The sequence below is a fragment of the Coregonus clupeaformis genome, chromosome 26, assembly GCF_020615455.1.
Source record: "Coregonus clupeaformis isolate EN_2021a chromosome 26, ASM2061545v1, whole genome shotgun sequence".
Classification (NCBI taxonomy): domain Eukaryota; kingdom Metazoa; phylum Chordata; class Actinopteri; order Salmoniformes; family Salmonidae; genus Coregonus; species Coregonus clupeaformis.
Window position 1 is genome coordinate 18,928,074 of NC_059217.1, and position 71,355 is coordinate 18,999,428.

The 71,355-nt window shown below is 43.5% G+C and overlaps 4 protein-coding genes across 5 annotated transcripts; 3 read left to right on the forward strand and 1 right to left on the reverse strand.

Annotated features, from left to right (window-relative positions):
- The first annotated feature begins 11,348 nt into the window (after nucleotides 1-11,348).
- On the forward strand, nucleotides 11,349-23,925 carry LOC121540472 (uridine-cytidine kinase 2-A). Of its 2 annotated transcripts, none has more exons than XM_041849368.2 (7): nucleotides 11,349-11,503; nucleotides 16,116-16,275; nucleotides 18,535-18,631; nucleotides 18,740-18,882; nucleotides 19,147-19,244; nucleotides 20,155-20,203; nucleotides 20,698-23,925. In XM_041849368.2, the coding sequence occupies exons 1-7, from the start codon at nucleotides 11,399-11,401 to the stop codon at nucleotides 20,832-20,834; spliced, it is 789 nt and encodes a 262-aa protein (XP_041705302.1). In that variant the 5' UTR covers nucleotides 11,349-11,398; the 3' UTR covers nucleotides 20,835-23,925. The 2 variants fall into 2 exon arrangements, with proteins under 2 accessions (XP_041705302.1, XP_041705303.1); XM_041849369.2 differs by lacking the exon at nucleotides 11,349-11,503 and adding an exon at nucleotides 11,561-12,731.
- Nucleotides 23,926-30,460: 6,535 nt separating this feature from the next.
- LOC121539934 (protein mago nashi homolog) lies at nucleotides 30,461-33,641 on the forward strand. The gene is made up of 5 exons (XM_041848582.2): nucleotides 30,461-30,666; nucleotides 31,047-31,105; nucleotides 32,623-32,733; nucleotides 33,091-33,173; nucleotides 33,420-33,641. Exons 1-5 carry the CDS (start codon nucleotides 30,576-30,578, stop codon nucleotides 33,517-33,519), a joined length of 444 nt encoding a protein of 147 aa, XP_041704516.1. The 5' UTR covers nucleotides 30,461-30,575; the 3' UTR covers nucleotides 33,520-33,641.
- A 1,353-nt stretch (nucleotides 33,642-34,994) lies between these two features.
- On the reverse strand, nucleotides 34,995-40,291 carry LOC121540473 (carnitine O-palmitoyltransferase 2, mitochondrial). Its single transcript, XM_041849371.2, has 8 exons — nucleotides 39,816-40,291; nucleotides 39,338-39,418; nucleotides 39,129-39,235; nucleotides 38,041-38,302; nucleotides 37,486-37,822; nucleotides 36,893-37,303; nucleotides 36,399-36,693; nucleotides 34,995-36,187 (listed from the first exon to the last, which is right to left on the reverse strand). The coding sequence occupies exons 1-8, from the start codon at nucleotides 39,989-39,991 to the stop codon at nucleotides 35,859-35,861; spliced, it is 1,998 nt and encodes a 665-aa protein (XP_041705305.1). The 5' UTR covers nucleotides 39,992-40,291; the 3' UTR covers nucleotides 34,995-35,858.
- Nucleotides 40,292-49,172: 8,881 nt separating this feature from the next.
- On the forward strand, nucleotides 49,173-56,827 carry LOC121540474 (sterol carrier protein 2). The gene is made up of 5 exons (XM_041849372.1): nucleotides 49,173-49,323; nucleotides 50,435-50,534; nucleotides 53,094-53,223; nucleotides 53,426-53,505; nucleotides 54,903-56,827. The coding sequence occupies exons 1-5, from the start codon at nucleotides 49,280-49,282 to the stop codon at nucleotides 54,996-54,998; spliced, it is 450 nt and encodes a 149-aa protein (XP_041705306.1). The 5' UTR covers nucleotides 49,173-49,279; the 3' UTR covers nucleotides 54,999-56,827.
- Nucleotides 56,828-71,355: the final 14,528 nt, after the last annotated feature.

Here is a 71,355-nt window from a genome sequence, read left to right on the forward strand (position 1 = left end):
CTGCGTGCTCGTCGTCCTCACCAGGGTCGTGACCTGACTGCAGTTTGGCGTCGTAACCGACTTCCGTGGGCAACTGCTCACCTTCGATGGCCACTGGCACGCTGGAGAAGTGTGCTCTTCACGGATTAATCGCGGTTTCAACTGTACCGGGCAGATGGCAGACAGCATGTATGGCGTTGTGTGGGCGAGCGGTTTGCTGATGTCAACGTTGTGAAAGAGTGCCCCATGGTGGCAGTGGGGTTATGGTATAGGCAGGCATAAGCTATGGACAACAAACACAATTGCATTTTATCTATGGCAATTTGAATGCACAGAGATACCGTGATGAGATCCTGAGGCCCATTGTCGTGCCATTCATACGCCGCCATCACCTCATGTTTCAGCATGATAATGCACAGCCCCATGTCGCAAGGATCTGTACACAATTCCTGGAAGCTTAAAATGTCCCAGTTCTTCCATGGCCTACACACTCACCGGACATGTCACCCATCGACGTGTACGACAGCATGTTCCAGTTCCCGCCAATATCCAGCAACATCGCGCAGCCATTGAAGAGGAGTGGGACAGCATTCCACAGGCCACAATCAACAGCCTGATCAACTCTATGCGAAGGAGATGTGTCGCGCTGCATGAGGCAAATGGTGGTCACACCAGATACTGACTGGTTTTCTTAATATTCCCAGTCATGTGAAATCCATAGATTAGAGCCTAATGAATTTATTTACATTTACTGATTTCCTTATATGAACTGTAACTCGGTAAAATCTTTGAAATTGTTGCATGTTGCGTTTATAGTTTTGTTCAGTGTAACTACATTTTACTTGGCCTATCCCCACATTCATTCTTAACAGAACCATCATTTTTTCATTCCATTCCACTCTTCCAACCTGCAAAATAAAGTTCTGAAACGGTTGAAACCCCCAAAAAGTAACGTTTAAAATCAATTTTTTGTACATTTAGCTCAACAATAAATTACTTCACCAATCAGTGTGGATAGGGCAAGCTATAGTTGTGATGGACAGACAAGTGTAGGGTGCGAGATGCGACTGAAATTTTGCGGGTGGGGAGAGAGCGAGAGAGGGTGGAGGTGAAGCGCTGGGCATCTTGTTATGACATGCATTATCTGAATTAGGCTCACAGCATTATACCTACAGAGGAGCGGCTTCTATGGAGGAACTTTGAATGTCTTCCGAGAGTTGGCGTAACGGTGGACCAGAGTTAGCTAGCTAGCTAGCTAGCTAATAAGCTTGTGTGTGAAGAGCGGCACCAGAATTAAAAACACGTCTAACCTTTTTGTAGTTAAGAAATCCAATGTGAAATGTGATACCATAGTATCCTTAACTAGCATTGAAAAAGTTAATCCATTCTTCTGTAATAAAAAATCGTTCCCTAATTTCTGAATCACGCTTGTAACGTCAGTAGGCTACAGTTGCCTATGCTTCGGAGGGGGAGGGGCAGGTAGCCTACACACACACTGGCAAAGTTTTTCAGCTGGCAGGCAGACACTGGAATAAGTTTCTGAGTGACAGAGTGAGGGCTTTGCATAGGCGCTTTGTTGCGTTTTTTTTGTGGGACTTTAAAAAAATGCCCGGAACGTAAAATAATGTTATTAACTGGTTCCCATGCTTTTAAAATAATGGTTCTGTTCCGGAACAGTATAGATCACTTTCATTCACAGTTCTGATTCTGTTCCTCAAAACTGGAAAATAACAACACTTTTTCTGTTCTGTTCCCTGAACAGGTTCAAATCCCTGTCACAATCTTTATCTTTAACTTTGTTTAATTTATAGTAGTTACAGTTGAAGTCGGAAGTTTACATACACCTTAGCCAAATACATTTAAACTCAGTTTTTCACAATTGCTGACATTTAATCCTAGTAAAAATTCCCTGTTTTAGGTCAGTTAGGATCACCACTTTATTTTAAGAATGTGAAATGTCAGAATAATAGTTGAGAGAATGATTTATTTATTTCAGCTTTTATTTCTGTCATCACATTTACATTTACATTATTTAGCAGACGCTCTTATCCAGTGCGACTTACAAATTGGTGCATTCATCTTATGATAGCAAGTGGAACAACTTATGATAGCAAATGGGGGAAGAAGGATTACTTTTATACTATTCCAGGTATTCCTTAAAGAGGTAGGGTTTCAAGTGTCTCCGGAAGGTGGTCAGTGACTCCGCTGTCCTGGCGTCGTGGGGGAGCTTGTTCCACAATTGGGGTGCCAGAGCAGCGAATAGCTTTGACTGGGCTGAGCGGGAACTGTGCTTCCGTAGAGGTAGGGGAGCTAGCAGGCCAGAGGTGGATGAACGTAGTGCCCTCGTTTGGATGTAGTGTCTGATCAGAGCCTGAAGGTAAGGAGGTGCCGTTCCCCTCACAGCTCCGTAGGCAAGCACCATGGTCTTGTAGTAGATGCGAGCCTCAACTGGAAGCCAGTGGAGTGTGTGGAGGAGCGGGGTGACATGAGAGAACTTGGGAAGGTTGAACACCAGACGGGCTGCAGCGTTCTGGATAAATTGAAGGGGTTTAATGGCACAGGCAGGGAGCCCAGCCAACAGCGAGTTGCAGTAATCCAGACGGGAGATGACAAGTGCCTGGATTAGGACCTGTGCCGCTTTCTGTGTAAGGTAGGGTCGTACTCTGCGAATGTTGTAGAGCATGAACCTGCAGGATCGGGTCACCGCTTTGATGTTAGCGGAGAACGACAGGGTATTGTCCAGGGTCATGCCAAGGTTCTTTGCACCCTGGGAGGAGGACACAATCGAGTTGTCAACCATGATGGCGAGATCATGGAGTGGGCAGTCCTTCCCCGGGAGGAAGAGCAGCTCAGTCTTGCCGAGGTTCAGCTTGAGGTGGTGATCCGACATCCATACTGATATGTCTGCCAGACATGCAGAGATGCGATTCACGACCTGGTTATCAGGAGAAAATTGATTGTGTGTCGTCTGCGTAGCAATGATAGGAGAGACCATGTGAGGATATGACAGAGCCAAGTGACTTGGTGTATAGAGAGAATAGGAGAGGGCATAGAACTGAGCCCTGGGGGACACCAGTGGTGAGAGCATGTGATGCGGAGACAGATTCTTGCCACGCCACCTGGTAGGAGCGACCTGTCAGGTAGGACGCAATCCAAGAGTGAGCAGCGCCGGAGATGCCCAACTTGGAGAAGGTGGAGAGGAGGATCTGATGGTTCACAGTATCAAAGGCAGCGGATAGGTCTAGAAGGATAAGAGCAGAGGAGAGAGAGAGAGTTTTAGCAGTGCGGAGAGCCTCCGTGACACAAAGAAGAGCAGTCTTGAAACCTGACTGGTTTGGATCAAGAAGGTAATTCTGAGAGAGATAGCAGGAGAGTTGGCTAGAGACGGCACGCTCAAGAGTTTGAGAGAAAATAAAGAAGGGATACTGGTCTGTAGTTGATGACCGGAGGGATCGAATGTAGGTTTTTTGAGGAGGGGTGCAACTCTCGCTCTCTTGAAGACGGAAGGGACATGGCCAGCGGTCAAGTGAGAGTTGATGAGCGAGGTGAGGTAAGGGAGAAGGTCTCCGGAAATGGTCTGGAGAAGAGAGGAGGGGATAGGGTTAAGCGGGCAGGTTGTTGGGCGGGCGGCCGTCACAAGTCGCAAGATTTCATCTGGAGAGAGAGGGGAAAAAGAAGTCAAAGCATAGGGTAGGGCAGTGTGAGCAGGACCAGCGGTGTCATTTGACTTAATAAATGAGGATCGGATGTCGTCAACCTTCTTTTCAAAATGGTTGACGAAGTCGTCCACAGAGAGGGATGAGGGAAGGGGATTCAGCAGGGAGGAGAAGGTGGCAAAGCGCTTCCTAGGGTTAGAGGCAGAGGCTTGAAATTTAGAGTGGTAGAAAGTGGCTTTAGCAGCGGAAACAGAGGTTGAGAATGTAGAGAGGAGGGAGTGAGAAGATGACAGGTCCGCAGGGAGTCTAGTTTTCCTCCATTTCTGCTCGGCTGCCCGGAGCGCTCTTCTGTGAGCTCGCAATGAGTCACCAAGCCACAGAGCAGGAGGGGAGGACCGAGCCGGCCGGGAGGATAGGGGACATAGAGAGTCAAAAGATGTAGAAAGGGAGGAGAGGAGGGTTGAGGAGGCAGAATCAGGAGATCGGAGGGAAAAGGATTTAGCAGAGGGAAGAGATGATAGGATGGAAGAGGAGAGAGTAGCGGGAGAGAGAGAGCGAAGGTTGTGACGGCACATTACCATCGGAGTAGGGGCAGAGTGAGTAGTGTTGGAGGAGAGCGAGAGAGAAAAGGATACAAAGTAGTGGTCGGAGACTTGGAGGGGAGTTGCAGTGAGATTAGTAGAAGAACAGCATCTAGTAAAGATGAGGTCAAGCGTATTGCCTGCCTTGTGAGTAGGGGGGGATGGTGAGAGGGTGAGGTCAAAAGAGGAAAAGAGTGGAAAGAAGGAGGCAGAGAGAAATGAGTCGAAGGCAGACGTAGGGAGGTTAAAGTCACCCAGAACTGTGAGGGGTGAGCCATCCTCAGGAAAGGAACTTATCAAGGTGTCAAGCTCATTGATGAACTCTCCAAGGGAACCTGGAGGGCGATAAATTACAAGGATGTTAAGCTTGAATGGGCTAGTGACTGTGACAGCATGGAATTCAAATGAGGAGATAGATGGGTCAGGGGAAAAAGAGAGAATGTCCATCTGGGAGAGATGAGGATTCCTGTGCCACCGCCACGCTGACCAGATGCTCTCGGGTATGCGAGAACACATGGTCAGACGAGGAAAGAGCAGTAGGAGTAGCAGTGTTTTCTGTGGTAACCCATGTTTCCGTCAGCGCCAGGAAGTCGAGGGACTGGAGGGTAGCATAGGCTGAGATGAACGCTGCCTTGTTGGCCACAGAACGGCAGTTCCAGAGGCTGCCGGAGACCTGGAACTCCATGTGGGTCGTGCACGCAGGGACCACCAGATTAGAGTGGCAGCAGCCACGCAGTGTGAAGCGTTTGTATGGCCTGTGCAGAGAGGAGAGAACAGGGATAGACAGACACATAGTTGACAGGCTACAGAAAAAGGCTACAATAATGCAAAGGAGATTGGAATGAAATGAACTAAACATCTGGGAAAGCAAGAGAGCGGGGCCTCCCTCACTTACGTTTCACTGAAACACTCATATAACTCTCCCAACTTCCACTTTAGAAATTATAATTGTTGTAAACTACAGTGGTTCAATGTTTTCTAGGAATAGACTCTAACTTAGTTTATTCAGCTAGCTAACTTGGTACAGTATTCTTCCGTGAAAACCGTCCAGGGCACCAAATCCTATGACGCCATAGCCAACTAGCATGCCAGCCTCCAATAACACAGTTTAGCACCAAACCAGTGTGTTAACATGCCAAACAGATAATTTGTGTCCGTGTCTAACGTTGTGTAACATTTTGGGTTAGTTTTGACAGTTTGAGTGAGTACGTTGTCAACTTATTCAGACAGTTAGTTAGCTAGAATAGTTAGCATACTAGCTAGCCATTGCTCTCTGCCAACGAACCACCCCTCCTCCGACGGCACGAAACACACAGAGAGAGCCAAGCTAACGTTAACTAGTCACCCATGTCCCAAATTCCCTTGAACGACTCTTGTTACCAGTATGTAAAAACAAAACAAAAAATAAATGTAGGTTATAACTTACCCTTAGTAGCTACTGTTAGCCAGTTAAGTGCAAAGCTAGCCACTGAATCGATTCAGCCAGTTCGCGTCTGTCCCAATGGAGAGAAAGCGTCTCCAAATATTGCAGCTACGTCGTTCCAGCTATTGTTTAGTTAGCTATCCAGGTAGCAACAAGCTAGCTATATTTCGAGTACAGTAGCTACTAACTACCTAACGTTAACGCTTCAGATAATGAGGTTAGAAAAACAGCTGAATGGTAGGTAGCTAGCTGGCATAATTACAGTTACTCTTAAGCGTGAAATAACATTGGAAACAACTATCCTCAGTTGCTAATAGTTACCAGTAGCTACCCACTAGCTAGCTAGCTTTATTGGTCCAGGTGGGTTAGCTAGCCTCGTGCTTCACCGGGCACAGCCGAATACAATACTTACCTACAATAACTACCTACAATACCTACCTACAATCTAAATACAAGGTTTAAGCTTTACTCGACACCATACAGTGGGGAAAAAAAGTATTTAGTCAGCCACCAATTGTGCAAGTTCTCCCACTTAAAAAGATGAGAGAGGCCTGTACTTTTCATCATAGGTACACGTCAACTATGACAGACAAATATAGATTTTTATTTCCAGAAAATCACATTGTAGGATTTTTTATGAATTTATTTGCAAATTATGGTGGAAAATAAGTATTTGGTCACCTACAAACAAGCAAGATTTCTGGCTCTCACAGACCTGTAACTTCTTCTTTAAGAGGCTCCTCTGTCCTCCACTCGTTACCTGTATTAATGGCACCTGTTTGAACTTGTTATCAGTATAAAAGACACCTGTCCACAACCTCAAACAGTCACACTCCAAACTCCACTATGGCCAAGACCAAAGAGCTGTCAAAGGACACCAGAAACAAAATTGTAGACCTGCACCAGGCTGGGAAGACTGAATCTGCAATAGGTAAGCAGCTTGGTTTGAAGAAATCAACTGTGGGAGCAATTATTAGGAAATGGAAGACATACAAGACCACTGATAATCTCCCTCGATCTGGGGCTCCACGCAAAATCTCACCCCGTGGGGTCAAAATGATCACAAGAACGGTGAGCAAAAATCCCAGAACCACACGGGGGGACCTAGTGAATGACCTGCAGAGAGCTGGGACCAAAGTAACAAAGCCTACCATCAGTAACACACTACGCCGCCAGGGACTCAAATCCTGCAGTGCCAGACGTGTCCCCCTGCTTAAGCCAGTACATGTCCAGGCCCGTCTGAAGTTTTCTAGAGTGCATATGGATGATCCAGAAGAGGATTGGGAGAATGTCATATGGTCAGATGAAACCAAAATAGAACTTTTTGGTAAAAACTAAACTCGTCATGTTTGGAGGACAAAGAATGCTGAGTTGCATCCAAAGAACACCATACCTACTGTGAAGCATGGGGGTGGAAACATCATGCTTTGGGGCTGTTTTTCTGCAAAGGGACCAGGACGACTGATCCGTGTAAAGGAAAGAATGAATGGGGCCATGTATCGTGAGATTTTGAGTGAAAACCTCCTTCCATCAGCAAGGGCATTGAAGATGAAACGTGGCTGGGTCTTTCAGCATGACAATGATCCCAAACACACCGCCCGGGCAACGAAGGAGTGGCTTCGTAAGAAGCATTTCAAGGTCCTGGAGTGGCCTAGCCAGTCTCCAGATCTCAACCCCATAGAAAATCTTTGGAGGGAGTTGAAAGTGTTGCCCAGCGAAAGCCCTAAAACATCACTGCTCTAGAGGAGATCTGCATGGAGGAATGGGACAAAATACCAGCAACAGTGTGTGAAAACCTTGTGAAGATTTACAGAAAACGTTTGACCTGTGTCATTGCCAACAAAGGGTATATAACAAAGTATTGAGAAACTTTTGTTATTGACCAAATACTTATTTTCCACCATAATTTGCAAATAAATTCATTAAAAATCCTACAATGTGATTTTCTGGAAGAAAAAAATCTCATTTTGTCTGTCATAGTTGACGTGTACCTATGATGAAAATTACAGGCCTCTCTCATCTTTTTAAGTGGGAGAACTTGCATAATTGGTGGCTGACTAAATACTTTTTTCCCCCACTGTATAAGAAGCCAAGCTTACCTCCCGCTAGAGAAGACACACCTCACCTGACTCTAGTCCTCTAGTCACATTCCCAGTGGGTCAGAAGTTTACATACACTCAATTATTATTTGGTAGCATTGCCTTTAAATTGTTTAACTTGGGTCAAACGGTTCGGGTAGCCTTCCACAAGCTTCCCACAATAAGTTGGGTGAATTTTGGCCCATTCCTCCTGACAGAGCTGGTGTAACTGAGTCAGGTTTGTAGGCCTCCTTGCTCGTACACGCTTTTTCAGTTCTGCCCATAAATGTTCTATAGGATTGAGGTCAGGGCTTTGTGATGGCCACTCCAATACCTTGACTTTGTTGTCCTTAAGCCATTTTGCCACAACTTTGGAAGTATGCTTGGGGTCATTGTCCATTTGGAAGACACATTTGCAACCAAGCTTTAACTTCCTGACTGATGTCTTGAGATGTTGCGTCAATATATCCACATAATTTTCCTTCCACATGATGCCATATATTTTGTTTAGTGCACCAGTCCCTCTTGCTGCAAAGCACCCCCACAACATGATGCTGCCACCTCCGTGCTTCACGGTTTTTCCTCCAAACATAACGATGGTCATTATGGCCAAACATTTCTATTTTAGTTTCATCAGACCAGAGGACATTTCTCCAAAAAGTACGATCTTTGTCCCCATGTTCAGTTGCAAACCGTAGTCCGGCTTTTTTATGGCGGTTTTGGAGCAGTGGCTTCTTCCATGCTGAGCGGCCTTTCAGGTTATGTCGATATAGGACTCGTTTTACTGTGGATATAGATACTTTTGTACCGGTTTCCTCCAGCATCTACACAAGGTCCTTTGCTGTTGTTCTGGGATTGATTTGCACTTTTCGCACCAAAATACGTTAATCTCTAGGAGACAGAACGCGTCTCCTTCCTGAGCGGTATGACGGCTGCGTGGTCCCATGGTGTTTATACTTGCGTACTATTGTTTGTACAGATGAACGTGGTACCTTCAGGTGTTTGTAAATTGCTCCCAAGGATGAACCAGACTTGTGGAGGTCTACAATTCTTTTTCTGAGGTCTTGGCTGATTTCTTTTCATTTTCCCATGATGTCAAGCAAAGAGGCACTGAGTTTGAAGGTAGGCCTTGAAATACATCCACAGGTACACCTCCAATTGACTCAAATGATGTCAATTAGCCTATCAGAAGCTTCTAAAGCCATGACATAATTTTCTGGAATTTTCCAAGCTGTTTAAAGGCACAGTCAACTTAGTGTATGTAAACATCTGAACCACTGGAATTGTGATACAGTGAACTATAAGTGAAATAATCTGTCCGTAAACAATTGTTGGAAAAATTACTAATCCTTTCAGTCTAATTTCCAGCTCAATTTGGAGAGGACAGTTAAAAAAGCATGCTTCTGACGAAGAGCTACAAAACTATATAAATAGCCGTATTATTGCATTCGGAAAGTATTCAGACCCCTTGACTTTTTCCAAATGTTGTTACATTACAGCTTTATTCTAAAACTGAGGAATCCTAATCAATCTACACACAATACCCAATAATGACGAAGCGAAAACTGGTTTTTAGAAATTGTTTGCTAATTTATGAAAAATAAAAAACAAAAATACCTTATTTACATACGTATTCAGACCCTTTGCAATGAGACTCGATATTGAGCTCAGGTGCATCCTGTTTCCATTGATCATCATTGAGATGTTTCTACAACTTCATAGGAGTCCACCTGTGGTAAATTCAATTGATTGGACATGATTTGAAAAGGCACACACCTGTCTATATAAGGTCCCACAGTTGACATTGCATGTCAGAGAAAAAAACAAGCCATGAGGTCGAAGGAATTGTCCGTAGAGCTCCGAGAAAGGATTGTGTGGAGGCACAGATCTGGAAAAGGGTACCAAAAAATTCAGCAGCATTGAAGGTCCCCAGGAACACAGTGGCCTCCATCATTCTTAAATGAAAGAAGTTTGGAACCACCAAGAATCTTCCTAGAGCAGACCGCCCAGACAAACTGAGCAATCGGGGGAGAAGAGCCTTGGTCAGGGAGGTGACCAAGAACCCGATGGTCACTCTGACAGAGCTCCAGAGTTCCTCTGTGGAGATGGAAGAACCTTCCAGAAGGACAACCATCTCTGCAGCACTCCACCAATCAGGCCTTTATGATAGAGTGGCCAGACGGAATCCACTCCTCAGTAAAAGGCACATGACAGGCCGCTGGCAGTTTGCCAAAAGGCACCTAAAGGACTCAGACTATGAGAAACAAGATTCTCTGGTCTGATGAAACCAAGATTGAACTCTTTGGCCTGAACGCCAAGCGTCACGTCTGGAGAAAACTTGGCACCTTCCCTACGGTGAAGCATGGTGGTGGCAGTATCATGCTGTGGGGATGTTTTTCAGTGGCAGGGACTGGGAGAGTAGTCAGGATCGAGGGAAAGATGAACAGAGCAAAGTACAGAGAGATCCTTGATGAAAACCTGTTCCAGAGCGCACAGGACCTCAGACTGGGGCGAAGGTTCACCTTCCAACAGGACAGCGACCCTAAGCAAACAGCCAAGACAACCTCGGAGTGGCTTCGGGACAAGTCTCTGAATGTCCTCGAGTGACCCAGACAGATCCCGGACTTGAACCCGATTGAACATCTCTGGAGAGACCTGAAAATAGCTGTGCAGCGATGCTCCCCATCCAACCTGACAGAGCTTGAGAGGATCTGCAGAGAAGAATGGGAGAAACTCCCCAAATAAAGATGTGCCAAGCTTGTAGCATCATACCCAAGAAGACTCGAGGCTGTAATCGCTGCCAAAGGTGTTTCAACAAAGTACTGAGTAAAGGGTCTGAATACTTATGTAAATGTCATATTTCAGGTTTCAATTTTCTATAAATCTGCTGAAAATTACTAAAAACCAGTTTTTGCTTTGTCATTATGGAGTATTGTGTGTAGATTGATGAGGTGGGGGAAAACAATTTAATCAATTTTTTAATAAGGCTGGTACGTGATTATTATTATTTTAAGTCAAGGAGTCTGAATACTTTCTGAATGCACTAGCTAACTAGTCAGATTTCATTATCTGCATATGAGTGATCGTTGTTGACATAAATATATGTTCCCAAGATATATGAGTGTCTTCTCATATCATGTCAGTATCATTTGTTTCATTTCTGATCCAGAAAAGGGCTCACAAAAGCCATGTCTGTAGCTTGTGTTGCTTGCAGTAAGGGCATTGTTCTTTCTTTTTGCCTAATAATGATGTCATCCTTGCATTCTATGGTCAGAAAATGACATCTTCACCAAACAGTAGAAATGACAGCCAAGCTATTGTGATCAACAAAAATGCTGTTGAGGACTATTTAATGGAGCCTGCATGAGCATTATTATTAAATGTTAAGGTTTTTATGGAGACCTTTGCCTGTCACCTTTAAGATCATGGAGTGCATCTTTAACTGAGCTGACAATCAAAATGTAGGCCACAAAATACCTGATTATATGGGCCTAGTCTGATAATTTAATTGCAAAAACACATAACCTTATGTGAAGGTTCTGCGTTTCAAGTAGCCTACAAAAGACCAAATTGATATCCAGGCATACTCAGAGCGTCAAAGCAAACGCACAACTGAAAAGAGGGGAGGAGCGCAGTTGGAGAAAAACCACCTCGGTGCTTCTGTATGCGCTTATAGCAAGCATGGCAGGCGACAGCGAGACAAGGGTGGACAGTCAAGCCGAAAACGAGAACGCTATCCGGCAACCTTTCCTCATCGGGGTAGCCGGAGGGACTGCCAGCGGCAAGGTTGGCATTGTGATTTTTAATGAATTAGAAATGTCCTGTTTTTATTTTAAACACTGAATTGTCAACGTGGTTGAAGGATGAGTACTCACTGACCGCGTGGCTCATGTCATTACAGACCAATGAATGAATGTTCCATCAAAGCTAGTTTGTTCTTTAATCATGTGTGACATTTTTAAAGCGTGTATAGGAGTAGGCCCTGTTCGGCAATAATGTAACCCACTTATGTGGCTGTAGAGAACTGACCTTAATCCAATTTACATTCATGTCTTTGTCTATAACATCTATAACCCTATCAATTAGTGTACAAATAATTAAACATTTTCACAAACCTTCATTAAACAAGGATTTCGAGAGGAATCTACTCTATTAGAGAATGAATCTACTCCTATAGGCCTATTAAATTCAGAAACACCATTTATGACAACACAGATCGAAAAGCAATAATTTGCTTAGCCAACTAAACTCAACTCCACGATTTACGATGGAGTTGAATGTGACGTCGAGCTCCAGTCCGCCCACACTAGACGCCACTGAACTCTGTCGGCGAGCTCCATTGTTACTCTTAATATTCACTTGCTAATGCGTCAACAGAACCAGTTGATTACACCTGGCGAGCAGTGAAAACACTGCCTATCCGCCATAATACACCAGAATGGGGTCAGCGGCACAGAAATATAACAAGAGTTTCTAAACCCAGAAGCGCAACATCGCGAGACTTCCGGGAACGCTTGCAAAACCGACCAGGTCGGGTTTTGGGGTTTGAGAAGTCAGAGAGAAGTGAACATTTTTTCCTTAGTTGTTAATTTTCTAGAAATCGAATGGCACAAAGTAGTTTGAGCTAATATCTTAAGTATTTTAACATGTTATTACTCCAACCTCGTGAAAGTGACAAACTGAAAGTTTTAATTTTTGTCAAAAACAACTTTGTCTGGAGAAGTGTCTTTGAGTTGATGGTTTGCACATGCGCAGTTCGGCGTGAGACGACCGTTAGACCAGATTACGTGTTTTTAGCTATCCAACATCGCCATGACATCGCCATGACATACAAGTGTGATCGGGGATTTCTATTGGAGAAGCATTTTTAGCCTATCTTCATACTGGAGCCTACTGTCTTTGGTAATATGTGTCACATCTTACGTCATAACGTACTGGGAGGTGAGCCTTGGCCTACATCAGTGCAGTGCTGCTTTTTCCATGTAGGCTTCTGTTCATCGTGGTACAGTAAATAGTAAGTGCTCCTCTCTTCAGACTCAAGAATTCAACCATGCCAAAGTCAAATTGTGAATTATAAAGTGATGTCTGTATTATCTAGCCCACTTGTATTCACAATTGTCTGTTAGGTAAATAGGTAGGCTAAACATATGGCCTTTCAAATGCACCTCCCCCTACCTACCCCTCTGACTGAAGTGACTTATCTCTTGTTTTTCTGTTTTGTTTTTCACTGTCTCCCAGAGACATTTACATTTGAATCATTTAGCAGACACTCTTATCCAGAGCGACTTACAGTTAAGTGAGTGCATACATTTTTCATACAGTCCCAAACAGTCCCTGGAAATGGCTGATGGCCTTGCAGCTATGTCCTCTGCTGTATTGTGTAGTCTCAGTCTCTCAGGCAAGGATTTAATAGTATCCCTATCATTTTCAAAGGTCGCATATGTTATTATCATGTTTTGAGTAGTATTTAAGACAAGGGAGGATTTATTATGGTCTGAAACCCATTTCTCCTCACAAGTCCTGTTGTGGAAGTGTATACACTGTAGGCCTACTGAGCCGGGGCGAGCTTTACTCCTCTAGCCTGGTTATGCATCCACCATATTACCTGAAATATCCAAGCCAGCACAATAGCCTACGGTTCGGGTTAGCACAGTAGGCATTAGGGCTGAGAATTGCCAGGGACCTCACGATGCGATATCACGATACTTAGGTGCCTAAATGATATTTATTGCAATTCTATATGTATTGCGATTTGATGTTCCAAGCATATTGCTCACCATATGTGTTTGCTGCAGAGGGACAAGAGAGAAATTAAAGTGCTGAAAACAAATGGGCTCCCTATTCAAAAAGAAGATGGAGAACAAGCTATGAAGGAAAAATACTGGAGTTCTGGTGCAGGTACAGCAAACCAGCGCAAAGATTAATATTGCAATATTGTCAAAATGATACTCTATATCGTAAAAAATTATACCCCCCCCCAAAAAAAAAAATCCCCCTACTGTCAATCAGGCACGATTGTACTGTTCCTTCCCAACAATGTTTATTTGACCTTCGGCTGTGTTTTGTCATCACAGCCAGTGAGCTGACCATGTCATCCTGTCTTTGTCCTGATTTTCAAAAAACATAGACTTTTTTTTACAGATTGATATACCCACTGTAACTGAACATGACATAGCTTGTCAATTGTCTTTATGTACCTCTGACGTAGGATTGCAGGGTAAACTGCAGTTTAGCTATTTTGGACACAATAGAATTTTGAACTGGGGCACGGGAATGTTTAGTCAGCGTTGGCAGTAGAAGAGGCAGACTTTGTGTCTGTCTGACTGACCCATGCTTGGGTAAGAGACCTGACCTGGTCCTTTGTAACCAAGAGCAATTTCGTCAGTCACTGTTTTATTAAGGGCTTGGAAGAAATGTGAAACGACAAAGGGGTCTGCTATTGGGGGAGTTGGTGCTCTCAGAAACCTCACAAGCACTAACCTGACAATCATCTCTCTAACATTTGTTTGCTTTGTAATTTGTTGTAGATACATTTTGTAGAAAGTATGCGAAGAAAATAAATGCAGATAAGAAATTAACTCTTTCACATCCTCTATGAAATGCTGTTCTAGAGCATGAATTGTGGTTCACTATTCCTTTGCGTGTAATATTTATTGGTATCATACCCCACCACAAACGGAAGAGACAAACTACCAGTAGAGCCACCTGTTTATCCGACAGTACTTTTTTCTTCTTCTGACAAACTTTTCTGGAAAGTCTGGAGAGACCATGCGGTGTCAGTTTAGGCGGTGTGTGGGTGTATATGAAGTCTGTAGGGCCCAGGCCCCGCTTGCAGATTGTAGTTTTTTTTGTTAGTTTTTTTATCTTTATTTTAACAGGGAAAAACAGACTGAGACCTGGATCTCTTTTACGGCTGTGCCCTGTGTAAACATGTTGACATGTACAGTTTTAGACATACAGACAAGAACATTTCAAACATACAAAACAAAAACACAATTCAACAGAAACAATCACAGACATCATATTGTTCCTCCATAACATTACATAAAATGGGCAAGGGACACCAGAGTGTCTAACTTAAGTTGGATCAGCAGTTTGTTCCATAAATAAGGTGCAAAGGAACTGAAGGCAGTCCTACCCAACTCTGTGGATTATTAGTTAAATGGATTGAGAGTGTGACCCGGACTGGTGACTAGCATTTTAGTGGGCAGCCAGGGAGTAGTGCTCCGAGAGAATAGGAATGCTCAGTGTGGATTAAAAGGAAAGTGAAGGCTAAGTACAGTGAGTCCCATCAAAGAACATATTGTGGCTGCGTGAACATCTTGTAATGGCCCTTCTTCTTTGACATCCTTGAGCTATTCCCTCTGAATGTAGACTCATTTATAAACGTGGATAGACTCCAGACAAATATATTCTGCTTTATCATCTTGTAATATCTTTGCCCTGTCTGAGCTCTTTTCAAGGAGACACTTCTGTAATTTTCACTGATTGCTAGCATGCATTTTCCTCTTCTGCTGCAATACATTTTCCCTTCTCTAACAAGTTCAACTTGACCTATTGTCTGTTGCCAGTCATCTCCGTTTTTCTGATCTCTGGTAGGCCTGGAGCAAGCAGTTAGATTATCATTGCAGTCGGCTGGTGACACGTGTAGGTGCAGTGGTCTAAGAATAGTACCTCTATTGACTGACCGACATCCTGTCTACTGTGGTGTGCCTCAGACTTGATACGTGGCAGCCTTACCGTTCTCAATGACACGTCTGGTTTGGACTTAATGTGCTGAATTTTGTTGTCATAATGTGAGATCATCATTACTGATCTTGTCATCCTATTTACTGTAGGCCCTCTCTCCTCTACCTTGAATTGGCTAATGAACCATAGAGACATGTATTTTATGCTGTACTGCGAGAACAACAGGGATGGGCTAGTGCCCTTTGGCGTTTTTATATTTGTATGTTTAGTATATTTTTCAATGTAAGATAATACTGTCACTTCCCCCTTGCACTTCTTAAACAGACAGAGGTTAGCCACGCATGATGTAGTGAACTGGAAGCCAGCAAGGTGACCACACTCAGGGGCCCTGAGTCCTAGAGTGGTCCTATGAATAAAAGAGGAGTCTAGTTGTAAAATAGTAGGTCAGAGTATTGTAAACATGTAAGAACATTTAAATGGGAGCTATTGCACATTACTGCAGATTTGTCTTCTTCTGTCCGTATGTCTGTAATAGTCTAGTACCATTTATATTCTTTATGATCCATTCTTATTTTTGACATGCTCTCATCTCCATAGCTCGGTGAACACAACTCCACTCTTACATCTTTATGGGTCACAATTTACTTCAGATAACACTATCTGACAGACTTAACTGTCTGTCTCTCGCTCCTCCTTCTGCCCTGGCCAGTCATCTGTCTGCGGTAAGATCATGGAGCTGCTTGGCCAGAACAAGATTGACCATCACCAGCGCCAGGTGGCCATTCTCAGCCAAGACAGCTTCTACAGGGTCCTCACACCGGACCAGAAGGCCAAGGCACTGAAGGGACAGTTCAACTTCGACCACCCAGGTATTTATTTATTTATCTGGATACTATGTCGATCGCTAAATTGTAGTCTTATGTGTATGGTACAGTGGGGAAAAAAAGTATTTAGTCAGCCACCAATTGTGCAAGTTCTCCCACTTAAAAAGATGAGAGAGGCCTGTAATTTTCATCATAGGTACACGTCAACTATGACAGACAAATTGAGAGAAAAAAATCCAGAAAATCACACTGTAGGATTTTTAATAAATTTATTTGCAAATTATGGTGGAAAATTAGTATTTGGTCAATAACAAAAGTTTCTCAATACTTTGTTACATACCATTTGTTGGCAATGACACAGGTCAAACGTTTTCTGTAAGTCTTCACAAGGTTTTCACACACTGTTGCTGGTATTTTGGCCCATTCCTCCATGCAGATCTCCTCTAGAGCGGTGATGTTTTGGGGCTGTCGCTGGGCAACACAGACTTTCAACTCCCTCCAAAGATTTTCTATGGGGTTGAGATCTGGAGACTGGCTAGGCCACTCCAGGACCTTGAAATGCTTCTTACGAAGCCACTCCTTCGTTGCCTGGGCGGTGTGTTTGGGATCATTGTCATGCTGAAAGACCCAGCCACGTTTCATCTTCAATGCCCTTGCTGATGGAAGGAGGTTTTCACTCAAAATCTCACGATACATGGCCCCATTCATTATTTCCTTTACACGGATCAGTCGTCCTAGTCCCTTTGCAGAAAAACAGCCCCAAAGCATGATGTATCCACCCCCATGCTTCACAGTAGGTATGGTGTTCTTTGGATGCAACTCAGCATTCTTTGTCCTCCTTACCAAAAAGTTATATTTTGGTTTCATCTGACCATATGACATTCTCCCAATCCTCTTCTGGATCATCCAAATGCACTCTAGCAAACTTCAGACGGGCCTGGACATGTACTGGCTTAAGCAGGGGGACACGTCTGGCACTGCATGATTTGAGTGCCTGGTGGCATAGTGTGTTACTGATGGTAGGCTTTGTTACTTTGGTCCCAGCTCTCTGCAGGTCATTCACTAGGTCCCCCCGTGTGGTTCTGGGAGTTTTGCTCACCGTTCTTGTGATAATTTTGACCCCACGGGGTGAGATCTTGCGTGGAGCCCCAGATCGAGGGAGATTATCAGTGGTCTTGTATGTCTTCCATTTCCTAATAATTGCTCCCACAGTTGATTTCTTCAAACCAAGCTGCTTACCTATTGCAGATTCAGTCTTCCCAGCCTGGTGCAGGTCTACAATTTTGTTTCTGGTGTCCTTTGACAACTCTTTGGTCTTGGCCATAGTGGAGTTTGGAGTGTGACTGTTTGAGGTTGTGGACAGGTGTCTTTTCTACTGATAACAAGTTCAAACAGGTGCCATTAATACAGGTAACGAATGGAGGACAGAGGAGCCTCTTAAAGAAGAAGTTACAGGTCTGTGAGAGCCAGAAATCTTGCTTGTTTGTAGGTGACCAAATACTTATTTTCCACCATAATTTGCAAATAAATTCATAAAAAATCCTACAATGTGATTTTCTGGATTTTTTTTCTCAATTTGTCTGTCATAGTTGACGTGTACCTATGATGAAAATTACAGGCCTCTCTCATCTTTCTAAGTGGGAGAACTTGCACAATTGGTGGCTGACTAAATACTTTTTTTCCCCACTGTATATGTTAACAACTAGTGTGTAAAATAAATAAATAATATTTACTCATGTCCCTTTGCTCTCTCATTGAAGATAAATATTTGCATTGTTGTGTTTCTACTCAAATGATACGTCTGTTGGGCTTTTCCCCCTAGTTCTTAGAAATAGAATTGCCATCATTCCTTGAGAGAACTAAAGGTTTCTACATGTCCTGCCTTGGGGCCCCTAATGGCCAATGATAGACTGCTGTATTGAAAGTCTGTCTCATTCAGAGTACATACTTAGCAGCAGTGTCTCACTCTGGCAGAATGTGTAGCAGAGTAGTCTGTCTCAGACAGTGTGGTAGATAATGTTTGGGTCCTGGTCAAAAGTAGTTCACTAAATAGGGAATAGGCTGCTATTTTGGATGCAACCTATGTCTTAGTCATTGCAGTCTGGCCTGTCTGGCTCTGATTCTGGCATCTATTGTGGGGTTTGGCTTGCCAGCCATATCGGCACCGGTTCTATCCTCATAGCAACATGTCTTCTAGTGGGGGTTAGGTCTAGATCCTATGGCTTGGCACAGTGGCACCAGCAGAAACATAGACACAGACAGACACCATTGTTCTAAGTGCCTTTGCTCTCTCTTTCTTCTCAGATGCATTTGACAATGAGCTCATCGTCAAAACGTTGTGGGACATTTTGGAGGGCCAAACAGTGCAGATCCCAGTGTATGACTTTGTCACCCATTCCAGGTCTGTGGTTAGGATACACACTCACTCACTCCCTCCCTCACTCACTCACTCACTCACTCATCTCATACACATTGTCCTCTCCCTGGTGTGTGTGTGTGTGTGTGTCAGGAAGGAAGAGGCGGTGACAGTGTACCCAGCAGACGTGGTGCTGTTCGAGGGCATCCTGATGTTCTACTCCCAGGAGATCAGGGACCTGTTCCAGATGAAGCTGTTTGTGGACACGGATGCAGACACACGGCTCTCACGCAGAGGTGAAAGCTTAGACGCATATATATATATATATATATATATATATATATATATATATATATATATATATATATATATATATATATTCACTATTTCATTGGATGAAACACAGCAAACTTGTGAATTGTATAAAAACAGCAGGGGGCTTCCAATACAGTTCCTGGAGGGCATGAATGGGGACTGGATGTAGAGGTCTACTAGCTGTAAGAATCTTTCCTGTGAAATCATACTGAAAGCTCCACTCCTGTTCTGTGTTCCCTCCCCAGTGCTCAGAGACATCGGCGAGCGAGGAAGGGACCTGGAGCAGGTGCTAACGCAATACATAACCTTTGTCAAGCCCGCCTTTGAGGAGTTCTGTCTGCCAGTGAGTACCTAGCTATGATACTGCCACAACGCATATTCTAAGAGCCTTGGATCAATCGATTAATGTCAATAGCTAGGTTTCCATCCAATTGTCGACAGATTTTCATGCGAATATTCTCAAATCTGCATTTTCCATTATATTTAATTGTTGTGGATAAAAGGCTGTGCGTGATGTAGTGCACATAAAAATTACTTTTGAGGTTAAATTCCCATGTACCGAATAAAAAAAACACAAGTTAAATAGGTTTCCATCGCATTTTCAACTCTACTGATGGTTTTGTCACAAAAAACGTTGTTATATAGCGAATGTACCCACTCTTGTCTTGGCACAGTGCAGGTATAGCCTACATGATGAGATTATTATGGACAAAAAATGTACGATTATTTTTATTTGTCAAACGGCAGCCAAGAATTGATCATGTCACCAGAATAAGATGCTCAATATTTATAGGAAAGGAGCATCAAGCTCATCACCCTGCACTTTCACCACCCTGCGAAGTTCATCGTAGCTTATTTAATCTGTAGCCTAATAAACTGCATGCTTTCCTGAGTCGTAGTGGGAGGACCACACAACATATCATCGCGTGACTCCAAGTTTATCATATATAATATGATGGTATTATATCAATATTTGCACATAGAGGTTTCCACCACCATTTCTCACAATACATTTTACAGACACAAAAAGATCCCACTTTGTCTAGTGTGTTTTGTTGACAGTTGGAAACTTTACAGACAAATGTGTTGTTTCCATCAGGCCTGTCGTGACATTTTTTTATCTGACATGTACTTTACTCGCATAAAACCTGGTTATTGTCAGTTGTCTCAGACCTCCTCTTGAAAGGTATTGAACACCCTGGCCCTGATTCAGATTGTATTCCTAAACATGTTTATTTCTTCACCCCCTGTAGACCAAGAAATGCGCTGACGTGATCATTCCCAGAGGAGCAGATAATCTTGGTGAGTTTCTGACTGTTTGTTTCTCAATATTGCTGCCTTATGCAAGCAGGCTGTTGTGTGACAAACATCACTGACTGACTCATTCTTGGACACATCTCCCCATAGAGAGTCTGTCATTGACATTGTTAAGCAGCCCAGTCTCTTACCCTGCGATGGTAAACTTACTAAAGGTTGCTGTGAATGTGATGGCTGTTTTGTTTATTCTACTGTTTTGAGATAGATAATGTTGTGGCCTGTGATTGGTGAGACCTATACATGGGAATCAGACTAGATTAGCTGTTTTGTCCTGGGAATGTTTCAGACTGTCTCTGTTTTGGAATGGCAAGGTCAATTGTAGATTTCTCAAAACAAAATGTATTTGCAAGCCCTATTAGTCAAACTGTGGTGCTTTTAAATTCTGGAACTTGTTCTGCTTCAATTTTATCTGAATAAAAGAGGAATGGAACACCTTATAGATTATCCTTCAATGTCCTCTCTCTCTCTCCCCTTAACAGTTGCCATAAACCTTATAGTTCAGCACATCCAGGACATTCTGAACGGTGGTCTGACCAAACGCCTGAACGGCAGCCTTAACGGTTACGGAACTCCCCGGAAACGGCAGGCGTCAGAGTCCAGCAGTCGGCCCCACTAACCACACCACCCCTCTCTGAACGCTAGGGATCGATGGAAGAGGGGAGGAGGGCTCATCTGTACATGCATAAATACATACATACATACATACCTACCTGTCTCCTACACTGAATCATTTCTTTCTCTAGCAAGAAACTGCAAGGCCTTCATTTGATATTATGTTTTTTTGGGGACTGGATGATGAAATGTTTTGGAAGGGAGGAAGAGGATTAGCTCTTTGATTTGGAACTCTTTCAGTTCAAAGGTGAAGCAGTTATTTCTGTATTTTTATTTGATATTCTGGCCCCTTTGAGCTTGCAGATGTTAATAAATGAGGAAGATGGGTAAATTTGGGCTGAGCTTGAGCTCTTGCTGTGCGTTCAGTGGTCAGTGCATTTTGATTGGTCATGTTGTCTGTCTGTACTGTTGGATTGGAATGGAAGGAAGGACGTGTGACAGATTTGATTTGTTACTGAGGGAACTCTGAAACACACACACACACTATATGATCTTGGAAACTATCCAAGAACACATGATTTAAAACTGAATGCAATTCACCTCTGTAGACTCCAATTTAGCAATTATTTGATTTTTTTAAAAAACATTTTAGTCATTTAGCAGATGCTCTTATCCAGAGCGACTTAGTTAGTGCATACATTTTTCATACTGTAATCATGTTTGACATGGTATAGGATGCCACTTCCTTTACTATGCTATAACCCTATATCCTTTGCCTCAGTGCTACAAGCCTACTCTTGAGCTAGTGAAAGGGAACATTTTCTTAGGCCCTATACATATTATTGGCCTTTGCTGACCAATTCAGTGGGTCAAAGCAACTTAATGTTTTCTCAAGCTGAAAAAGAGCAGAACTACTTGACTTTACAAATCAAAGCAATGTTCTTAGTTTGTACATAGTGTAGTATTATTTACCCTCTTGATGTTGCTCTTTTTCAATCATTTTTCAGTAATTTCACAGTATTTGCTTGTTACCATGCATCTTGGAACAAACAACCTAAAATTGAGAACAAAACTGAGATTGTCTTTTTCATCCATCAATCAATCTTTACCTCGACCGGTTTTGTGTATGGTGGCTGACACCCCACCAAATAAATAAACTGCATTCTATACTTGTGCCCATGGCCCCTCTTTAAAAACCCTACACAGGGGAGTTTGTAATGCCCCCATGTCTCTTGAATTATTTGAGGTTCCAACTTATAACTCTTTTTAAATGCTCATGCCCTTGAAGGATGAGAGAACTAGACCTGCCTCTGTCTGAACATCAGTAAAGTACATATCATTATTTACATAATGTTCTTTCATTGCAAGGGTTCATTTGATAGCATTGTTTTAAGCCTACATATATTGTAAGTTGTCTTAAACTGCAGAATCGTTAGAGGTAAATTTGCTCTTAAATAAGATGGAGATCATGTCCATGTTAGTAACAATTGACTCATCAAGCATTAATATCTTTCATTGCTCTTTACTGCTGCTATTTAACTGTGTAGTTCCTAGTTCATCAATGTATAACTGTTCTCTGTTTTTTTCTGTTCTTATTTTCTGCAATTTTGCATCACCAAAACATTTTCCTTTGGGAGTAGGCTCAGGTCATTCATATACTTGAATTCCCACATCAAATTGCCCAATCATATATAGTTTGATTTATCAGTGATGTATTCAAATCAATCAAAATATACTGCAATATTCCCAGACTGTGAAAGGTGAGATTATGGTCTTGTTAACATTCACTCACTGAATGATGTGCTAGTAGTGTTATACTAAAGGTTGTACTGTATTGCAATGGGTAGCATACAATTACAATGGATTGTTTTGCTTTCAGAAATATAGGTACAAAAAAAGTATTGACTGCTGTGATGTTTCCTACCTCAAAATATGTATGATACCTGTATGCAAAGTGTATACTGTAGTTTTGTTCACATTTCCAGGGCAAATGATGGCATGTCACAATGTTGAGACAACCAGCCACGTTACTGTTGTCTGTCAGTGCATCATCACACCTTTTGTTATTATTAACTTCTGATTGATTTTATTGATATGAGAAATGGTTTCTAAAGTACTGTGTTCACGCCATGATCATGACTGTAAGTCGCTTTGGATAAAAGCGTCTGCTAAATGGCATATTATTATTATTTAGTTATCTACTTTGTGAGATGTAGAACCAGAGAAAGTGAACTTATTGATTAAAATGTCAGCTCAGGAACTTGAGAGATGTTGCCTTTGAAGAGAAAGAGAAGACTAGAATATAATCTTAAACACTAGTAATACGATGCCTCACTTAAGTGTAGAGGAAATGGCCTAACTTGAATATGATGTACATTACCTTTAATTTCAAAGGCCTTCAAAGAGTCAGTCAAGTAATGTATATCATTGGCAGCCATCTTAGAGACATTCAGTAACAAATTAATTCCCTTGCTCAAAATATATTATGGTCCAAAAAGCTGTGGATGTTGATTGTCTGTATTTATTTCAATCATTGAAATGTTGCTTTGTGTATAATTAGCTTCAATGTTGATGCAATCTGCTGTAAATAAAACAAATGTCTGTTAATATAACTCAATGACATGATACCATATATGTTACTTGCAAGAGCTAGATAGCTACTGTACTGTATTTGTTCCATGATCAGGGTGTAACAGTGAGTCAATGAGACAGTAATTTCAACTGCCTCAGTGTGAACGCTAACTGTATGTATGTTAGAATGAAAAACTTTGAAAATAGTAATGTGTTATACAGTATGTGAAGAATGAGGCCTTTGACATAGCTCAGGCATTGTTGAACATGACTCTAGCACGCAAGAGACCTGTGATGAGAGAGGAATAAATAGTATGACTATAACCAAAACTGTTACCAGACCAACAAGTAAAACAGAAAACCAGGTTACCCATCACATTGTGATGACCATGACTTAACTGGTTTACCTGAAAGTTGAAATTATAAAATAGTAAAAAGTCTGGATTTTCTGGTTGACACACCAGGATATGACTACATGAATACAAGAGCATTCATAACTGTATTATAATGTACATGTATTATCAAACAGGTTGTGTATCAAGAAACTGCAATCAAACAATGAAATAAAGTGTTTGTGCTATGTGTATATGTTTTCTTTACAAGATTCACAGATGGTGAAAACAATATAATTGGATTGCCAGTAATATGGAATATACTGAATAGAATAATATAAAAGATAAGTGATGCCCAATCTTTGGGACCCAATCATGAAATAATGTGTTTTACTCGTACTTGCTATGGTTTTAGTGTCATCTGCTGGTTAAAATCAGAGAGACTTTTGAGGAGATGTAGAAACTCCATTGTGTACATTGCCCACGCGTTGTCAATGGGCCGCGCGGTGCATTCTGGGAGATTATGGGACAAGGAGTGCACTCCTTCAAGCAGTGAATGGGAGTCAATTGGGCGCTAGCGCTAAAACACAACATTAACATCAATTTCGTCAACAAGAAGTACAATATTACGAATATTTTCCGAGATGTGTGATAATTAACTTGCTTTCTGTAAAATCTTATAGCTTTTAAATCGTGACATTACGTACTTTCGAGGAAAATAGGCAGGTTTTCGACTCATACCCTGACTTTTAGAAGGAATTGCGTGACGATTATTTTAGCAACCCCATGACGCAGCATAACAACGTGAACGCGAATGGTCAACAGTCTGCTGGGTGGGGCGTTATACGTCTCTCCTTTCATCGGCCGGTGTGATTCCTATCTACAACTTTCTAAGTATCTCTGTTAAAATGCTGCGTTCAAAACAATTGGGAACTCGGAAATCTCTGACTTCCGACCTCAGTTCGTTCAAAACAACTGGGAACTTGGACTAAAACGAGCTCAGACTGGGAAAAATCGTTTTGAACGGTCATCCAACTCGGAATTTCAACTCGGGCCTCTTTCTAGAGCTCCGACTTTCCGACCAGAAGATCACTGACGTCATGATTTGACCATGTATTTTTCCAAGTTCCCAGTTGTTTTGTCCCGGACCTGCTGTTTTCGACTCTCTCTCTCTCTCTACCGCACCTGCTGTCTCAACCTCTGAATGCTCGGCTATGAAAAGCCAACTGACAATTACTCCTGAGGTACTGACCTACTGCACCCTCTACAACCACTGTGAATATTATTTGACCCTGCTGGTCATCTATGAACGTTTGAACATCTTGAAGAACAATCTGGCCTTAAATGGCCATGTACTCTTATAATCTCCACCCGGCACTGCCAGAAGAGGACTGGCCACCCCTCAGAGCCTGGTTCCTCTTTAGGTTTCTTCCTAGGTTCCTGTCTAGGGAGTTTTTCCTAGCCACTGTGCTTCTACATCTGCATTGCTTGCTGTTTGGGGTTTTAGGCTGGGTTTCTGTATAGCACTTTGTGACATCTGCTGATGTAAAAAGGGCTTTATGAATAAATTTGATTGAAACACTACAGCACACACGGCTGGTCCTGACATCATTGCAGAAGTATCGGAGGTGGTAGGTGTGGTGAAGTTCTCGGAGCCCAAGGCTTGCACCGAGGGACAGGATAAAGATGAGTCTGTGACAGTAGGAGTGAAGTTTTTGGAAAAAGTGGACCCTTGCCTTTTGTCTGATCCATTTGTGGTTTCAGGGTGGGTGAAAACAGAGTTAGGTGCTGTGGAATCGGTGAGGGTAACCAGAAGTGGTCTTGTGATAATTGTTTGTGTTTCTGCTGGTCAGAGGGAGAAGGCACTCAGATTTAAACGAATGGGGACAAGAGATGTGAATTGTTTTGCTCTCAAGAAAAGGGCGCCATTGAAAGGAGTGATTACTGGGGTAGTGGTAAATTGTGAAAGCTGACCAACTGAAGGGGAAGATTCCCGGTGTTTGTGATGCTCGTCGTTTGGTGAGACGCAGACAGGGTGGCGTTAGTGGAGAAACAGAAGAGTAATTGTCTGTTCTTTTGAATTAGCCCGACAAAGTGATGTTAGGATATATAAGTTATCCTGTACAAGCTTTTGTGCCGAATACATTACGTTGTTACAAGTGTCAAGCTTATGGGCATGTGGCAGCAGTGTGTAGGAGGGAGGTTCCTAGGTGTGAGAAGTGTGCAGAAGGGCATGAGACAAAGGAATGTGTAGCATTGGGGAAAGTCAAACCAAATGACCGCTGCAACTTGCCCATGCCCCCCCCCGCTTCTCCTTCATACAAATTCAGCCAGCTGATGTTCTGAAAGAGCTGAAAAATCTGGACCCCTACAAATCAGCTGAGCTAGACAATCTGGACCCTTTCTTTCTAAATTGTCGCAACCCCTATTACTAGCCTGTTCAACCTCTCTTTCGTAACGTCTGAGATCCCCAGAGATTGGAAAGCTGCCGCGATCATCCCCCTCTTCAAAGGGGGTGACACTCTAGATCCAAACTGTTATAGACCTATATCCATCCTGCCCTGCCTTTCGAAAGTATTTGAAAGCCAAGTTAACAAACAGATCACCGACCGTTTTGAATCCCACCGTACCTTCTCCGCTATGCAATCCGGTTTCCGAGCTGGTCATGGGTGCACCTCAGCCACGCTCAAGGTCCTAAACGATATTATAAACGTGATCGATAAAAGACAGTACTGCGCATCCGTCTTCATCGACCTGGCCAAAGCTTTCGACTCTGTCAACCACCACATTCTTATTGGCAGACTAAATAGCCTTGGTTTCTCTAATGACTGCCTCGCCTGGTTCACCAACTATTTCTCAGATAGAGTTCAATGTGTCAAATCAGAGGGCCTGTTGTCTGGACCTCTGGCCGTCTCTATGGGGGTGCCACATGGTTCAATTCTCGGGCCGACTCTATTCTCTGTGTATATCAATGGTGTCGCTCTTGCTGCTGGTGACGCTCGGATCCACCTCTATGCGGACGACACCATTTTGTATACATCTGGCCCTTCATTGGACACTGTGTTAACAAACCTCCAAACGAGCTTCAACGCCATACAACACTCCTTCCATAGTCTCCAACTGCTCTTAAACACTAGTAAAACTAAATGCATGCTCTTCAACCGAACGCTGCTTGCACCGGCCCACCCGACTAAAATCACTACTCTCGGCGGGTCTGACCTAGAGTATGTGGACAACTACAAATACCTAGGTGTCTGGTTAGACTGTAAACTCTCCTTCCAGACTCAAAAGTTAGATCTAGAATCGGCTTCCTATTTCGCAAACAAAGCCTCCTTCACTCATGCTGCCAAACATGCCCTCGTAAAACTGACTATCCTACCGATCCTTGACTTCGGCGATGTCATTTACAAAATAGCCTCCAACACTCTACTCAGCAAATTGGATGTAGTCTATCACAGTGCCATCCGTTTTGTCACCAAAGCCCCATATACTACCCACCATTGTGACCTGTACGCTCTTGTTGGCGCCAAACCCACTGGCTCCAGGTCATCTATAAATCACTGCTAGGCAAATCCCCGTCTTATCTTAGCTCACTGGTTACCATAGCAACACCCACCCGTAGTCTGCGCTCCAGCAGGTATATCTCACTGGTCATCCCCAAAGCCAACACCTCCTTTGGCCGCCATTCCTTCCAGTTCTCTGCTGCCAATGACTGGAACGAACTGCAAAAATCTCTGAAGCTGAAGACTCTTATCTCCCTCACTAACTTTAAGTGTCAGTTGTCAGAGCAGCTTACCGATCACTGCACCTGTACACAGCCATTCTGAAATTAGCCCACCCAACTACCTCATCCCCATATTGTTATTAATTTTGCTAATTTGCACCCCAGTATCTCTATTTGCACATCATCTTTTGCACATCCATTATTCCAGTGTTAATACGAAATTGTAACTATTTTGCACTATGGCCTATTTATTGCCTTACCTCCATAACTTACTACATTCGCACACACTGTATATATAATTTCTGTTGTATTTTTGACTTTGTGTTTTGTTTACCCCATATGTAACTCTGTGTTGTTGTTTTTATCACACTGCTTTGCTTTATCTTGGCCAGGTCGCAGTTGTAAATGAGAACTTGTTCTCAACTGGCTTACCTGGTTAAATAAAAAAACAATTCAAATCAATTTTTATTGGCCACATGCCCCGAATACAACAGGTACAGACATTACAGTGAAATGCTTACTTATAGCCCTTAACCAACAGTGCATTAATTTTTTAATAAAAATGTAGAATAAAACAACAAAAAAGTGTTGAGAAAAAAAGAGCAGAAGTAAAATATAATAACAGTAGGGAGGCTAAAAATACAGGGGGGTACCGGTGCAGAGTCAATGTGCGGGGGCACTGGCTAGTTGAGGTAGTTTAAGTAATATGTACATGTGGGTAGAGTTAAAGTGACTATGCATAAATAATTAACAGAGTAGCAGCAGCGTAAAAAGATGGGTTGGGGGGGCAGTGCAAATAGTCCGGGTAGCCATGATTAGCTGTTCAGGAGTCTTATGGCTTGGGGGTAGAAGCTGTTGAGAAGTCTTTTGGACCTAGACTTGGCACTCCGGTACCGTGCGGTAGCAGAGAGAACAGTCTATGACTAGGGTGGCTGGAGTCTTTGACAATTTTGAGGGCCTTCCTCTGACACCGCCTTGTATAGAGGTCCTGGATGGCAGAAAGCTTGGCCCCAGTGATGTACTGGGCCGTACTACGAAAGTAGTGGTATGTGTTAATTGTAGGGGTGCCCATGGGGCTGGGGATCAGAAATGTCCCATGTGAGAGAGGCAGGTTGAGGTTTCCAGGGTTAGAGTAGTGCAGAAGTTGTCATATGCTGAGACAGTGAAGAAAGTAGAGGAAGGTGGGTCAAGGGGGAGGGATCCTGAAAGGAGTGGTGTGAGTAGTAGATCTGGACAGAGGGATAAACCAACAAGTAATATATGTTTCAGTAAGATTAGATTTTTGGCATTTATAGCAATGGTTATCAACTGTACTGCAGGGATAGAACATAAGTCGCAGAAAATAGAGGTTGTGGTGGCAGCTGCAGAGAGGTATTTGGGTGTGCGAGACTTGACATCAGAAGAGTTACAGGGTGTGTTAAGTGGTGGTGTCCCACCCTTTCAGGCTGTTGGCCTGAAGTAGGACTAAATATATTTAAATAGTGTAGTATGGTATTTTTTTCTAAAATAAAATAAATAAATAAAATATATATAGATATCTTCTTTTTTTTGAGAGTGTAGTGTTAGATGGTAGGGTATATGTTTTATTTATTAATTGTATTTTTTTTTCATTTTTTCATTTTTTCAAGCAAAGTATAAGAGAGTTATACTCCAGTCTAATAGGTGGCGGTAAGGCAACATTAATTGAATGCCAACCACCGTTAAACCTCATCGAAAAAGAAGACTTCATTGCACTCCCGCTTTCTGTAGTTGATCTAGAAGTGTTGGAGAGACTACAGAAAGATAGGGAGGGTGTTGATCCATCTGATTTACATTTACGTCATTTAGCAGACGCTCTTATCCAGAGCGACTTACAGTTAGTCAGTGCATACATTATTTTTATTTTTCATACTGGCCCCCCGTGGGAATCGAACCCACAACCCTGGCGTTGCAAACGCCATGCTCTACCAACTGAGCAATATCCCTGCCGGCCATTCCCTCCCCTACCCTGGACGACGCTGGGCCAATTGTGCGCCTTCGATTTTGTGGCCATTTACACAGATGGTTCAAAATATCCAAGGACAGGACGTACTGGGTCAGCATTTGTAGTGCAGGAATGTGGGGTGGAAGTCAGGAAACGTATTACATATCATCTGGCTGTATATACGGGCCTTGCAGTGGGTGGATGAAGTCAAACAAGACAGAGTAGTTATTTGCTCTGATTCATGTGCAGTGTTAATGAGACTCACGTAGCAGACAAGACCTGCTTTATGAGGTGCTACAAACCCATGGCAGGATTAAACAGATGGGTATTCAGATAAGATTTACTTGGGTCCCAGCCCATGTGGGGGTGGAGGGGAACGAGGCAGTAGATGAACAGGCTAAACAAGCACTTAGTAGTGGGGATGTTGATGTTGAAGTTTCAATGAGCAAGGCAGAGGCAAAAATACATATATACAGTGATGGTGCAGAGATGGCAGGAGCAGTGGAATAGAGATAATAAGGGAAGGTATTTATTTCAAGTACAGTGGAAAGTTGGGGAGGGGAGGACAGCAGGAAGGGGGCTATTTTTACAAGCTTAAGGGTGGGACACAGACAGTTGAATAAGACATTAAATGTGGTAGGAAAGCATGATTATTGTCAGGAAACATGTATTGTTACAGTGTGGGTAGTATCATTTTACATTTCAGTCATTTAGCAGACACTCTTATCCAGAGCGACAGTTAGTGAGTGCATACATTTTCATACTGGCCCCCCGTGGGGATTGAACCCACAACCCTGGTGTTGCAAACGCCATGCTCTACCAACTGAGCTACAGAGAGGGGATGGGATCTAGTATGAGGGAGAAGGGGATACAGGAAATTAGTTTAAAGAGTATATTGAGTAGAACGTCATTAGATATAGTCTCAAATATTTTGTTATCTTTTTTAAGAGCATTGGGGCTGGCAGGTAGGATTTAGTTTCTCCCTGTCTCTGTCCCACACTCCAGTACAGTAGATGGCGGTAATTCACCATAACGTTGGATGCCAACCGCCGACAAACCCCACTGAAGAAGAAGAAGACATCATTACAATGCGACAACTCGTATGAGATCACAGAGAAGCGCCACAGCACGGATTTTCTAAGCTAGCGACAGGAAAGCGAGGTGCGCTTTCGTTGATTCTCAAGGACCGCGCGAACACTGAATTTGCGGTTTATAATGTCAACGAGTGACTTTTATTTGAGATATTATGTCGGGCACAAGGGCAAGTTTGGACACGAGTTCTTGGAATTTGAGTTTAGACCTGACGGTAAGTCAGGCGGCAATTTGACTAATTAGCAACATTAGCCAGCTAGCTATGCATGCAAACGACTGCTTGCTAGCGGCATTTCTTCATCTCTTTTAGCGCAATTAGCTAGTTTTTGTAGTCGTGTGTTCAGTTATAACATGGCCTCAGAAATACTTCATTTGCATAGTTAACCATAGCCTCACTCATCTATTTTATCCAGATAGCTATGTAGCTGGTTAGCAAACTGATGTATCCAAAAAAGCTTGATTCGTTTACAGTAGGTTTAAAAACGTATGTGAACTAACTAGTTACAAGAAAAAACTACTCAGTGCATCAATAGCAGTGTATCAGCATTCACAACAAACGTGACGATAACGCAATGAATGTAACTATCTTTTCAGGTAAGCTGAGGTACGCGAACAACAGCAACTACAAGAATGATGTCATGATCAGAAAAGAGGTAACTTATCAAACTTACACTGAACAAAGATATAAACGCAACATGCAACAATTTAAAAGATTTTACTGAGTTAGTTCATATAAGGAATTCAGTAAATTAATTAGGCCCTAATCTATGGATTTCACATGGCTGGGATTACAGATACCTTAAAAAAAGGTAGAGGCTTGGATCAGAACTAGTCAGTAGCTGGTGTGACTACCATTTGCCTCATGCAGTGCGATACATCTCCTTCGCATTGTTGATCAGGCTGTTGATTGTGGCCTGTGGAATGTTGTCCCACTCTTTAATGGCTGTGCGAAGTTGCTGGATATTGGCGTGGACTGGAACATGCTGTTGTACATGTTGATCAAGAGCATCCCAAACATGCTCAATGGGTGACATGTCTGGTGAGTATGCAGGCCATGGAAGAACTGCTTCCAGGAATTCCAGGATCCTTACGACATGGGGCTGTGCGTTATCATGGTGAAACATGAGGTGATGGCGGCGGATGAATGGCACGACAATGGGCCTCAGGATCTCGTCGCGGTATCTCTGCATTCAAATTGCCATCGATAAAATGCAATTGTACTCATTGTCCGTAGCTTATGCCTGCCCATACCATAACCCCACCACCACCATGGGGCACTCTGTTCACAATGTTGACATCAGCAAACCCCTCGCCCACACAACGTCATCTGCCTGGTACAGTTGAAACCGGGATTCATCCGTGAAGAGCACACTTCTCCAGCGTGCCAGTTGCCATCGAAGGTGAGCATTTGCACACCTAAGTCTGTTGCGACGCCGAACTGCAGTCAGCTCAAGACCCTGGTGAGGACGACAAGTCAGATGAGCTTCTCTGCGACGGTTTCAGACAGCTGTCAGAGTGACTGGTCTCTGACAATCCCGCAGGTGAAGATGTTGGATTTGGAGGTCCTGGGCTGGCATGGTTACACATGGTCTGTGGTTGTGAAGCCGGTTGGACCTACAGCCACATTTTTCAAAAATTACATTGGAGGCAGCTTATGGTAGAGAAATGAACATTCAATTCAATGCAACAGCTCTGGTGGACATTCCTGCCATCAGCATGCCAATTGAACGCTCCCTCAATTTGAGACATCTGTGGCATTGTGTTGAGACAAAACTGCACATCTTAGTGGTCTTTTATTGTGACCAGCACAAGGTGCATCTGTGTAATGATCATGCTGTTTAATCAGCTTTTTGATTTGCCACACCTGTCAGGTGGATGGATTATCTTGGCAAAGGAGAAATGCTCACTAACAGGGTTGCAAACAAATTTGTGCACAACATTTGACAAATAAGCTTTTTGTGCCTATGGAAATTTTTCTTTAATCTTTTATTTTAGCTCATGAAACATGGGACCAACATTTTACATGTTGCATGTTATTTTTTTTCAGTATACAAAGGACTTCTTGGTTACATCGATCTGTGTACGGCCCATCAATCCAATTTCTATGTGATGCTGCTTAAAGCTGTTGAATATGCCATCGATACCTTATTGTGATTGTTCTCCACTACAGGCGTACGTACACAAAAGTGTGATGGAGGAACTGAAGAGGATCATAGACGACAGTGAGATCACCAAGGAAGACGATGCACTGTGGCCACCCCCAGACAGAGTGGGCAGACAGGTCTGTCCATTCACTCACACATACCTAAATAAATACTGATACTTGCACAAGCATGGAGGATGTTGAGGAAACCACAGCGTTTCCTACTTATTGTGCTCTTGGCAATGTCTAGCCAAGCTCGTTTACTTACAGTGATTTTAGCCCTCTTGGGGTTGTGACCTCGGTCCCGTCCGCATCAGACTTCAACAAATCTGTCCAACAAAAGAAATTGAACCAGTGTTCAATTCTGACCCTTTCAGCACAAGATGGGACCCGGGCACAACCCCAGAAAGTTACAATGATTTAGTAAAATGTTTTATTATCACGGCTTGAATTACTGATGGTGTCTGGGGAGAGTCTTAACTTTTCTGCTCTTAGGAGCTGGAGATCGTCATTGGGGATGAGCACATTTCCTTCACAACTTCCAAGATTGGTTCCTTGATTGATGTCAACCAGTCAAAGTAAGTAATAATACTCCCTCAAATGATCTGGGCACACTTGGAAGGATATATTTCTCCAATTTCCAAATGGACCCCTAGCCTGTATTTCATAGTCACTGGTTGAGAACTGAGGATTTCGTAGATGTAAGCAGAATGGTGTAAATCATACCTAACTTACACCTATGTAATGCTCTCAGTTCTGCATAGTCGGGTTGATGTGGAATTGGGTGCCAGCTTCTTTAAAAAAAAAATCCATATGTTTTCCAGGGACCCAGAAGGCCTCCGCGTGTTCTACTACCTGGTCCAGGATCTGAAATGTCTTGTCTTCAGTCTCATCGGACTACACTTCAAGATCAAGCCCATCTAAGAGGAATGGATGGTTTATTTTCTGTTGGAAAATGTTTTCTGTTTGCGCCGATTACAACATTTGTACATTTGCTTTTGATCGATCTGTTCTTTTTTTATTTTAAATAAATGATTGGGAAAATGCCTTGGTTATCTATACATTTTTAAAGTGTTACTTACTGGAAGCCATAGCTGTTGTTTGGTCCATTTTGGTAGTATAAAAAACAGGTTGGAGAATTGCACACCACACTACCTGTTGCTCTTGCCATACAGAGGTCTGTTTATTTCAGCATTCAGCTGAGCACACATGAACAGGAAGTTGTTAAAGGGGGGCTGAACTTCCAGATTTAGCCTTTGTTTCAATTCTCATTAGGAAATGCGACTGAGAATGAGATATTTTGGCGTCCTTTGGTCTGGGTGTCTCTTGAGTGTGTTCGAACATGGGAAGCGTTTGTACTTTCACTCTGCCAAAACCCTGGCCTAGACTTGCTAGCCAACTTATTTTGCCAATTAGCTTTAGCCAGACTGTGACCATGGCAAAGTTGGTTTGAATTTGAATAGCCTATCTGTGCGGCTAGTTAAGGACCGCTAATAAATTACGCAATGTAAATGTAACAATATTTTCATGTTGCACACATTTTAGTTCTCATTAAATGCTTTGTATATTAATTTCTACAATTTATAGTTGGTTTGAGGTTAAGTCATTGAAATTTGGAGCTATTGACATTGAAAAAATATTGTCCCATGTACATTGTATAATTTACTGATGGTCTCTTAAATAGCCCCATAGGGATATCGAATGTCAAATCGAATTGACCATGGGTATTACGATAGGGTTGCGTGCAGCTGCTCACCGAATTGATGATAATTTGGGTGCTGCCAGCTGTGGGCATGATAGAAATAAACCCAACCAAAGGAAAACTGTTACGGTACCTTTCATTCCGTGACATACCATATTTTCATAATTATCTTGCAAATCTCCGTTTTGGACGAGACTGCTTTTATGACCAAAATTATTCTATTTACATGTACATTTTTTATATATTTACACTTAGTTGTACATTTTGACACTAGAATAAATGTTTCTGACTCATATCGATGCCACATAGGCCGTTTTCAAAATGAGAAGTTGCTTATTATGTACGAAACGATAATGTGGACACCCCTCTTCTGTTTTGGTACAAAGCTGAGGGATGAGCCTGGAGAAATGTAACCACTCACAAATTAATAGAGCTATGAACAGCCATGGTATCAAAATTATATAGTTTTAACCATGTTTTTAGGCTATACAGTGTTTGTTTCAATTTGCATGTTTAACAAACATTGCAGTAAAACAAACTTGTATTTTGGATTCTGGTGGGGTACGTATGACAGTTGAACTAAGCTCATGAGGCATTTATAAGTTATATTCAAGAATCAATGGTTATATAATTCACACATCCAAAAATGGATGTAGAAATTAAGGATTCTAGCTTTAATTACAGTCAAGCCAAAATGTACAATGAGAAAATATGTATATTCATTTGTCAATTCGTAAACATTTTATTTTACACTACCCCAGTAAAGTTGTGTAATAAATTACCAGTGAACATTCCATAAGGCATAAAAGGAAATAAATCTGCCTTTTAACAGCAAAGGTCTGAGGTATTGCTTTAAAATATTTTTCACATCACAAAGCAAAGGGGAGATTATAAATTGTCATAAAAATCATGTGACAAAGCTTGCTACACAGCAAAAAAAAGGTCTCAAGAACAAAGTGCTACTCTGAGTATCATACATTATCAATATATGAATAGATTTATTTTCCATATCAAACTAGAGGTCTACATGAGGTCATTCATTCAAACGTACTGGCCTCCAATATAAAAGTTAGTATAAAATGTGAAACATCTTCACTTACTAGGCTCTTGTTAGATACATTGCAATGCCAGTTAGAAAGAACAGAAACATTGGTTCGAACACACTTGGAGATTTCATTGTTCTTTTTTCAGAATGTATTTGATTGGTATTTCCTTGGGCATCTATTATGAATTTGATATGGACATTCATAGTTATCTACCTGACAGTATAGGAATATTCCCTCTACTGAGCCATGCAGAGCTTGTGTTGGGTATCCCCTCTTATTAATCCATACCATCACTTCCAACCCACACTCTACGCTTGAGGGAAAGTGCCTTTAAAACCTGACATTCACCCCAATGTACTATACAACTGCAGTCGAAATCACCCCGTGGCGAATCCCAACTTCCACTACAGTCGAATTTTCACTTGATGTGAATGGGTAACTGGGTGAAAATTCTACTGAAGTGGAAGTTAGAATTTTGCATTTGTAGTGGCGGTAAAAGTCAGATGGACTTTTCTTTAGCTGAGAGGCTTTCCTTCAAGAACAGAGAAAATGTCCTCTAAAGACTTATGAACACACTGCAGGAACTCATGAACATTACGCTCTGGGTAACTAGACACATTACAGCCGATCCACTCATCATGGACGCCGTAGCCCACCCCAAAGCCGTCCGGCACCACAGGTGCAAAGCCTCCCAGGTTAACAGCAGGGCTGGTAAGAGTGCTGGTGGAGAGGATGTTGTGGTTGATGGCTGCGTAGGCTGGGTCCTGGTACAAGCTGTGTAGGGCCTGGCCCTTGGAGTTGGCTAAGTACTTCATGGCAAACAGGTGCCGGTCGAAGCCTTGGGCTGGTGGGGAAAATGCAGAGAAACAGGGTTAATATGTGGAAATGACATTGGTAACATTTGAGACCATAAGCTAATTTACATGAAGCCCTCTATGGTTTATTTTCTCACCTTGCACAATTCTGTTTCACTTCTTTTGTGTGAATAAATAAAGTCAACAGTATATTAATGGTGTAGTCAATCAAACATCTGTAGAAAAATGTAGTGCACTCACCCATGGCTGCCTCTTTGGTGAGCTGCCCGTGATATTTGGAGCATTCGCTGAGCATGCCTATCAGTTGGTCAATGCTGTGTTTTCCTGGCTGTTGCACGAAGGCCTGAGCACAGCGCTGTGTGTGTATGGTAGCAGGCCGGATGGTCTCTGTACGACCGTGTCTGAACGCTGCGGTGCTACAGGACTCGTATGTGGCCACCGTCTGTCCATACTGCCTAAGGAAGCCCATCTGGAATGACAACTGAGCGATGGCGTCCGGACTCAGCTTCTTCTTCTTCAGCTGCTCCTTCCCGCCCTTCGATTGATAGATCTAGATCATTACTTTATTCATCCCCAAGGGGAAATTGATTTGTCAGCAGCAGCAATACGTTTAAAACATACAAAGGACAGGGGGGGGGGGGGACAGCAACAATAAACATCAAAGTGCAAAGCAGTTGCATCAAGTTTTAACAATGGTCGGGTTCAGTGCTACAATAAACAACCGATCCATCTACCTTCATGAACTGCATGGCGTCAATGGTGAGTTTAGAAACAGCAGCATGGAAGTTATCTTTGGCCTTGGAGACCCCGTTCTCCAGCTCTGCGTCCAAGTTGAACTGGAGTCTCCTCACGGCGGAGGCTGAGTCCACGGCTGCAGGCTGGGAGCCAGGGTTCACCAGAGGGTTCTCCGTAGAGTCCTTGAACACCTCGTTCTGGAAGCGCAGCACGGCCACGCCGTCGCCCCACGAGTGCTCAAAGTTGATGGCGGCGTTTCCGCATTTGGCCATGATGATGCTGAATGACTTGTCATACCAGCGGTTGGTGCCGTCCCCGTGCAGCATGTTGTGGGAGACGTGGATGTGGTCCTTCATGCTCTCTTCGTCCAGACAGAGACAGAAGAGGGCGCTGTCTACAAGACCCAGCACCTGAATTGAATTTTAATTTTGGATTTAAAAAAAATGTATACATACATTAACAAGATGTGCATCTGATCCCAGAGGATATCACTTGGTCCTCAATAGTAAAACAAATATTATCTAATGCTAAAAGACAAGACAAAGTTACATAACACAAACATTACAAACTTGAAGGATAACACAATATTAACCTCTCTATTCCCAGCGGCCAGTAGCTTCTCCCTCAGCACTGCCCATGTGTCCCTGTTCTCGCTGGTCAGCAGCCCCAGGGGGTGAGCCGCAGCCGGGGTCGGGTCCGACAGGATGTGTTTCAGGTGGGCCTGGATCTCCCCTGGCTTCACCAGGTTCCCATCGCGGTCCATCACGTCAAACACATACATGTTGCCTTGCCTCATCACCAGAAGGTGCCGTCCTTTCGGGTCTGTGAAGAGCTCGTCTTTCCCTTGCTTAGGGATGCGAGTGGCATTGAAGAGGCGGAAGTACTGAGACATGTCCAGAGGGTAGGCGTTCACCATGAAAGCTCCATACCTATAAATTAAAAAACATCAAGAATGTAACCACTTGTGATTTTTTAAAATGTTATTTTTTTTCATTAGTTACTTGTTTTTGTTGTCTGTTCTTTTTCACTCATTTTAAAGCCCATCTAGGGACTGATCCTGCCAATTAGCACAAGCTAAGGTATGACGGTGCAATGCATCTGGCTGTTAATGATACAATGTTTTAAGTGTATCTGTCCCTTTCATTACCAGGACAGGGATGGGGGGACCCAGCGGATGAGTTTCTTGAAGCTGTGCGTGTCGCTCTTTGCTGGGTTCAGGTGGAACACCTCGGGCTCCAGGAGTCCAGCGCGGAGTGTCTTCATGAAGCGCACAGCGGAGGCCACCATGTTGGTGGCTCGCACTAGCTGGTCATTGTACTCCGTCTTGGGGTCCGGGTTGAAGGACATGAAGGGGTTGAAGTTCAGCACTATAGAGTCCCGCGCTGAGAGGTACATGTCAAACCATGGGGCTAGGAGGAGGATTTAATGAGACAAGTTAAGATTAGCATTCAAGTTTTTATTGTCACGTGCACTAGTACAGTGAAATGGCTTTGTTGCTTGCTCTCTCCCAACAATGCAGTAGTACTATCCAAAAAAAGAAGTCAAGTAGAACAAAAACATAAGAGAATATAAATAAGAAGAACATGAGAAAGTAAGCAAGCTAGGGTCAGTGCCAATACCATATTTACAATGTGCAGGGATACTGGAGTGGTAGGGTTAGCTATGTATAGGGGTAAGGTGACAAGGCATCAGGATATATGATAAACAGAGCAGCAGCAGTGTGTATGATGATTGTATGTTGAGTGTGTGTGCGTTTGTGTAGAGTCAGTATGAGTGTGTGTGTGTGTGTGTGTGTGTGTGTGTGAATAAATTAAGTGTGTGTGAGTTGGAGTGTCAGTGTTAATGTGTATGTGCAGAGAGAACATTTTAATAAAAGGTTCAATGCAGATAGTCCGTGTAGCCATTTTGTTAGCTATTTAGCAGTCTTATGGCTTGATGCTCCGATACCGCTTGCCGTGCGGAAGCAGAGAGAACAGTCTATGGCTTGGGTGGCTGGAGTCTAACAATTTTCCGGGCCTTCCTTTCACACCGCCTGATATAGAGGTCCTAGATGGCAGGGAGCTCGGCCCCAGTGATGTACTGGGCTGTCCGCACCACCCTCTGTAGCGCCATGCAATCGAGAGCGGTGCAGTTGCCATACCATGGAAAATACAGGTTTCTCTGAAAGCAATGGTTAAAGCAAAGTAACATGCAAGTTAATATTGTGAGGTTTCTGTCAACATGGGAAACCTATACCTGAGATGTAGCTGGTGTGCTTGTTCTGCTTGTCTTGAGCTACCAGCTCCTCATGCAGTTGTTTTCCCACTCCATTCTCAAAGTCACGGGCCAGTTTCTCTGTGGTACTGCAAACATATTTTAAGGAGTTGAATGTGTGTGACACATTATTATTTGCAAGGCATCACCTCAAGTGTTAAGTGTCTATCTGGCAAGTGACTGGTGCTTACCTGAATTGGTCGTCATCGAGAAGAGGCCGTTGAGCAGCCAGATACCTTTTGATTGTATCCTCCAGTTTTGGAACTGGTAGCCTGTGGAATTTGCATCTCATTAAATCAAAACATGATACAAATTGTATCGTATTGAATCTCATATTAATGTGTAACTTTGTCAGTGCATCATGTATCTTTTTACAGCAGTATGTCTGACAATATGTGACTTGTCATTGTCTCAAGCCCTGCTGTGTTCTGGTACAGCTCCCCCCAGTGGCCGTCCTTTATTCTCATTCAAAACCTAGTGCACTTTCACCTACATTCTCTTTAGTGACATGAACAGTCACCTACTTTTAGAAATTATATATGAGATAATTTATGTTATTGACTAGAAGGTGTGATAGTAACAACAGTGGGTACTGGGCAAGAGGTAAGTAGAAGTAAGCTAAAAAAACTCAGAACATGCTAGAAATTAAATTAACTTTTGTTTACACACCTGGGTAAACTCTTCTGGTAGTGCATTGTAGGTACAATGCTTTTATGCAGGTACTCTCCATCTTTGCTACTGTAGCTTCGCTGGTTTGTCAGTGCTTTAGTAGTGCTTCTCAGAGGCTTCAGATTCCCAGATTTTCTGAGTGTAGCACAAAACTGCATGGAGAGCAAATTAGCCATAATGTGTACTTTAAATTGTTGCAAATAGTAATCTTATTTCCTATTCTTACAGAAATGGGAGGGTCAGATATGGAGAACTGGCAGTGACCGACCGACCTGCTTGCTAGATTGCTAGCTAGTGTATGGGAATTGAATTTGAATTGGTCGCAAGCTATTTATTCATTAAATTAGTTACCTCCGCCGACTGCGCAGTAGCTAGATAAGTCCTCCTTCCAAACCTTACCCTACTACCGCCTATTAGGATTGACAATGACAACAGAGCCAGACAGACAGAAATACATGGATAAGAATTTATGACAGCGGAAGCAGGAAGTGTTTTACAGGAAATTGACACTGTGTGGTACGTCAGCATTTAGGAACAGGGGAACAATTACCCATCATGGATCAGGTTCCTAGTAGTCACAGCTGGTGAACTCATTTTACCTTACTGTACTTTGACAAAGTAAGCTTTTTATACACACACACAGAACATAAGATATTGCTACACAGCTTGACAGGTTTCCTCATTAAGAAGAACACGTTTTTCCCTGCCTGACTACTTGACATAACAGCTAGAAATGGTTCAGACAAATGTTTTTGCTTAGTATCTTGAAATGAAAAGAGACACACCATTCCTAATTTATTAGTGCAATACTTTTCCAGGAGAGGGCAGCATCTACTTAATCAGTGAAAGGTTTGGTTCGTCCCATATAATTTAGATGTATAGAGCAGTGGAGGCTGCTGAGGGGAGTACTGCTCATATAATGGCTGAAACGGCGCAAATGGAATGTCATCAAACACATGGAAACTCTATGTTTGATATCGTTCCACTAATTCCGCTCCAGCCATTACCACGAACCCATCCTCCCCAATTAAGGTCCCAGCAACCTCCTGTGGTATAGAGAGCTCTACTTGGAAATAACCCGTTTTTGCATGGACATTGCCATTGAAGGCTTCCACCATTTCAAAGTAGTCAACTATACTCCTGAGTGGCGCAGTGGTCTAAGGCACTGCATCGCAGTGCTAACTGTGCCACTAGAGATCCTGGTTCGAATCCAGGCTCTGTCGCAGCCGGCCGCGACCGGGAGACTCATGGATGGCGCACAATTGGCACAGTGTCGTCCAGGGTAGGGGAGGGAATGGCCGGCAGGGATGTAGCTCAGTTGATAGAGCATGGCGTTTGCAATGCCAGGGTTGTGGGTTCGATTCCCACGGGGGGCCAGTATAAAAAAAAAAAATGTATTCACTAACTGTAAGTCGCTCTGGATAAGAGCGTCTGCTAAATGACTAAAAATGTAAAAATGTAGTGATTCCTATGGGTTGGCAGCAATCAGCCAAAGAGCAGAGCATTGTCTTCCTCTTCAAATTGGTTTGCCTAGTTTGTAAATGGCTTTAAGCTATATCACCACCATCTAGTGGTCACAATTAATTAATGACACACAAGATTTGGTTCAAGACTCCAGCACTGCAGATGGCGGTAAATCACCAGTATTAGCTTTACACTTCTTTCAAACATCAAAAGACTAAGAAAACTGACTACTTTAAAAAAGAGATAGCCTCAATGGTACTACCCATGCTGTCACAGACGCCATAATGGCACAGATACAAAGTTCAGGCCTTTATGGTAGAGTGGCCAGACAGAAGTCACTCCTCAGTAAAAGGCACATGACAGCCCTCTTGGAGTTTGCCAAAAGGCACCTAAAGGACTCTCAGACCATGAGAAACAAGATTCTCTGGAGTGATGAAACCAAGATTGAACTCTTTGGCCTGAATGCCAAGCGTCACGTCTGGAGGAAACCTGGCACCATCCCTACGGTGAAGCATGGTGGTGGCAGTATCATGCTGTGGGGATGTTTTTCAGCGGCAGGGACTAGGAGACTAGTGAGGATCGAGGGAAAGATGAATGGAGCAAAGTACAGAAAGATCCTTGATGAAAACCTGCAAGATTGAACTCTTTGGCCTGAATGCCAAGCTATATGGAGAAAAGCAAAAACAAGCAAAAATGACCCCAGCCATGATCACCTTGGCTGCTGTTGGTTCATTCACCTCAGTCGATCTACAAAAAAACACAGAGAAATGATGAGAAATGATTCACACTGACAAGTAGCATCAGCAACAAAACAAAAACGTATGACATTCTTAGAACATTATTGTTTGCATTTTGATTGCATTTTAATGTAGGCCTATAGGGAAAATAGGCAATGGCATGTGGGGATGTTCATATTGATACATATCTTCTTTTTTAAAGTTCCTAACTTTGTTTGATAAGATTAGTAAAGATTTTCTCAGGGGACCCCACATGGGGCCCAAACCCAAGTTTGGGAACCACTGTACTAACCTCGCTCTCTGCTTGCTTCCATGATCTCTCTATCTCCTCTGCTTCCTCCTGCATGCATTGCAGCCTGCCTAAACGTCTCTGCACGTCAATCCGACATCTGAAGTGGCCGTACAGCATTTACTAAGATGCAGCCTCCGCAGACTTCAGGGCTTTCATACTTCTTGCCCTTAGTGGAGCAGAGCTGTCAAGGAAGTGAGTTTGTGTTTATACAGGACGTACTGCCCCCACCTACCGTCAACCAATCATGTCAATGCGGAGCTATACGGAGACCTCAGCATTGTTATTGTAAAATGTTGAGAGGTGCGGTACACAGCTTGATTTGGCCTCTGCATGCCTCCGGAGGCTCCGCAATTGCGTCACACCCTCCATATGAAGCCTCCGACCACATTTTTGATTCAAGCATAAATTACTTTTAGCCTCACCACTGAGTGCCAATCACTGTCTGTCTCAGTAGCTTACTCTGTAAAGCAAAGTTATTATGAGAACTTAGCAGTGTATTTTTTGCTCCTGCTAAGGTAGGTTCCATTTAACGTTAGCTTCTTACTTCATCCTAGAGCTGGCTGAGAGCCAATTTATGCTTGATCCAAAAATGTGGTTGGAGACTCAGTATGGAGGGTGCGATGCAATTGCGGAGCCTCCGGAGGCATGCTGAGGCCAAATTGAGCTCCGTACCGCATCGCTGTATGCCTCCCAAATGTTGTAACAATGCGAAGGGCTTTGTATAGCTCCGCATTGACATGATTGGTTGATCGTAGGTGGGGGCGGGAGGTCCTGTATAAACACAAACACTTAATTGACAACTTCCTTCACAACAGCTCTGCGCTGCGCCGCACTTTTACAGCTGCACCATGGAGGATCCTTGTTGGTTGTATTGACCAGAAGGCCCTACAGAAGGCCCAGCGCATCACTGGGGGTGAGCGCTCAGGCATCCAGGACGTACATGCCAGGCAGTGTCTGAGAAAGGCCCGAAAAATTTGCTAAAACTCCAGCCACCAGAGACATGGACTGCTCTCCATGCCCCCGTCCGTCCGACAGTACGGGTTCTATCCCCAGGGCCCAGTTTTCAAAAGTTATCTATCTGGATTTCACCTATCGGATATGATTAAATGCATAGAAATATAATGAATAGAACGGGAGAAAGTATTCATACCCCTTGACTTATTCCACATTTTGTTGTGTTACAGCCTGAATCCCATAATGACAAAGTGAAAACATGTTTTTTAAACATTTGTACAAATGTATTGAAAATGAAATACATAAATATCTCATTTACATAAGTATTCACACCTATGAGTCGATACTTTGTAGAAGCGCCTTTGGTAGCGATGACAGCTGTGAGTCTTTCTGAGTAACTCTCTAAGTGCTTTCCACACCTGTATTGTGCAACATATGCCCATTATTCTTTTCAAAATTCTTCAATATCTGTCAAATTGGTTGTTGATCATTGCTAAACAACCATTTTCAGGTCATGCCATACATTTTCAAGTGGATTTAAGTCAAAACTGTAACTCGGCCACTCAGGAACATTCACTGTCTTGGTAAGCAACTCCAGTCTAGATTTGGCTTTGTGTTTTAGGTTATCGTCCAGCTGAAAGGTGAATTCATCTCCCAGCGTCACATGTCACCAAATAATTGATTAAAACACACTATTTTGCAAATAAGGTGTACAGGAGCTTCAACAGCACTCTGTAGGGTAGCACCATGGTTTAGCCAGAGGACAGCTAGCTTTCGTCCTCCTCTGGGTACATTGACTTCAATACAAAACCTAGGAGGTTCATGGTTCTCACCCCCTTCCACAGACTTACACAGTAATTATGACAACTTCCGGAGGATGTCCTCCAACCTATCAAAGCTCTTGCAGAATGAACTGACATGTTGTCCACCCAATCAAAGGATCAGATAATTAATCTAGTACTGAAAGCATAAGCTACAGCAAGCTAGCACTGCAGTGCATAAAATGTGGTGAGTAGTTGACTCATAGAGAGAGAAAGACAATAGTTGAACAGTTGAAATGTTTTATTTCTTCCAAAATGAAGGAGAAGCAAGAGAGAAATATATATATATATAGTGTCATTACTTGGCTAGCAAATGCAGCTAGCTAGTTTAGCCTACTCAAACACCCTGCTCAAACAGAGGGATGCTATGTTAGCTAGCTGGCTATGACTATCCAACACAACACTGGAACTCTTCCAAATCAAGGTAAGCTTTTGGTTTTACTAATTTAATGCCCCCGGGGCCCACAGGTGTAACTGCTTACTGACTTTACACTGTAACGTTACTGCATGATTGTAGCGGGTTTACTAACGCGTTTAGCTATGCTGACTATGAAAAGATAATCAAGGACAACAACCACCCAAGCCACTGCCTGTTCACCCCGCTATCATCCAGAAGGGGAGGTCAGTACAGGTGCATCAAAGCTGGGACCAAGAGACTGAAAAACAGCTTCTATCTCAAGGCCATCAGACTGTTAAATAGCTTTCACTAGGACATTAGAGGCTGCTGCCTATATACATAGATTATAAATCACTGGCCACTTTAATAAATGGAACACTAGTCACCTTAATAATGTTTACATATTTTGCAATACTCATATCATATGTATATACTGTATTCTATACTAGTCTACTGTATCTTAGTCTATGCCGCTCTGAAATAGCTCATCCATATATTTATTAATATATTCTTAATTCCATTGCTTTACTTAGATTTGTGTGTAGTGGGTATATGTTGTGAAATTGTTAGATATTACTTGTTAGATATACCTCAATGTCGGAGCTAGAAACACAAGCATTTCGCTACACCCGCAATAACATATGCTAAACACGTGTATGTGACCAATAAAATTTGATTTGATTTGATTTATGACTTTACTATAGCTAATACGGTGACAACGATGTAGTCTGTGTGTAGCGGTTTGGCTTGGAAAGGGTTTGTCGCCTGGTCACATACAGCTGATGTGCTGTGCATTGAAGTCCACAAGCAAAGGGAAGAGGTGAGAGGAGGAGAGCGCATGGATGCGAGAAGGAATACAACGTGGCTGTGTGTTTACGCGTGATCAGGTGTGTATTTATTCCGCTGATTCTGTTGAAAAACTTTTCTGAAACGGAAGCAAACGGAACAAAACAGGGATAAACATACTTGAATTTGTCCAATATAAACTCTCGTTTGCAACTGTCACCTCAAATTTGTCTCTCGACCTGTGTGCACCTACGGTACCAGTCAAAAGTTTGGACACACCTACTCATTCAAGGGTTTTTCTTTATTTTTACTACATTGTAGAATAATAGTTGGCATGACTCTCATGTGATGGTTTCACGTGAGAAGCCCAAGATCGGAATACAGAGTCTACAGATCTCCCGCTCTCTCCCGCAGAACAAAGGAGGAATTGACAAAGGGGGGGGGGTTTATGACCCCTCGCGCCAAATCCTACATGTTTTGCTAGTATTGGCGATCTGAATGTCTCTGTGTTACAGGGACAGATTGCCACCCAAAACTCTAAACGACCAAAGGTGGACACTGGAACAGTATATTTCAACATCCGAATGTTGGGAGTGATGAAAGAGAGAATTTTGAAAATTAATGTCTATTTTGTGATGTCATTGAAAACGTTATAAGGACAACATTGTAATTTGAGGAGCTTTCATACTGTGCATTTCAAGTTTGCATCCATTATACTGTGTAGGAAATAGCCAGGAGAAAGATAACTCGTTAAACAACTTTTTCCATGGTGCCCCAAATTCCTAATGAGTTAATTGTTCATTATTAATTTAATCTAGTAACAATGAAACATAGTAGGTCATTATTCGATAAATTATAGTCATCACAACAATGAAAGTCACGTCACGACATAGTGAAGACATCAAAACTATGAACTAACACACATGGAATAATGTAGTAACCCAAAAAGTGTTTAAAAAATCAGAATATATTTTATATTTGAGATTCTTCAAAGTAGCCACCCTTTGCCTTGATGACAGCTTTGCACACTCTTGGCATTTTTTCAACCACCTTCATGAGGTAGTCACCTGGAACGCATTTCAATTAACAGGTGTGCCTTGTTAAAAGTTAATTTATGGAATTTATTTCAGTCTTAATACGTTTGAGCCAATCAGTTGTGTTGTGACAAGGTAGGGGGGGTATACAGAAGATAGCCCTATTTGGTAAAATACCAAGTCCATATTATGGCAAGAACAGCTCAAATAAGCAAAGAGAAATGACAGTCCATCATTACTTTAAGACATGAAGGTCAGTCAGTACGGAACATTTCAATAACTTTGTAAGTATCTTCAAGTGCAGTCACAAAAACCATCAAGCGCTATGATGTAACTGGCTCTCATGAGGACCGTCACAGGAAAGGAAGACCCAGAGTTACCTTTGCTGCAAGCATTCCAGGTGAAACTGGTTGAGAGAATGCCAAGAGTGTGCAAAGCTGTCATCAAGGCAAAGGGTGGGAAAATATATTTTGATTTGTTTAACACTTTTTTGGTTACTACATGATGTGTGTTATTTCATAGTTTTGATGTCTTCACTATTATTCTACAATGTAGAAATCCTTGAGTGAGTAGGTGTGTCCAAACGTTTGACTGGTACTGTTAGTTATAAACTTTCCTTCATAGGCTAGGTTGTAGCAACCTCATGATGGGTATAGGGAAAATGTGAGTATCATGTATTAGCCTAAACCTATCGCTGTTGCATTGAACTGGGTGAATGGAATATGAATGACAGTAATCCAATATGCTGTAATAGAAAATAGGCCATGCTCATGAAAAAAAATCGTCCTCCCTCATCTTAAACGGCACTGACCGCCACTGGTGTACTCCCCAAACTCACCAGGCCCTGTACAGGGCCCAAAACAACCGCTCAGAGTTGAACAGGTTTTAAAGTGGCAGAAAAATATATTTTCTAACTCAAAATATGTCACTAATCCACAACTTATGACCTGAGGGACAAGACAATTTCATGGTTCTGACCGTGTTCGACAATCTATTAAAAAAATTGTTTGCAATATAACTGTCTTACATACATTTTATTAAAAAGAAAACCATTAAATAAAAAAATTGTGCATAAAAAGAGCAAGGCTTATAAGTGAAAAATAGTTGTTTAAGGCAGAATAAGATTGAACATATGCGATTTAAATAGTAGCCCATAATCATCCATGAACAAATATGTTTGTTATTTGGTCAGATAGGCTGAGAGCAAATTTGGCTGTTTTTGCAAAGAAAAAAACAGTATAAAAATTGTAGGTAGAAATCTTTGGCTCCAAGGAACAGTGTAGTAGAAAGCTACATTGAAGATCAAACCATCGCCCCAGGAGAGTACGACGGTAAATGGAGTCCCTTGAGAAAGCAAGAAACAGATGTATGTCAGGAGAAGTGCAGCATTATCATAAGGAGACGTATATCTGGATGACGGAGGAGGAATGGAGGGAAAAATAGAGGCAGAGGAGGTCTAAGAGAGAGAGGGAGGAAGACTGTGAGCTTGAGTCTGTAAAAAATGGCAGAAAAAAGGGAGAAGGTTTGTTAAAGAGGAATGGTAGGAAATGTAAGCAAAGTGAGCAGAAGACAGGAGGAGAAATGGAAGTGAATGTGGTGAAGTACTCGTAGCCCAAGGATTGCACAGAGGGTCAGGATAAAGATGAGTCTGTGACAGTAGGAGTGAAGTTTTTGGAAAAAGTGTACCCTTGCCTTTTGGCTGATCCATTTGTGGTTTCAAGATGGGTGAAAAGAGCGTTGGGTAAAGTGGAATCGGTGAGGGTAACCAGAAGTGGTCTAGTGATAATTGTTTGTGTTTCTGTTGGTCAGAGGGAGAAGGCACTCAGATTTAAACAAATGGGGGAAAGAATGGTGAATTGTTTCGCTCTCAAGAAAAGGGCGCCATTGAAAGTAGTGATTACTGGGGTAGCAGGAAATGTAAAAGTTGACCAACGGAAGGGGAAGATTCCCAGTGTTTGTGATGCTCGTCGTTTGGTGCGACGCAAACAGGGTGGCGAGAGTGGGAAAACAGAAGAGTCATTGTCTGTTCTTTTGAGTTTTTAAGTTGAGTGTTTGCCTGATAAAGTGAAGATAGGATATATAAATGATCCTGTACGATCTTATGTGCCGAATACATTACGATGTTACAGGTGTCAAACTTATGGGCATGTGGCAGCAGTGTGTAGGAGGGCGGTTCCAAGGTGTGAGAAGTGTGCAGAAGGGCATGAGACAAAGGAATGTGCAGCATTGGGGAAAGTAGTGGTAAGTGCTAATTGTAAGGGTGCCCATGGGGCTGGGGATCAGAAATGTCCTGTGCCAGAGAGGCAGGTTGAGGTTTCCAGGGTAAGAGTAGTGAAGAAGTTGTCATATGCGGAGGCAGTGAAGAAAGTAGAGGAAGGGTCAAGGCGGAGGAGTGGTGAGAGTAGTAGATATGTACCAATGCAGAGGGATAGGACAACAAGTGATATATGTTTCAGTAAGATTGGATTTTTAGCATTTCTAGCAATGGTTATTAATTGTACTGCAGGGATGGAACGTAAATCGAAGAAAATTGAGGTTGTGGTGGCAGCTGCAGAGAGGTATTTGGGTGTGCGAGACTTGACATCAGAAGAGTTACAGGGAGTGTTAAGTGGTGATGTCCCATCATTTCAGGTTGAGGGCATGAGGTAGGAATGAATATATTTAAATAGTGGAGAAGGGTGGTGTTAATTATTAATAATAATTTTGAATTTGTGAGTGTGGTGTTAGATGGTAGGGTATTTCTTTATTTTATTTTATTTTTCAAGCAAAATATAAGGGAGTTGTACACCAGTCAAGTAGGTGGCAGTAATGAAACTAATGGGATGCCAAACGCCGTTAAACCTCATTGAAGAAGAAGAAGAACCATCGCCCTATCGGCTATTGACATGTAGGGTCTTGCAGAGAAGCCGAATAAGGAATTCAGGATAAAAGTTGTTTCACGACACAGCAAGCACAAGAGGATCATCGGCCTGTTTGAAAATGGTTGTTTCACATTTCAAAATGCGCGAATCACAGGTTGTAAGGTGAGAAATACTTCGGGGTAGTAACATTATCACAGCCATTTAATTGCCACTCGTTTCCTCGCATTATTCATATGGACGGGTCAACCTTTTGTGAAATTCAAGGGTGTAGCTAAGCTAGCTAGCTCATTGGCTAGCTCTGTGAAAACAATGACAACTGCTGTGCTAACACCTGACTTAACAGGATCATGAAACCTTGCCAACCTGACAAGTATTATATTCTATTCCTATGTAATCCATCTTTATTTATCAATATGCTTGCAGGTTATTAACTTTAGGCACTGGCATTACATTCACACCACATTCATCATATTGCATTTATATGTAAGTTAAAGCTTCAGATATTAAGTCTAATTATGTAATCAAAGAGCCAACCCTTTTCTACAATTTACATTAAACATGCCTTTGCTCTCTGCATTTGGACTGCTCTCACAGTGGATGTCAGTCAATGACAATTAGAGTAGTTGACTGACATGGTTTACAGTGCAACACCATCATGTTGTGACTTAGCTTGCAAAAAAACGCAATAGTCCACAGGAAGCCAGAAGTTAAGTAAAATTACATTACAACTGACTCTGTCTGTCTGTATTCTTGATCCCTTATGCAGTAGGGAATTTGAGGAAAACCCCCAGAATGGAACGTATAATTAAACAGAATTTCCAAATGTGGGTCTGTTGGAGACCCATGCAGTTCCTCAGCGAGGTCAGTTCCTCTCTGCTTACCTCATGTCAAAATAAAAGTCTCCCACAAGTTCTTGCTTTTTTGTGCAGGTATGGTGCACGTGCAGGACTTTTATTTTAATATGAGGTAAGCGGAGAGGAAGTGGGTCTACAACAGACCCACGTTTGGAAAGTTTGTTTAATTTATGTTCAATTAGATGTTTGTTTTTCTCAACTGTGGCAAGAGCCTTATGTTATGAGGACTCTGTCTCTTTAGCCTGGGTGATCTACCCCCATGCTATTCCTCATTTTTCCTGCTGAATAATCCTAATTGGATTGTTATAGTTGTAGCCTACCTCACAGGCTCTGTATGTCATGCCTCCTGTCATGCTGTCCATTATGTGTCTCTCGCTCTCCCCCTCGCTCTCTCTTTCTGTCTCTCTCTCCTCTCTCAGCTCCCAGAGAATCCAGGCAGTTAACACCAATGCAGAGAGCAGCCTGGAGGGGTTCAAGGCCCATGCAGTCTTCCAGGAGATCAAAAAGAAGCTGGAGGAGGTACCTTCCTTCATTATGTGTGTTATCTGTTTCAGTTGTCAACTATTGCTTCATCCTCTAAAGCAGGCTAAAATGGCACAAATGAAAAAATACGTCCTGTCGATGGATTTGCAGCTTATTCTACAAACTCGCATTCTGTTTTCACACCAACATGTTTAGACCTCTTTACATTTACATTTTAGTTACAGTGCATTCGGAAAGTATTCAGACCTCTTCCCTTTTTCCACATTTTGTTACATTACAGCCTTATTCTAAAATTCATTTTTAAAAAACAATCTCATAAATCTACACACAATACCCCATAATGACAAAGCGAAATCAGGTTTTTAGAAATGTGTGCATATTTATTTAAAATAAAAAACATATACCTTATTTACATAAGTATTCAGACCCTTTGCTATGAGACTTGAAATTTTGCTCAGGTGCATCCTGTTTCAATTGATCATCCTTGAGATGTTTCTACAACTTGATTGGAGTCCACCTGTGGTAAATTCAATTGATTGGACATGATTTGGAAAGGCACACACCTGTCTATATAAGTGCATGTCAGAGCAAAAACCAAGCCATGAGGTTGAAGGAATTGTCCTTAGAGCCACGAGATAGGATTGTGTCGAGGCACAGATCTGGGAAACGATACCAAAAAATATCTGCAGCATTGAAGGTCCCAAAAAACACAGTGGCTTCCATTATTCTTAAATGGAAGAAGTTTAGAACCACCAAGACTCTTCCTAGAGCTGGCCGCCCGGCCAAACTGAGCAATCGGGGTAGAAGGACCTTGGTCAGAGAGGTGACCAAGAACCCAATGGTGACTCTGACAGAGCTCCAGAGTTCCTCTGTGGAAATGGCAGAACCTTCCAGAAGGACAACCATCTCTGCAGCACTCTACCAATTAGGCCGTTATGGTAGAGTGGCCAGACGGAAGCCACTCCTCAGTAAAAGGCACATGACAGCCCGCTTGGAGTTTTCCAAAAGGCACCTAAAGGACTCTCAGACCATGAGAAACAAGATTCTCTGCAGTGATGAAACCAAGATTGAACTCTTTGGCCTGAATGCCAAGCGTCACGTCTGGAGGAAACCTGGCACCATCCCTACGGTGAAGCATGGTGGTGGCAGTATCATGCTGTGGGGATGTTTTTCAGCGGCAGGGACTAGGAGACTAGTCAGGATCGAGGGAAAGATGAATGGAGCAAAGTACAGAAAGATCCTTGATGAAAACCTGCTCCAGAGCGCTCAGGACCTCAGACTGGGGTGAAGGTTCACCTTCCATCAGGACAAGGACGCTAAGCACACAGCCAAAACAACGCAAGAGTGGCTTTGGGACATTTCTCTGAATGTCCTTGAGTGGCCCAGCCAGAGCCCGGACTTGAACTCGATCTAACATATCTGGCGAGACCTGAAAAAAGCTATGCAGCGACGCTCACCATCCAACCTGACAGAGCTTGAGAGGATCTGCAGAGAAGAATGAGAGAAACTCCCCAAATACAGGTGTGCCAAGCTTGTAGCGTCATACCCAAGAAGACTCGAGGCTGTAATTGCTGCCAAAGGTGCTTCAACAAAGTACTGAGTAAAGGGTCTGAATACTTATGTAAATGTGATATTTCTGTTTTTTTATTTTTATAAATTTGCAAAAATGTCTAAACCTGTTTTTGCTTTGTCATTATGGGGTATTGTGTGTAGATTGATGAGAGGGGGGAAAAAAACAATTTAATCAATTTTAGAATGCTGTAACATAACAAAATGTGGAAAAAGTCACAATGCACTGTATACAAAGATAAAAGTTGTTATGTTGTTTGAACCAATCAGATAAATGGCCCTGTACTCTAAAGTTGTTTGTTTATCGGCAGCTGCTCTGCTCCTTCTGATCTCATTACTACTATTAACATCACAAGCTGGATGATGACAGATCTCTCTCCCACTTTCACTCTCTCGCTATCTCTTTCTCTCACTATCTCGTTATCTTTTTCTCTCTCGCCTTAACACAGCCTAGCCATCAGTGAACAGCAGTGCTATTGGGTCCAAAATACACAACTAGACGTCTATTAAACATATATAGACAGAAATAAACTGAACCAAACTAGTCTGCAACTCTTGACTCTGGATGTGCGACATCATCTCCACTGAAGGAGGTTTTCATCTCTTCTCCTACTTTATATTTTTTATCTTTGTGTAAGTCTGTCTGGCAGCAGTGGAGCAGCGCTGGCTATCTGGTTCCCATTAGGATCTCTGTTTTGGTGTAATGATATTCCACTTCTATGTATCTGATTATCCACAGATTAATACAATATTGAAACCTATCTGGACTGTGAGAATATGTAATTACAGGAGAACAAACATCCTATTCCTTGTTACACATGTTCAGAAAATAGTTTTCCAGTAGCCTAATTGATCATTCATGTATGAGTAGTATGTGTGTTTTCAGTGTGTAGATCTTTTTTTATTTTATTTTTACTGTTGACTAACATCTGTGTCCTCTTTCCCCCCATCTTTGGACATGGCATTATGATATAGTACTGATTATCCTCATTCTTATGACTAATACTACCTTGTATCTCTGTGTAGGATGGAGAGTCATTTGTGAAGAAGATTGGGGGGGTGTTTGCCTTCAAGGTAAAGGATGGTCCGGATGGTGAGGAGGTGACCTGGATAGTGGACGTGAAGAATGGCAAGGGTTGCGTTCACAATGACACAGGTAAGAACAGCAAGGGCTGTGTCCACAACGATAGGTCAGAATGAGAGGTTTGGTCCACATTGACAGTGAGAATGTAAAAAGCTGAATTCGCAAAGAAGCACGTGGAGTGAGAATGTAGTTGTATTTTCACAGGCTGTATCGTGATTGTTGTGGTCTCTTTCTGTATTTCTCTCTTTCTTACTCACCTCTTCCCCTCTTCTAGCAAAGAAAGCGGACTGCACCATTGCCATGTTGGATGCAGACCTGCTGTCCTTGATGACAGGGAAAATGAACCCACAGACAGTAAGGATTACTTGGCCTTGGTGGGGCATGATTAGACTCAACAAACTCTTTCCCCCCATAGTTGTTAGTAGCGTACTTCTGCTGTTATGACTTTAGGGAGTTGATATGCTGTATTTTTGTCAGTCTCTTGGTAATAATCTTGCAAACTTAAAACAACCTTCTTAAACTTACCTGTGTGTGAGAGAGGCTGTTTATATTCTAATTGGTCCATTTCAATATTGAGGTTTTACATAATGGTGGGGGCTGTACTCCTGCTCTTCATGACCTCTCATTTGACTTTGTTTCTTTAGTCAGTCAGTCAGTCAGACAACGGTCAATGGTGAAATAGAAAACCCTACTATGGTATGCCAGCTAACAAGCTTCAATATAAATGATTATACAACAGAATGTTATATACATACAGTATATACACTGAGTGTACAAAACATTGCTCTTTCCATGACACAGACTAACCAGGTGAAAGCTATGATCCCTTATTGATGTCACTTGTTAAATCCATTTCAATCAGTGTAGATGAAGGGGAGGATATGGGTTAAATAAGTATTTGTAAGCCTTGAGACAATTGAGACATGGTATGTGTGCCATTCAGAGGGTGAATGAGCAAGACAACAGATTTAAGTGCCTTTGAACGGGGTGTGGTAGTAGGTGCCAGGTGCACCGGTTTGTGTCAAGAACTTCAACACTGCTGGGTTTTTATAATAATAATATGCCATTTAGCAGACGCTTTTATCCAAAGCGACTTACAGTCATGTGTGCATAAATTTTTACGTATGGGTGGTCCCGGGGATCGAACCCACTACCCTGGCGTTACAAGCGCCATGCTCTACCAATTGAGCTACAGAGGACCACTTTTCACGCTCAACAGATTCCCTGTGTATCAAGAGTGGTCCACCACCCAAAGGACATCCAGCCGACTTGAAGAAAATGAAAGTATTGGGCATAATTTTGTTGATTTAACTTCATCAACACAGTCTAGACTTTTGCTATGGGGCACAGTCTTTATTAGCCGGATCCCAACACTGGCGTCCTGACAGGTGCTCCCTTTAAAAGAGCCCATTAACCTTATTGTTTCGTTAAGTAGGACACGTTCTGGAATAAAAAAGAATGGGTTCAATATTAGTCACTAACGCTGCGGTCAACGTCTGTGTTATTTTACTTTTAATTAGCTCTGCTTGTAGGTATGTCTGATTGGAGTTTTGAATACCATACTGTGGTATAGGAACTCCGCTCTGATTTTGTGTGTGTGTGTGTGCAAGAAATGTTTTGTTTGTGTGTTTAATAACATTTTTTCCTTGTGCTATGCCCTCCCAAAATGCATCTGTGAAATTAGTCTCTCTCTCTTGCTCTCTCTCTGTCTGTGTTTTGATTCTAATGACTGACTCTATTCTGATTCTCAGGCGTTCTTCCAGGGCAAGCTGAAGATCACAGGGAATATGGGAATGGCCATGAAGCTCCAGAGTCTGCAGCTACAGCCAGGCAAAGCCAAGCTGTGAGGTAGAACCTGGGGCTATAGGCAGAGGTTACCGCCCTAGCACTATTCTAGGATCAGATCTTCATATCTCAATCCTAACCTGAACCACTAGGGGTTACAACAACAAAACTGGTCCTAGACCTGCACTAAGGGGTAACTTCTACCTTTTCAGTAGCTCGACAGCAGCCACCCCCATCTAACTCTAGTAGTGTGAGGAGAGGAAGGATCCGCACTGTAGTAGGAGAGGGTGAGGAGAGAAGGATGAGATTCCTTTCTCTCTCTCCCCTCTGTCTTTTTCTAATATATTAATGCCCAGAACACACTAGACTAGGGAGGTATACCGTAGGGGTGCACTGTACTCTCACTCTCCAACTGTGTAATTAGGGGGCCAAGCCTGCAAAGCTGGGTGAAACCCTATTGTATTTCATGCCGTTCATTGTTATTATTTGGGTTCTTCCATCAATTGTGTGAAAACATTTAAAATTCCCGTGAGATGGCCCAGGAGGGTGGAACTTTGCAAGATGGTAAAGGGCCAAGGGCCAAATGCTCTCATGCCATGGCAATTGGCCACATGGTGGCACTATAGCAAGCGATTGAAAATGCAAACTTTGATAGGTCACGTCCCTCACCCCGTGTGACCTAGGGTCCTAGAATTTAGTAAATAGGTCCCTCTCCTCACAAGGAACAAATTTGCCTCAAGGACCCTTAAGGTCCGCAATGATAGATTTTCCGCCATTTAGAATTTTGTAAAAAACACAAAACACTACTCCTCTGGATACATGGCATCTATGGACCAAGCTCTCACAAATGTTTTTCCAGGACAGCATGTCAAACAACATGGCCGCTACTGACCAATAAACATTAATGTGGGTGTGGTCTGGCACATGAATGCATTTAACTCAGACACCGATATTCGTATTGTAACAAAACTTGGGACACATGTTCCAAACACTGTCAAGACTCAACATCTCTATGCACATTCCGACCGACCACACGGTGGCGCTATAACGGACACATGTTTATCTCTTGATCTGTTTGACTCAGAGTGATGAAACTTGGCACACATGCCCAGGGATATGAGTCTAGCTAACATGTAAAGTATGATTCAGTTTGGCCACATGCACCATGTTGGACAGAAAATCATTCATGCAAGCTCATTGGCTCATAGCGCCCATATTGTTTGAGCAAGAGTCTTGGAAAAAATTACATTAAAAGCATATTGTAGGATCTGTTTGATTTTGAGTTCTGATAATTGGCAAGCTTGGTAAGGAGTACAGAAGTAGCTCATCCTAGGGCAATTTTTCCTGATGGTGGCAAAGGGGGCCCACAGCTTGAACCCCGCCATTGCTGCTTCCAGCTATATTTTAATATTAATTCAGTTTGATTTATTATGACTCAGAGAAGATCTGTTTGTATGAAAATTATGTAATTAATTTAATCATGCCCCTCTCATCTGGTGATGTCTGACCTTTTTTCCCCTAATAAGTTTCATGTGGTAATGGAAATGATGTCACTCTTGACATTTGGGACAGGATAATTCATGTATTGTACTGTCTCAGAGCTGTGTTAGTCATTTCTCTTTCTCCCTATTCAGCCATTATGAGATATAAAACAGTGAAGTGCCTCTCAGGTGTGCAGTATCCCCTGGTTACATTATAAAAAAGTGTAAAACTATTGATAAGGTCTCATAATATCTGAAACAAACCTGAATGGATGGACCACTGAGTAAAAGTTACTGTGTTACTTTCAGCCATGTTGTTGTGACTGTGACCACCTGAACAACTGATGATGCTAAAGTGATTTCTACTAAATAAGCTCTGTGTTACTTGCTAATAAATGCTCTTTAAAACATTTGTATTCTCGTTCTTTAAAAATGGTTTACTCATAGATAGGCATGAAGGAGAGGAGATAGACCGATAGATAGCGGGAACTACAGAGGTGAAAGTTGCAGATCCCAACTACTAGGGGCCATGCATAGTCTGCAGCTCTACCACTAGACTGTGACAGTTTTTTTATTTGAACATTATTAAAAATATATATATTTTTCCCCTAACCCTACCTCCCTCCCCTAATTGGAGTGTACTAATGGACAACAACACTTAGGCTTCTACTTCCAGCTTATACATACTATAAACATTTTACGGACACAGTATATTTTACATTAGTCATCTTTTGTTTGTTTTCAGTACCATCTTTCAGCTACCCTCAACCCCTCCAATCTATCTCTGAAGACTATCTAGTTTTGATTTCTATTTGCCATATTTTTTAACTGTGCTGTGATGTTTCACAAAAGTTCTGAACCCTTCTATTCTCATAGTTTCTACAGATTGTAAATTAAAGATACACATTTTCAGAATTAACTCTAACAATTCTTCAGCCATTCCTGAACCTGCGACCTCAATCTACATATGGACAGTACCAAATCAAATGATCTAATGATTGTCTCTTCGCAGCAAAATCTGCAGAGCTGGGATGGTTGTATCCCCTATATATATATATATATATATATATATATACAGTATCTCACAAAAGTGAGTACACCCCTCACATTTTTGTAAATATTTGAGTATATCTTTTCATGTGACAACACTGAAGAAATGACACTTTGCTACAATGTGAAGTAGTGAGTGTACAGCTTGTATAACAGTGTAAATTTGCTTTCCCCTCAAAATAACACAACACACAGCCATTAATGTCTAAACCGCTGGCAACAAAAGTGAGTACACCCCTAAGTGAAAATGTCCAAATTGGGCCTAAAGTGTCAATATTTTGTGTGGCCACCATCATTTTCCAGCACTGCCTTAACCCTCTTGGGCATGGAGTTCACCAGAGCTTCACAGGTTGCCACTGGAGTCCTCTTCCACTCCTCCATGACGACATCACGGAGCTGGTGGATGTTAGAGACCTTGCACTCCTCCACCTTCCGTTTGAGGATGCCCCACAGATGCTCAATAGGGTTTAGGTCTGGAGACATGCTTGGACAGTCCAACACCTTTACCCTCAGCTTCTTTAGCAAGGCAGTGGTCGTCTTGGAGGTGTGTTTGGGGTCGTTATCATGTTGGAATACTGCCCTGCGGCCCAGTCTCCGAAGGGAGGGGATCATGCTCTGCTTCAGTATGTCACAGTACATGTTGGCATTCATGGTTCCCTCAATGAACTGTAGCTCCCCAGTGCCGGCAGCACTCATGCAGCCCCAGACCATGACACTCCCACCACCATGCTTGACTGTAGGCAAGACACACTTGTGTTTGTACTTCTCACCTGGTTTCCGCCACACACGCTTGACACCATCTGAACCAAATAAGTTTATCTTGGTCTCATCAGACCACAGGGCATGGTTCCAGTAATCCATGTCCTTAGTCTGTTTGTCTTCAGCAAACTGTTTGCGGGCTTCCTTGTGCATCATCTTTAGAAGAGGCTTCCTTCTGGGACGACAGCCATGCAGACCAATTTGATGCAGTGTGCGGCGTATGGTCTGAGCACTGACAGGCTGACCCCCCACCCCTTCAACCTCTGCAGCAATGCTGGCAGCACTCAAACTTCTATTTCCCAAAGACAACCTCTTAATATGACGCTGAGCACGTGCACTCAACTTCTTTGGTCGACCATGGCGAGGCCTGTTCTGAGTGGAACCTGTCCTGTTAAACCGCTGTATGGTCTTGGCCACCATGCTGCAGCTCAGTTTCAGGGTCTTGGCAATCTTCTTATAGCCCAGGCGATCTTTATGTAGAACAACAATTCTTTTTTTCAGATCCTCAGAGAGTTCTTTGCCATGAGGTGCCATGTTGAACTTCCAGTGACCAGTATGAGGGAGTGTGAGAGCGATGACACCAAATTTAACACACCTGCTCCCCATTCACACCTGAGACACCTGGGAGGGAAAATGGCTAATTGGGCCCAATTTGGACATTTTCACTTAGGGGTGTACTCACTTTTGTTGCCAGCGGTTTAGACATTAATGGTGTTGTTATTTTGAGGGGACAGCAAATTTACACTGTTATACAAGCTGTACACTCACCACTTTACATTGTAGCAAACTGTCATTTCTTCAGTGTTGTCACATGAAAAGATATACTCAAATATTGACAAAAATGTGAGGGGTGTACTCACTTTTGTGAGATACTGTATATATATACACTGCTCAAAAAATAAAGGGAACACTTAAACAACACATCCTAGATCTGAATGAATGAAATAATCTTATTAAATACTTTTTTCTTTACATAGTTGAATGTGCTGACAACAAAATCACACAAAACTTATCAATGGAAATCAAATTTATCAACCCATGGAGGTCTGGATTTGGAGTCACCCTCAAAATTAAAGTGGAAAACCACACTACAGGCTGATCCAACTTTGATGTAATGTCCTTAAAACAAGTCAAAATTAGGCTCAGTAGTGTATGTGGCCTCCACGTGCCTGTATGACCTCCCTACAATGCCTGGGCATGCTCTTGATGAGGTGGCGGATGGTCTCCTGAGGGATCTCCTCCCAGACCTGGACTAAAGCATCCGCCAACTCCTGGACAGTCTGTGATGCAACGTGGCGTTGGTGGATGGAGCGAGACATGATGTCCCAGATGTGCTCAATTGGATTCAGGTCTGGGGAACGGGCGGTCCATAGCATCAATGCCTTCCTCTTGCAGGAACTGCTGACACACTCCAGCCACATGAGATCTAGCATTGTCTTGCATTAGGAGGAACCCAGGGCCAACCACACCAGCATATGGTCTCACAAGGGGTCTGAGGATCTCATCTCGGTACCTAATGGCAGTTATGCTACCTCTGGCGAGCACATGGAGGGCTGTGCGGCCCCCCAAAGAAATGCCACCCCACACCATGACTGACCCACCGCCAAACCGGTCATGCTGGAGGATGTTGCAGGCAGCAGAACGTTCTCCACGGCGTCTCCAGACTCTGTCACGTCTGTCACGTGCTCAGTGTGAACCTGCTTTCATCTGTGAAGAGCACAGGGCGCCAGTTGCAAATTTGCCAATCTTGGTGTTCTCTGGCAAATGCCAAACGTCCTGCACGGTGTTGGGCTGTAAGCACAACCCCCACCTGTGGACGTCGGGCCCTCATACCACCCTCATGGAGTCTGTTTCGGACCGTTTGAGCAGACACATGCACATTTGTGGTCCTCTGTAGCTCAGCTGGTAGAGCACGGCGCTTGTAACGCCAAGGTAGTGAGTTCGATCCCCGGGACCACCCATACACAAAAATGTATGCACGCACGACTGTAAGTCGCTTTGGATAAAAGCGTCTGCTAAATGGCATATTATTATTATTATTATTATTATTATTTGTGGCCTGCTGGAGGTCATTTTGCAGGGCTCTGGCAGTGCTACTCCTGCTCCTCCTTGCAAAAAGGCGGCGGTAGCGGTCCTGCTGCTGGGTTGTTGCCCTCCTACGGCCTCCTCCACGTCTCCTGATGTACTGGCCTGTCTCCTGGTAGCGCCTCCATGCTCTGGACACTACGCTGACAGACACAGCAAACCTTCTTGCCGCAGCTCGCATTGATGTGCCATCCTGGATGAGCTGCTCTACCTGAGCCACTTGTGTGGGTTGTAGACTCCGTCTCATGCTACCACTAGAGTGAAAGCACCGCCAGCATTCAAAAGTGACCAAAACATCAGCCAGGAAGCATAGGAACTGAGAAGTGGTCTGTGGTCACCACCTGCAAAACCAGTCCTTTATTGGGGGTGTCTTGCTAATTGCCTATAATTTCCACCTGTTGTCTATTCCATTTGCACAACAGCATGTGAAATTTATTGTCAATCAGTGTTGCTTCCTAAGTGGACAGTTTGATTTCACAGAAGTGTGATTGACTTGGAGTTACATTGTGTTGTTTAAGTGTTCCCTTAATTTTTTGAGCAGTGTATATATATATATATATATATATATATATATATATATATATATATATATATATATATATATATATAAAACGGTAGTATATACAGTGTATATACTACCGTTCAAAAGTTTGGGATCACTTAGAAATGTCCTTGTTTTCGAAAGAAAAGCAATTTCTTTGTCCATGAAAATAACTTGATCAGAAATACAGTGTAGACATTGTTAATGTTGTAAATGGCTGTTGTAGCTGGAAACGGCTGATTTTTAATGGGATATCTACATAGGCGTACAGAGGCCCATTATCAGCAACCATCAGTCCTGTGTTCCAATGGCACGTTGTGTTTGCTAATCCAAGTTTATCATTTTAAAAGGCTAACGGATCATTAGAAAACCCTTTTGCAATTATGTTAGCACAGCTGAAAACTGTTGTGCTGATTAAAGAAGCAATAAAACTGGCCTTCTTGAGACTAATTGAGTATCTGGAGAATCAGCAATTGTGGGTTCGATTACAGGCTCAAAATGGTCAGAAACAAATAACTTTCTTCTGAAACCCGTCAGTCTATTCTTGTTCTGAGAAATGAAGGCTATTCCATACGAGAAATTGCCAATAAACTGAAAATCTTGTACAACTCTGTGTACTTCTCTCTTCACAGAAAAGCACAAACTGACTCTAAATAGAATAGAAAGAGGAGTGGGAGGCCCTGGTGCACAACTGAGCAAGAGGACAAATACATTAGAGTGTCTAGTTTGAGAAACAGATGCCTCACAGGTCCTCAACTGACAGCTTCATTAAATAGTACCCGCAAAACACCAGTCTCAATGTCAATAGTGAAGAGGCGACTCCGGGATGCTGACCTAGGCAGAGTTGCAAAGAAAAAGCCATATCTCAGACTGGCCAATAAAAAGAAAAGATAAGACCTGAGTCCGAGCCAGCAACCTGTGTACGGGCGGCAGGAGTGCGGCATGAGTCCTGAGACCATGCATGTGGAGTGAGCATGGAGAGAGATCATGTCCAAACTCCTCTCATGCTGCTGGTGTACTGGTCAGAAAATGGACAGGACAGAATGGATAGTACAGAATGGTGGTGGAGGCTCAGGAGAGAGATTAGTTTGCTTGGGAAAATCAGATTATTCCCCAGATATTGAAATCGGGACATTATCAAGGGCCATCCACTTTGACAGGCATGAGGTACATACAGTGCCTTGCAAAAGTATTCATCCCCCTTGGCGTTTTTCCTATTTTGTTGCGTTACAACCTGTAATTTAAATGGATTTTTATTTGGATTTCATGTAATGGACATACACAAAATAGTTCAAATTGGTGAAGTGGAATGAAAAAAAGAACTTGTTTCAAAAAAGTATAAAAAATAAATAACGGAAAAGTGGTGTGTGCATATGGATCCCTTTGCTATGAAGCCCCTAAATAAGATCTGGTGCAACCAATTACCTTCAGAAGTCACATAATTAGTTAAATAATGTCCACCTGTGTGAAATCTAAGTGTCACATGATCTGTCACATGATCTCAGTATATATACACACCTGTTCTGAAAGGTCCCAGAGTCTGCAACACAACTAAGCAAGGGGCACCACCAAGCAAGCGGCACCATGAAGACCAAGAAGCTCTCCAAACAGGTCAGGAACAAAGTTGTGGAGAAGTACAGATCAGGGTTGGGTTATAAAAAAATATCAGAAACTTTGAACATCCCACGGAGCACCATTAAATCCATTATAAAAAAATTGAAAGAATGCGGCACCACAACAAACCTGCCAAGAAACAGCCTCCCACCAAAACTCACGGACCAGGCAAGGAGGGCTTTAATCAGAGAGGCAACAAAGACACCAAAGATAACCCTGAAGGAGCTGCAAAGCCCCACAGCAGAGATTGGAGTATCTGTCCATGTCACAGCGACGTGTATGCGGTAGGCGAAGTCAAGAGCAGGACACCGAGCTACTGGCAGAAACTTTACTGGATGCAGTGCAAATACAAAGTACAAAGGCAACCTCAAACAGCGAGGAAATAATAAGACCCGCACACATGGGCAACTGCCGCAAAGACCAAAACAATTACGCACAATACACAATGAGAAACAGAGGGTTATAAAGGGAACACAATAAAACATCATGGGAAACAGGTGTAAACAATAAAGACCAAACAAGACAAACACCGAAACATCGATCGGCAGCAGCTAGTACTCCGGGGACGACGAACGCCGAAGCCTGCCCGAGCAAGGAGGAGGAGCAGCCTCGGCTGAATCCGTGACAGTACCCAACCCTTGACGCGCGGTTCCAGCCGTGCGCCGACCCCGGCCTTGGGGACGGCCAGGAGGACGCGGAGCAGGGCGAGTCGGATGACTCCGGTGGAAATCCCTCAACATGGAGGGATCTAGGATGTCCCTCCTAGGGACCCAGCACCGTTCTTCCGGACCGTACCCCTCCCACTCCACGAGATACTGCAGGCCCCCCATCCGACGCCTCGAATCCAAGATGGAACGGACTGAGTACGCCGGAGCCCCCTCGATGTCCAGCGGGGGCGGAGGAGCCTCTCGTACCTCACTCTCCTGGAGTGGACCAGGAGAGACACATGGAACGAGGGCTAATGCGGTAATTAATGGGCAGTTGTAACCTATAACATACCTCGTTCAATCTCCTCAGGACTTTAAATGGCCCCACAAACCGCCGACCCAGCTTCCGGCAGGGCAGGCGAAGGGGCAGGTTTCGGGTCGAGAGCCAGACCCGATCTCCCGGTGCATACACCGGAGCCTCACTGCGGTGACGATCGGCGCTCGCCTTTTGCCGCCTGATCGCTCGCTGTGGATGGACATGCGCAGCGTTCCAGGTTTCCTCCGAGCGCCGAAACCACTCGTCCACCGCAGGGGCTTCGATCTGGCTCTGATGCCAAGGTGCCAGGACCGGCTGATAACCTAGCACACACTGAAAAGGCGTAAGGTTAGTTGAGGAGTGGAAAAGTGAGTTTTGGGCTATTTCTGCCCAGGGGATATATTCCGACCACTCCCCCTGCCGGTCCTGGCAATAGGACCTCAGAAACCTACCCACATCCTGGTTCACTCTCTCCACCTGCCCATTACTCTCGGGGTGAAACCCTGAGTTAAGGCTAATCGAGACCCCCAGACGTTCCATAAACGCCCTCCCGACTGTAGAGGTGAACTGGGGACCCCGATCAGACACTATATCCTCAGGTACCCCGTTGTGCCGGAAGACGTGTGTAAACAGGGCGTCAGCAGTTTGTAGGGCTGTAGGGAGACCTGGCATAGGAATGAGACGGCAGGCCTTTGAAAACCGATCCACAACGACCAAGATCGTCGTATTCCCCTGGGAGGGGGGAAGGTCCATGACGAAATCCGCCGAGAGGTGAGACCACGGTCGTTGTGGACCGGGTAGGGGTTGTAATTTCCCTCTGGGTAGGTGTCTAGGCGCCTTACACTGAGCGCACACCGAGCAGGAGGAAACATAAACCCTCACGTCCTTAGCCAAAGTGGGCCACCAGTACTTTCCACTAAGGCAATGCACTGTCCGTCCAATACCAGGATGGCCAGAGGAAGGTGACATGTGAGCCCAATATATTAATCGATCACGAATCTCGAGCGGCACGTACTTCCGACCCTCTGGACACTGTGGGGAGTAGGATCGTGCATCACGCCCACTCGATGTCCGCATCAACCTCCCATACCACCGGTGCCACCAGACAAGACTCCGGAAGTATGGGAGTAGGCTCAATTGACCTCTCCTCTGTGTCATATAGTCGGGACAGGGCGTCTGCCTTAGCGTTCTGTGACCCTGGTCTATAGGTGAGCGTAAATACAAATCGGGTGAAAAACATAGCCCACCTAGCCTGGCGAGGGTTCAGCCCCCTCACCGCCCGGATGTACTCCAGGTTACGATGGTCAGTCAAAATGAGAAAAGGGTGTTTAGCCCCCTCAAGCCAATGCCTCCACACCTTCAGGGCTTGCACCACAGCTAACAGCTCCCTGTCCCCCACATCATAATTGCGCTCCGCCGGACTGAGCTTCTTAGAAAAGAAAGCACAGGGGCGGAGTTTAGGTGGCGTACCCGAGCGCTGAGACAGTACAGCACCGATCCCAGCCTCGGACGCATCCACCTCAACTTGGTGCCAGCACCGGAGCCGAGGTAAACAGGTCCTTCAGATGCCTAAAAGCCCTGTCCGCCTCAGCCGACCACTGCAGACGCACCGGACCCCCCTTTAGCAGGGAGGTAATGGGAGCTGCTACCTGCCCAAAGCCCCGGATAAACCTCCGGTAGTAATTGGCAAAACCCAAGAACCGCTGCACCTCCTTCACCGTGGAGGGAGTCGGCCAATTGCGCACGGCTGAAACACGGTCAATCTCCATCTCCACCCCTGACGCGGACAACCGGTGTCCCAGGAAGGAGATGGACTCCTGGAAGAACAGACATTTCTCCGCCTTTGCATACAGGTCATGCTCCAACAGTCTACCAAGCACCCGACGAACCAGGGACACATGCTCTGCGCGGGTAGCGGAGTATATTAGAATGTCATCAATATACACCACTACACCCTGTCCATGTAAGTCCCGGAAAATCTCATCCACAAACGATTGGAAGACTGAAGGAGCATTCATTAACCCGTATGGCATGACGAGGTACTCATAGTGACCCGAGGTGGTACTGAATGCTGTCTTCCACTCATCTCCGTCCCTAATGCGCACCAGGTTGTACGCGCTCCTGAGATCCAATTTTGTGAAGAATCGCGCCCCGTGTAATGACTCCGTCATACTAGCAATCAGAGGGAGAGGATAGCTGTATTTGATGGTGATCTGATTGAGACCACGGTAGTCAATACACGGGCGTAAACCCTCATCTTTCTTCTTCACAAAAAAGAAACTTGAGGACGCAGGGGAAGTGGACGGCCGTATGTATCCCTGTCTCAGCGATTCGGTGACATATGTTTCCATAGCCGCCGTCTCCGCCTGAGACAGAGGATACACATGGCTACGGGGAAGCGCAGCGCCTACTTGGAGGTTTATTGCACAATCCCCCTGTCGATGGGGTGGTAATTGAGTCGCCTTCTTTTTACAGAAGGCGAGAGCCAAATCGGCATATTCAGGTGGAATGTGCATGGTGGGAACTTGGTTTGGACTTTCCACCGTCGTGGCCCCTATGGAAACACCCACACACCTCCCGACACACTGATCAGACCATCCCTTGAGAGCCCTCTGTTGCCATGAAATGTTGGGATCATGAGACGTCAACCAGGGAAGCCCCAACACCACGGGAAACGCAGGAGAGTCAATCAAATACAACCAAATTATCTCCTCATGGCCCTCCTGCGTTTTCATCCTGAGCGGCGCCGTGACCTCCCTAATCAACCCAGACCCCAAAGGGCGACTATCTAGGGCATGGATAGGGAAGGGCACATCCACCTGAACTATAGGAATCCCTAACTTATGGGTGAAATGGCGATCGATAAAATTCCCAGCTGCACCTGAATCGACTAGCGCCTTATGCTGGGAATGAGGAGAAACCTCGGGAAACACAACTTTAATACACATATGCGCAACAGGGAGCTCTGGGTGAGTTGGGCGCCTACTCACCTGGAATGACTCATCAGTGCGCGGCCTACTGCCTCGATTCCGAGGAGACCCTCCCCAGCACCGACCAGCAGTGTGTCCTCTGCGGCCACAGTTGGTGCAGGGGACGGCCTCTCTCCTGGTCTCTCTCCTAGTACCAGCACCTCCGAGCTCCATAGGGGTCGGCTCGGAAGTGCTGGGGGATGGAATGGACGGCCCGAGTCCGGACGGCCCCGAGTCCGGACGTCCGCGGGTAGCCAACAGGGTGTCCAGGCGAATCGACATGTCCACCAGTTGATCGAAGTTTAGGTTGGTGTCCCTGCAGGCCAATTCCCGACGCACGTCCTCCCTCAGGCTACATCTGTAGTGGTCGATGAGGGCCCTCTCATTCCATCCCGCGTTGGCAGCCAGTGTCCGGAAGTCCAGTGCGAACTCCTGCGCGCTCCTCCTCCCCTGTCGAAGGTGGAATAGACTTTCACCCGCCGCCTTACCCTCTGGTGGATGATCGAATACTGCCCTGAAGCAGCGGGTGAACTCTGCATAGTTGACTGTAGCGGCGTCTATTCCCCCCCACTCGGCGTTGGCCCACTCCAGCGCCTTGCCGGACAGACAGGAGATGAGGGTGGACACGCTCTCGTATCCCGAGGGCGCCGGGTGGATGGTTGCCAGGTAGAGTTCCACCTGGAGCAGGAAACCCTGACACCCGGCAGCTGTGCCATCATAAGCCCTCGGGAGCGAGAGCCGAATCCCACTGGACCCCGGAGATGAAGCGATGGGCATAGCTGATTGTGGTGGTATCGTCGGAGGAGGTGTAGACCAACTTCTTCTTTCCCATCGATCCACGGTTTTCACCACCTGTTCCATGGCGGTGCCGAGAGCCTGGATCATAGCCGCTTGTTGTTCTACGCGCTCTTCTATTGATCCAGCTGGCACCGCCGCTCCTGCTGACTCCATGTCTAAAGGTGCGTAATTCTGTCACAGCGACGTGTATGCAGTAGGCGAAGTCAAGAGCAGGACACCGAGCTACTGGCAGAAACTTTACTGAATGCAGTGCAAATACAAAGTACAAAGGCAACCTCAAACAGCGAGGAAATAATAAGACCCGCACACATGGGCAACTGCAGCAAAGACCAAAACAATTACGCACAATACACAATGAGAAACAGAGGGTTATAAAGGGAACACAATAAAACATCATGGGAAACAGGTGTAAACAATAAAGACCAAACAAGACAAACACCGAAACATCGATCGGCAGCAGCTGGTACTCCGGGGACGACGACTGCCGAAGCCTGCCCGAGCAAGGAGGAGGAGCAGCCTCGGCTGAATCCGTGACAGTCCATAGGACCACTTTAAGCCGTACACTCCATAGAGCTGGGCTTTACGGAAGAGTGGCCAGAAAAAAGCCATTGCTTAAAGAAAAAAATTATCAAACACGTTTGGTGTTCGTCAAAAGGCATGTGGGAGACTCCCCAAACATATGGAAGAAGGTACTCTGGTCAGATGAGACTAAAATTGAGCTTTTTGAACATCAAGGAAAACGCTATGTCTGGCGCAAACCCAACACCTCTCATCACCCCGAGAACACCATCCCAAGTGAAGCATGGTGGTGGAAGCATCATGCTGTGGGAAACTGGTCAGAATTGAAGGAATGATGGATGGCGCTAAATACAGGGAAATTCTTGAGGGAAACCTGTTTCAGTCTTCCAGAGATTTGAGACTGGGACGGAGGTTCACCTTCCAGCAGGACAATGACCCTAAACATACTGCTAAAGCAACACTCGAGTGGTTTAAGGGGAAACATTTAAATGTCTTGGAATGGCCTAGTCAAAGCCCAGACCTCAATCCAATTGAGAATATGTGGTATGACTTAAAGATTGCTGTACACCAGCGGAACCCATCCAACTTGAAGGAGCTGGAGCAGTTTTGCAAAAATCCCAGTGGCTAGATGTGCCAAGCTTATAGAGACATACCCCAACACTTTCACCCAGTTCTCCTCTGAATCATTCAGATGTTCATTGGCAAACTTCAGACGGGCCTGTATATGTACTTTCATGAGCAGGGGGACCTTGCGGGCGCTGCAGGATTTCAGTCCTTCACGGCATAGTGTGTTACCAATTGTTTTCTTGGTGACTATGGTCCCAGCTGCCTTGAGATCATTGACAAGATCCTCCCGTGTAGTTCTGGGCTGATTCCTCACCGTTCTCATGATCATTGCAACTCCACGAGGTGAGATCTTGCATGGAGCCCTAGACTGAGGGAGATTGACAGTTCTTTTGTGTTTCTTCCATTTGCAAATAATCGCACCAACTGTTGTCACCTTCTCACCAAGCTGCTTGGCGATGGTCTTGTAGCCCATTCCAGCCTTGTGTAGGTCTACAATCTTGTCCCTGACATCCTTGGAGAGCTCTTTGGTCTTGGCCATGGTGGAGAGTTTGGAATCTGATTGATTGATTGCTTCTGTGGACAGGTGTCTTTTATACAGGTAACACGCTGAGATTAGGAGCACTCCCTTTAAGAGTGTGCTCCTAATCTTCAGCTCGTTACCTGTATAAAAGACACCTGGGAGCCAGAAATCTTTCTGATTGAGAGGGGGTCAAATACTTATTTCCCTCATTAAAATTCTAATCAATTTATACATGCGTTTTTCTGGACTTTTTTGTTGTTATTCTGTCTCTCAATGTTCAAATAAACCTACCATTAAAATTATAGACTGATAATTTCTTTGTCAGTGGGCAAACAAAATCAGCAGGGGATCAAATACTTTTTTCCCTCACTGTATAAAACAGATAAGGACTTCTCCTTAGTGTGTGGGTCGCTCAGGTGGGTGTCTAGGGTATAGGGTTGGGGACCGTTCCATCATGATAGGACAATATATAAATAGACTATATTTGTCATTTATTATTAAATGTATATCCCATAAAAAATAAAAAATAAAAAATAAAATATCTGCACAAAATTGAAAACTCTCTATCACAACTCCTACTCATAGACACACATGGGCTCTGGCATTTGCAACCATTTTCCTTTTTCATTCACTTAACTCACCACACTTTTCCAATCCGAAAAACACACACCCCATCTTCCATCACAACCACACTCCCCCCCACATATAGACCCCCACATACCCACATACTGTGCCTTCTATGTCCACTGTTTGCTGTGTTTTTATCTCTACCATGTTGATTCCTGCATAATGTCGGGCTTTTAAGTACTTTTGTGTTCCAGTTTCTTATATTTGAAGATGTATTATTTCAATAATTGTCCTTTAATCTAATGCTGTCTTTTATCTATTTATAAATACTATGAATAGAAAATCGAATACTAATTATTTTACAACATTCCCTATCTTGAATGGTATAGTGTATTTGCAGTTTATTTCTTTATAATTGTTTGTATTTTATTGTTTTCATTTTTTATTACAATCTTTACCATGGATACTATGGGGACTTTGTATTATTTAGAATAGCCATGGAGTAGTCTTAGTGTCTCTGAATAGTTGGTTATCAATGTACAGTTTATTGACTGCGAGAGCTACACAGAACTTTGCGACGCTCTGCAATTTCCTTCGGGAATTGATAATTCATGCCTATTTTCGTGCCAGCGAGTCTTTTGCCCAGGCTTTTAACCATTATTTTATCCTTAAAGAATGCAAATTTGGCAAAGATTGGGTGCTCGACTCGCTGTCCTCGAGTCGAGCACCCAAATGATGTACACGTTTGAGTTTGATTTTGTCTACATTTTCGCCTGGGATCTGTAGCGCGTTAACCAGGAAATCTTCACCACACTCTCTGGATCTTCACCCTCATTCTCTTTAATACCGGTAAGTACTAGATTTTCTCGCATAGATCTACTCTGTATTTCAAGTAAGGCTTCTCTCAGAAACTCATGTTCTCTTTTTCAGTTCTTTAATGTCAGTTTCGATAGTAATGACTGTATCTTTTAGCTTGTTTGTTTCTTTCTCCTTTTTGTCACTCATCTCGAAGATCGCCTTCAACTCCTTGACATCTTTACTGACTAGTTAAACTATGCCCAATTTATCATTTATCGACTTTAGCAAGTCGGTTTCTACACTTACTGTTCCAGGTGGTGAAAAGCATAAATCTTAAATGCTTACTCTCCAACATATTTTGGTGTTGACTGTGTTGGTAATATTGGTTGATACATTTCTCTAGCCTTATAATTTGTTTTGTGTTGTTATCCAGAGTGAAGGTTATTGCCCACGAGTATGCGAGTATGTTGAGTGAAGTGCCAATATTTAGTCAGATTTACAGATATTGAATATTACGTTTTTATCTTGAGCCATTCTGTTTCGCTGTCTTCAGTCTGCCATTGTTCCTCCCTACACACTGTCTCTGAACATCCTTTCTTACATTTTCTTCAATCAATTGCCCTTCTTGACATATGACTCTGTTTTTATTCTCTTGATCTGAAGGAGTATATGCGGCTCTCATCCTCAACCACCTGAGACCTTTGTCTGACCACTCCTTGACCCGATGTTGTCCCCCTGGCCTTCTCCTTTAGTAGTTTGTCCAACTCAACAATACCTTCATAGTTCATATCACCCCCTTCAACCCCTGGCCCAGGTTATCTATAAAAAATCACAAAGTTAGCTTGGTCCTAGATCTGTTTGTGTTGTATAGCCAATTCCTATGGTCATTGTTTGGCTTGACATTACCATATGAGTTGGCAAGGCTACATAAATCGGGATCCAGAATAACACATATCTGTTGGGCTACTGCTGACCCCGTTTTCTAGGGCCGAGGGAGGACAAGTCTTTTCCGTCTTTTATGGTTCCATGGTCATGGTAGATTTATGGATAATGTTGAGGAAGGGGAAGCGTTGTCCAGATGTCCTAAGGCGACCTCTGGGGTTTATTGTGTGAACAGCGGTGTTATGTTCGCAGGAAGGCTCATCTCAGGATGTGGAGGCTGAGACTAGGCCAGACTCCTGGGTCCAA

Coding starts and splice junctions, on each gene's coding strand:
- LOC121539934 (XM_041848582.2), top strand. CDS start 30,576: ATGTCAACGAGTGACTTTTATTTGAGATATTATGTCGGGCACAAGGGC. Junction 30,667..31,046: donor ATTTGAGTTTAGACCTGACG/GTAAGTCAGGCG, acceptor CTATCTTTTCAG/GTAAGCTGAGGTACGCGAAC. Junction 31,106..32,622: donor ATGTCATGATCAGAAAAGAG/GTAACTTATCAA, acceptor TCTCCACTACAG/GCGTACGTACACAAAAGTGT.
- LOC121540472 (XM_041849368.2), top strand. CDS start 11,399: ATGGCAGGCGACAGCGAGACAAGGGTGGACAGTCAAGCCGAAAACGAG. Junction 11,504..16,115: donor GAGGGACTGCCAGCGGCAAG/GTTGGCATTGTG, acceptor TGCCCTGGCCAG/TCATCTGTCTGCGGTAAGAT. Junction 18,632..18,739: donor GACTTTGTCACCCATTCCAG/GTCTGTGGTTAG, acceptor TGTGTGTGTCAG/GAAGGAAGAGGCGGTGACAG.
- LOC121540474 (XM_041849372.1), top strand. CDS start 49,280: ATGGTTGTTTCACATTTCAAAATGCGCGAATCACAGGTTGTAAG. Junction 49,324..50,434: donor CGCGAATCACAGGTTGTAAG/GTGAGAAATACT, acceptor CTCCTCTCTCAG/CTCCCAGAGAATCCAGGCAG. Junction 53,224..53,425: donor TTGCGTTCACAATGACACAG/GTAAGAACAGCA, acceptor CCCCTCTTCTAG/CAAAGAAAGCGGACTGCACC.
- LOC121540473 (XM_041849371.2), bottom strand. CDS start 39,991: ATGGCTAATTTGCTCTCCATGCAGTTTTGTGCTACACTCAGAAAATCT. Junction 39,236..39,337: donor CTCGATGACGACCAATTCAG/GTAAGCACCAGT, acceptor ATATGTTTGCAG/TACCACAGAGAAACTGGCCC. Junction 36,694..36,892: donor ACGCCATGCAGTTCATGAAG/GTAGATGGATCG, acceptor TATCAATCGAAG/GGCGGGAAGGAGCAGCTGAA.